The 72,089-nt window shown below is 41.9% G+C and overlaps 1 protein-coding gene across 1 annotated transcript; it reads right to left on the reverse strand.

Moving 5' to 3' along the window:
* Positions 1 to 12,495: 12,495 nt before the first annotated feature.
* Positions 12,496 to 43,343, reverse strand: SOST (sclerostin). The gene is made up of 2 exons (XM_077459585.1): positions 42,845 to 43,343; positions 12,496 to 13,389 (listed from the first exon to the last, which is right to left on the reverse strand). Exons 1-2 carry the CDS (start codon positions 43,065 to 43,067, stop codon positions 12,971 to 12,973), a joined length of 642 nt encoding a protein of 213 aa, XP_077315711.1. The 5' UTR covers positions 43,068 to 43,343; the 3' UTR covers positions 12,496 to 12,970.
* Between the last annotated feature and the right edge of the window lie 28,746 nt (positions 43,344 to 72,089).

Consider the following 72,089-nt stretch of genomic DNA (forward strand, 5'->3'; position numbering starts at 1 on the left):
AGTATGTGGTCTATGCGTGCATATGATTGGTGAGGCGCTGAGAAGTGAGTGTAGTCTCTCTTTGTGGGGTTTAATTCCCGCCAGACATCGGATAACCCATGAGCGTGCAGCAATTTGGCGATCCGTAAGCTTGCCTTCGTGGGCCTGGTTAAGCGGGAACGTGAGGGGGAGGATTTATCAAGTCCTTGATCAAAGGCGACGTTAGAGTCCCCTCCAACAATAACCGTTCCCTCTAAAAGAGGTGCTAAGGTGCGCAGCAGGGATTCGAAGAATTTGGCCTGACCCGTGTTCGGGGCGTAGTAGGAGACCAAGGAGTAAAGTTGGTCCCCCACAGTGCCCTTTACAAGTAAATACCTGCCCTCCGGATCCGCTTTTTCAAAACTTTTATTGAATTTGCATGTTTTGGCAATCAAAATGGCTACCCCCCTGGTCTTGGATTCCGCGTTGGCTAAGAAGAACTGAGGGAAGTGGGCATGTAGGAACTTGGGACTATACCGGATAGGAAGGTGGGTTTCCTGAAGTAGAATTATATCTAGTTTCAGGGATTTGTAGTAATCAAGGGCTTTTCTCCGTTTGATGGGGGAATTAAGACCCTGAATGTTATGGGAGGCTATCTTAAGCCTAGCAGCCTGTGGATCAGCCATGGAGCAGAGGGGGAGCCCAGCATCTGAAAGCGACCTCACTTACCCAATCCATAGCGGGGTTCTTGGTCAGGGCATTGGGATCGGTGGCCCGAGGTTGTCTCCCAGGATACCATGTCGACTGGGTTGGCTCAGCCCAACCTGAGGAGAAAAAAAATAGTGTCATGTAAACATTCAACGGGGGTAGCTTACCATCAAGGGGGGAGAGAGGGGGAGAAAGGGCAAGGAAAGAAAGGGTTCCTGAGAAGAGAAAGAGGAGATCAGGGCAGGAGACACCCCCCGAAATCCCAAGAACAAACAATGAAGACAACCGACCCATAAGGTCAGAAGGCCCGACCCTCAGACGCCTGGGATAGGCCGAGGGAGGGAGAGTTACACATGTGGTCCCTCGCGGAACTGGGGACCCCTAGTCGGGTAACTACCCGAGCTGTGAAATCAACTTTAAATAGCAATAACATATAAGCAGCAATATACAAAAAAAAGGAATTTTTCTTGAGGCACGGCTAAACATAATGTCTAGAAGACACTGGGGCTAAACAATGAATGCTGTTCTTTAGGCATAAGGTAGGATGGTATATCCAGGGGGGGTGCTGTGGAATGCAGCCCCCTGGGAAATCCTCAAAGCAACCTTAGGGCCCATTTCGAGGGGATGTAAAAAAATATGAGGGGTTACGGGCAGTCCAGTAGATGGACGAAGTACTGCATAGCGTCCCGGAATATTGGAGGCAATGGGGAGAAGGGTAGCACAAGGGTAGCACAAGTCCTAGGCAAGGGGAGGGCAAAAAGGGTTGGAGGGCCAAACTTTCAATGTTTGGGGAGCAGTCCTCCGGCCCTCTCCAGGACCTCGGACGGTCAGTCACAGAATGGAGAGTCTGAAAATGGGACTGGAAGTTGCTCAGGTGGGTGCATTATCCTTGACCTTCTTGGCTCTTCCGGAGGTCCACAACGGGGATTGTGGGCTGTTAGGAGTGGGTCGTTTGTTGGATCCTTGGCTAGGGTTAGAAGTGTCCATGTCAGCTTCTTGAGAAATGATTTTCAGCCTGGTGAGGAGCTTTTCCCCCTCGGGGAAAGTGGAGAAGGCAAAAGACTTCCCTTTGTCCGTGAACCTGACCGCAAATGGGAATGCCCATTTGTATTTTATGTCTTTTTGTGACATTGCAAGCAAGAGGGGTTTTAGAGCTCTCCGTCTCTGTATAGTGGAGGGGGAGAGGTCCGCAAAGATCTGAACCTGGTGGCCCTGGTAATTGACGTGTTGCAGGGATCTGGCTCTCTTCATAACTTCTTCTTTCACCGAGAAGTGATGTGGCTTGGCCAGAACATCTCGCGGGGTGCCATCCTTCCTAGGGGGGCCGAGGGTTCTATGGACCCGGTCAAGTTCAAGCTTAGTAGCTGGGATGTCAGGGATTAGCTGTTGAATGAGGTCTTGCACCGCCCTGGACACATCAGTTATTGATTCTGGAAGCCCGCGAATTCTGACGTTATATCTGCGGGACCTATTTTCGAGGTCATCTATACGGGCCATGGCTATGTCCAATTGCTCCTGTACTGAGTAAATGTGCCTGGAGTTTTGGATGGATCTGGCTATGGTATCCTCCATTTTATGTTCGATCGTTTCGATCCGGGAGCCTAGGTTAATAAAATCAGCTTTCAATTCCCCCGTGATTTGCAAGGCAGTTTGGGAGAGGCCCCTCTCTAATAGTTCAGAGAATTTGGCAAACAGGGCATCCATGTGGGAGACTGGGTCTGCATGAGCAGCCTCGTGGGGGGCCATGGCGGCCTGGGTAACCCTGTAGGTCCCCGCTGGGGAGGGGGAGAACTCCTGGATGGTGCGTTCCAGCAGAGAGACCGTGGAGGCCGGGGACGGTGTGGCTTCCTTGGGGAGACCCCTGGGGTTGCCTGGGGTGGCGTGGAGAGGAGGAAAGTCTGTATCTGACCTGAAATCCACTGTGCCTGCGGATCTGTGATCCTGAGACAGGAGCTGTGCTGCGGTGGCCATCTTGGATTTCTCCCTCACGTCCAATGAAGCGAACAGCGGGCCCAGATTGCGTTTAGCCAGTCCACCGGTCATTCAGAAATGTGCCCCAACACTTCGGGAGTCCGCCCCTATAGCTCGGGAAGCGGAAGGGTAGCCGTGTCGTGCGGTAGGGGTTCCGTCGTTCCGCGAGGCAGCGGAGCTTTAGATGATCGCGGCCATCTTGGAAGCCTCGCGCATGCGCACTCCCATTGAACAGTCTTTTAACTTGGGATCAGTGGGTTGGGAAGGAATTCAGGTACTCTCAATGTCAAAGTCTATAAATGTTAAGGAACTTACTTACTTTGACTGCATCCAGAGAATAGCCATAGGCAGCTGGAAGAACACTCAGGTTGGACAGTCCCTCTCTCACAAGGCCTAGCAGCCAACAAGGTGCTTACTCAGGAACAAAGTCTTTTTCACAGACATTGTTGCAGAACACGTAGGAAACTAAGATGTAGAACACTTGTAGGATACCTGGGTCTTTCAGCCTGCTTGGCGATATCCACAAGACCGTGTTCTCTTGGTTACTTCGGCCCTTTTGAGGCTCTTGTTAAGAAAACCACACTCACTCGTGGTGTTTTTCTAAAGAGTCCTCCCCTGGAATGCTCAAAGTCCAATGGGTCTCTCCTGGACCGGAGAAGGCACCCATCCACCTCAGAATCCTTCCTTAGTTTCCATGCCTTGGGCTAGCCAGCCCCAAGGCATCAAAGTTGGGTGGAACCGCCCCCCAGGCCATAGCTTTCCTGGGGGCTGGTCAGGAGGACCAGGACTATGTAATCAGCACTTAATACTGGCCCGGAACCCCGAACCACGTGATGTCCGCATCTTAAATACCCTCTCCCAGAGGGCACAGCGAGAGGGCCACTCCCACTGACCTGACTCCGAAAGAGAGTAACTTAAGCGCCCGACCAGACCATAGTTCCATGCCTGCCACCAGAGACAGTGCCCCCTGTGGCCAGGCTGAACATCTCACAGTCCAGTCAGACTGACACAGAAGTCAAATTTAGACAAATAAACCCAAACCAAACTGTAGTTTGGGTAAAGTTAAATTTTGAAAACACATAGCGCGGGCTCTTCAGGAGCCCACTGCTACATTATATATATATATATATATATATATATATATATATATATATGTGTGTGTGTGTTTGTGTTTACATTGTGTGGTGACACTAGGTTGGTGATCAGTGAGTAAAAAGCTGTAAAAAACAGCTCATAATCACTGATCACCAGCCGGCTGCAGCGATCCCCTCTCATCTCCTCACAGACAACTTCTGTGTGAAGAGAGGAGAGCCGATTGCCTAGCAACCGGCTCTTTGTTTACATCACATGATGGCTGTGATTGGACATGGCCATCATGTGATCAGGTGGTGACCAGGTAACATGAGCGCATCGGGATTGCGCCGATGCGCAGGCGCGCACGTGGTCCCCCTCCTCCTGAGTGATGTTCCTGAACAAAGAAGAGTGCAGCATCATCTAAGTGCAGCGTGATAAAAACATTTTAATATAGGACAGATGATTTTAAAGTCACAAGATTGTAGAGATTACAGCGTATGTGAAATGGTATAAGAAGGTCATCCACTCCTGGAGGAAGGCGGTCAGCTCGCAGGTGGAGAGGCATCTGATTTTCCCGGCGGCGCTGGTGGCTCCCAATGCTTTCTGGTTCTCAGATTCGGCTCAGGGACAGCTGGATTGGTTGCTTCCCAGATGGTGAGCGAGTGGGGAGGAGTGACATCAGCTGCCTCTCCACCTGCGAGCCGACCACTTTCCCCCAGGAGTGGATGAACTTCCTATACCATTTCACATGTGCTGTAATCTCTACAATCTTGTGAGTATAAAATCATCTGTCCTATATTAAAATGTTTTTCATCACGCTGCACTTAGATGGCGCTGCTCTCTTCTTTGTTTTTTACTGTCTACAGAGCCCCTTCTAGCTTGTTATGACCCGTCAGCCATCCAGAGTCAGCTTATCTCTGACCATTTACACACCTCTTGCTGCATTTGAACTCTCATGCATGGACTCCCCACTATAGAAAATAGATTAAACACCAATTTCTCTCTATTTGAGACAGAAATCTCTGACAGAGTGCACATGAACATTTGTATACAATATTTCTCTTTTTGCATGTTCTGGTGTGAACCAAAACCGGGGGTCATCCCTACTGACTTAACGACCCAGCCTTTATCAAGCATTGTGCAGCTCATAAAATCTGAATACCATCAAAAAGTTAATTTATTTCAGTAATTCAATTTAAAAAGTGAAAATCATATTTTTATGGCTAATCATCATATATTTTATGTAGTGATATATTTCAAGCATGTCTTTCTTTTAATTTTGATTTTCACTTTTTGAATTAAATTACTGAAATAAATTAACTTTTTGATGAGATTGAGATTTTATGAGATGCACTTGTATACAGGGGTCAAGTCCTAGGGGAAAAAGTGTGGGAACTCCCACCCAAGATCCACTCCCAAACCAAAAATATGCACAAACGCTTCAAAAGTGGTATTTTTCATCCAATTTTCGTATTGTGTGTATGAAGCTTAACTGTTAGTACATAAAAAAAAAACAATCCTCAATAAACATAAAAACGGTAATTCTCTGAATAATCAGCATTCATTCATTTGTGCTTCCATGCAAATGTGAACATCATGTTCTGATCTTTATTGGGGACTCTTATTTTGTATATAGAGTGTTTATGTGGTGAGTTTACACTTTTCATTGAACAGAGTTTGGATAACACAGGGTTAAATGGAATGGTCATAAATTAACTCCACATTATCTGGACAGAATGCTTGGGGAGATAGTGATGTGTTCCTGCTTAGGAGATGTATGTTAGCTTGGGGGGGCTGCAAACTCTGCAGGGCTCCAACACACACTCGCTGCTATTCCAACCCTTCACATATTTCCACATAAACTTCCCTCCTGGCATTAAACTTTGCCAGGTGTTGTGCTCAGCTTACAACCCCAAACTGATGTTCCTCCCTCAGCTCACCTCTCCCCCTGTATGTCCTGTGAGCAGAATAGCTGATCTATTCGTCAGCTAGCTGTGATTGACAGATAGATCGAAGTGGAAGCTGTCATGGGGCCCACTACTGGCAATGCCTGAATGGTCAGGTGTGCGGCACTTACTATTGCGAGCTGTGTCGGCAGATGCTGGTGTAGCACCTGCCACACAGCTTGCATACTTCAAAGTCTTGCAGGACACGGCTGCTAACGGGAACTGAGTTCCTGTTGTGGAAAAAGTACAGGAACTCCGTTCCCATGCATTCCCGCAGGACTTGAGCCTTGCCTGTATACTACGTTACTTAAAGAAGATGAATGGGCAAAATGGGAAATAGCGAGTCCTCCCTGTAACATAGAATTATCACTTGTGTAATCTGCTAGTAGGCCTACTATATTCTACTTCTAATAATGGGGTAACAATGCTGTTTGCTCTGCAATGAAATCATACAGAAGTATTATTATTCTTTGGGACAGGGTAGTTCTGCATGGACATATAGTTGTACATACATTTTAATAAGCTGAAGCTGATGTAACCGAATAATTTTTTTTGAAATATCACATCCCTTCAAGACTGCCTATGCTGATGCTGAGTGACTGTCCTGTTATGTTGATTGTCTATCCTCTTCCTCCTCCGCTGATATGTTGGAAGAACATTTCTGGTTCTGGGTGATGCCATCAGCCCAATTTTTCTGCCCCTGTTTGACAGGGGCGTTTAATTACAATTTTTGATGCAATGCTTTGCAGCAGGGCTAATTCCTGCAATAAAACTAGAGTATATGGGAGAGGTTGCAGTGTGGTGGCACCAGCACCAGGGCCTAAGGCCCAATTTTTCTGCCCCTGTTTAACAGGGACATGTAATTATAATTCTTGATATAATATTTCACAGGAGGGCCCGTTCCTGTGCCCACCCAGAGTAACTGTGAGGACTTATAGTGTTGTGGCACCAGCACCACAACCACCAAAGGTCAATTTTTCTACCACTGTTCAACAATGGCATGTAATTACAATTCTTGATATAATCGTTCACAGCTGAGCGCTCCAGCGCCCACCAAGAGTCAGTTTGAGGGCTTACAATGTTGTGGCAAAACCAACACCTTGTTCTGCCATTTCTGCAGAGCATATAGAGCAGGCCTCTACTTTCAAACATCCAACTTACAAACATCTCCTACTTGCAAACGGAAGGAGACAACAGCAAGTGAGATGAAAAAAGATGGACGACAAAACAAATTATACAGGGGTGATAACCCTTCCCTATGTTTTCCAAAAAGCTTAAAAATAGTTTTTTTGACTGGAGCTACACTTTAAAAATGTACCAGTTGAAAATTACAAACAGATTCAACTTAACACAACAAACCTACACAGTCCCTGTCTTGTTTGCACCTCCTGTATACTGCTGTTCTGAGTATATAGGGCCTGGCGGCCACACACATTTCCTTTTTTTAATATAGGAATAGAAAAGGGGCTGGTAATGGGCAGGGAGGGCTACCCATGCCATTTTTCTCAATGATTTTCAACCATATTGCAGGAACCAGATATAACATTAAAACCGCAAGCAGTTTTAAATGGTGTTATTTCCGTTTAATGTCATTTTGTGCAGGGACTGTTCTAAACATGGGAAACACGTGGCACTTCACAGGCATACTACAGACACCCCCCAGGCACCATATTTAAAGGAATATTTCACCTTTTTTTTTTTCACTTTAATCGTCATTAAAATCAGTGCTCCCGCCAAAACTGCCATTTTTAAAAACATTTTAGGCATTGACCCATGTCCCCTGGGGCAGGAGCCAGGTCCCCAAACCCTTTTTAGGACAGCATCTTGCATATTAGCTGTTAAAATTAGCTCTTTTAATTTCGAACGTTCGAGTCCCATAGACTTCAATGGGGTTCTAAAGTTCGTATGAATTTGGGGTCCGTTCGAAAGTTCTGGTGTGAACCGAACCGGGGGTGTTCGGCTCATCCCTACCAGCGGTTTAGACATGAATGGCTGTGTGTTGAGGGGACAGCAATTCTACACTGTTATACAAGCATACTCACATTTGTGAAATACTGTGTACTAATAATTCACATCTAGTGCTCAACCCTCAAAATGTAACATTCACCAAAATTGTGACAAGTAAACAAAACAAAATCCTCTGTGTGTGTCTATAAATATGTGTATATCTGTGAATAAAAAAAAAACAACTGCATATAATCCTTATGGTGACTGCCTGCACCTCATTGTATTCCTACAGTGTATCTGAATGGTGAAAAGCTCAAAATAAGTGCAATGTTTATATGAATAGATGGTAGCACTGCACTTATTTTGAGTCACTTTTCCTGTTTGTATCTGTTATGAGTTCTTGAGTTGTGAATATGGTAGAAATGTCATCATATTGACTGTACTACTAAAGTTGAAATTTTCTTCCCATACAATAAGCAAATAAACATTTGTAAGCAGATATTAAGATTTAATCAATATTTTATTAACAATAGGTTAAGACATCTGCAAGAAAATTAGAATACATTTTAAGGAAATGATGCATTATGCCCTTTACAGCAACACATGTGGACTTTAATAAATAACAGAAAAATAAATAATCTCTTAAATCTGCATTGAGCCTCACACATTGTACAATGATGGGCTATATAATATTACTTATTAATACATTACATAATGAACTTTAAACATATCTCTTTATCCAGACTCATATTTTAATGATAATAAAAATAGCCACATTTTTTTTCTACTATATTTATAGCATGGCCTTTTCCTTTTAGAATATAAAAAGGTATAAGTAGATCATTTTGGCTTATTAAAAAAATAAAGCATTAAAACAGTGCATTGAACAACAATAATGCAGCGACTACAGTAACCAATCAAATTCTGCCTTCCCAATTTGAATAATTATACACAAACATATGATCGCTGGATTTACCTGATTCTTTTTAAATGAAATCCTTGACATATTTAACTAGTTATTCTTTTAATTGGCAATAACACATATGGATTGATTTACTAAAACTGGAGAGTGCAAAATATGGTAGCCAAATCTCTCTTGCAACATTGCTGGATCGAGCTGGGGCTCAGTTAAGTATTCGGGGGGCTGATACACACAGAAGGCGTTTTATCTTAATGCATAGAATGCATGAGTGCATGAGTTTACAGTCACTTTAAGCTTTGACTAAAAAAGCCTGGAAGCTGATTGGTGTCTATGCAGAACTGCACTGTATTTTGCAATCTCCAGTTTTATTAAATCAACCCCATAGTTCCTTCAATGTGGGTTTAATATTTCAAATATATATAAACATAGGGAAATGTTTCACGAAACAGTTTTATTATCAGTATTCTATTCCAATGCATTGTTTGTTCCAGTTAGACAATGAATGATACCTATACAGTTATTTATGTGATAAAATGATGTCATAATATAAATATCTGAGATAAGGTTATATGTACTGATTACATAGAAATCTATTTTATATAATAGCGAGCTCACTCATACTACTACATTGCTGTATTATATTGTTATATTCACTTGTGCAATACATTGCTATTCATAATGAAATGCACCCTAATATACTTTGTTGATGGATGGGCATTGCAGCACAGCACATTGCATGGACACACAGATGTGCATTGTGCTGTGCTGGCAGAAATGGTACATGCACCATTTTTGCTGGATGTTGGTGCATTAGGAAGCCCAATCAAATAAATGGGTGGCCAAATACAATGCACAACGCACATAGTGAACCTGGAGTCACACTTTTCTGGTGCATTGCATTGTTGTTTTTACAAGTGTTAACATGCATTGTTTTAATGCAGTCTATTGAAATGACTGGGCAAAAAAAAACCTGCACCACAACACGCCACAACACGTGTTACCATGTGCTGCAGTTACTGCAATGCAGCACAGCCAAAGAAGTGTGAGCCCAGGATCATGGGCCCTAAATCCTATTTACACTAAGGTTACAACTGTATTATATACACAATACAGAAATCCAAATCTGTATATTTACATGACCTAGGTTAGTATTCTTTACTGGACATTTAAGCATTTTGCTTGAGATGCTCTGTAATATATTTTTTTAACTGTCTCATATTTTGTAGCTTCTGCTTACAATTAGTGCAAATAATTGAAAATATTTGGGCAAACCTATCAGATTGTATCACCTTGCATTAAGGCTGTCCATAGACGGAGAACATTTCTTTCCTCCAGCCATGGGTTGAAATTCCCCCATTAACACAGGCAGTACTGACAGGGAAATCAATCCCACAGAGCCATTGTCTTCTCACCGCAGGGGGGCTCAAGTCCGCCAGGAGAACACAGTGATTATTGTTAACAACTATACAGCCACTAGCGATAATTGCATGTAAAATCCAGCAGGCTGGTTGAGCCCAAGTTGATTGATCGATCAACTTGGGTACATTCAGCCTCCCTATACATGGTGAATTCAGCTTGCCCATACATGGTACATTCAGCCTCCCCATACATGGTATATTCAGCCTCCCCATACATGGTATATTCAGCCTCCCCATACATGTTACATTCATCCTGCACATACATGGTCCATACATGGTCCATTCAGCCTCCCTATACATGGTGAATTCAGCTTGCCCATACATGGTACCTTCAGCCTCCCTATACATGGTACATTCAGCCTGCCCATACATGACATATTCAGCCTGCCCATACACGGCACATTCAGCCTCCTTATACAAGGCACAGTCAGCCTCCTTATACATGGTACATTCAGCCTGCCCATACATGGTACAGTGCATTCAGCCTGCCTATACATGGTACATTCAGCCTCCCCATACATGGTACAGTCTGCCTCCTTATACATGGTACATTCTGCCTCCCCATACATGGTACATTCAGCCTCCCCATACATGGTACTTTCAGCCTCCCCATACATGGTACATTCAGCCTCCCCATACATGGTACATTCAGCCTCCCCATACATGGTACATTCAGCCTGCCCATACATGGTACGTTCAGCCTGCCCATACATGGTTAGAATCTTGGCTGGTTTCTGCTGAACCGGCCGAGATTTGAACCATCTATGGCTGGCTTTCTGCCTCCAGTGCACAGTGTCCAGGTGCATTTCAGTGGGGTGCTGAGGTTCTGCATTAATTTGGGGCACACAGTGGAGTGATCCTATGAGCAGACTTTTCAAAAAGTTGCCATTTGCATTCAGTAGGTGTTAAAGTTTAAAAATGTCCAGGCCAACCTGTAACAATGTATTCCGAAGTCTCCGGTGTCAATCATCATTTGCAGGATAGTCTTCATTTTTAGGGTTTTAGTTGACGTTTAAAGAAATATTGTGTGACCTTACCTGATTATAATCATTTTCTGGAAAACAGTAATATCACTGTGACCAGCAACATGTTATGGAAACATGGCTTTCTTCAAAGAAACACTGCATAGGCAATGTGTAATATGAAGAATATATAGCACTTTCCATTGAAATATTTGGCCACATAATATAAATATAATAAAACATATTCTCTTACAGTAACACATTTTTAACCTCATGGGATTAGCCTGACCTGACATGGGATTAGCATTATGGTAGAGCATACAGGCCACTGGAAAGGTACATACACAGCATCTTGTTTTATAATTTGTCTTGAGTTTTTTAAATGACTCTATAGTAAGAGGGTCTTTTAAAATGAACCAGGTTTATAAATGTCCCTGGATAATAGTTAAAACAATGGCAGTTTTTATTTTACTTTTCTTAATCTATATAATTTTGCTTATTTTTTGAAAATTTTTGTATTTCTTTTTGTTGCTCAAACTTTTTACCTGTCCATATATGGAACTCATCAACTCCATTCATGTTAGGAATAACATGAACATACTGTATACAAGAATTGTAATACAATTTTATTGCACATTCTTTGCTGCTTTTGTAGTATAGATATCGAGATAAACTGAAGCGCCTAAATTATAAAATCAAAAATCAATCCTGCTATTAAATCTACAATGTAAATCTACAAAATGCTTTTGTGCAACAATAATATATACAGTATTATACATTTTAAAAAATATTTTTATTTAGATATTTTTGGGAAAAATACATTTTCAGAACTTGCAAATTTTCATTTAGAATCTAATCTTATTTTATAGAAATAATAAGAAATGTTTTTATTTATTTTTTGAGTGCTCATTAACACTGCCAAAACGAGGACAAATACCTTAAGCTGGCCAAGTACAGTTAGACCTAGTTCAGACTGTAGGTTGAGGGAAAAAAAATTAAAGGGATTCTTTAATCCATGCTATACAATGCAGATGTGCAAATCTCCTGCTGACATTACTGTTTCCCAATGTGGTCACTGTCAGAATACCTGAACTGCAGCTGCATCTAATTGGATGCAACTTCTGTTTGGCTGTCAATTTTCCATCTAGCTCCTTTCATTTTTACATTCATTTTGTTGAGCCAGAGGATGAAACAGGTCCACCCATGGAGTGATTTTCAGATTGTTCATCAGGACCTGTTGAAGTTTGCATAGTGTATAGACAGCTTTAATTTACTTAAATCAATGGATCGAGCACTAAAAATGTTATTTTATCAAGCAAAATAATTTTTAATTATATTATGTATTTCTTAGCGTACCAAGGTATACCATACGTATATCTGAATATATAAATAATATATGGATATTACATTTGGGAGGTGGAGGGGTTTTATTTATAATCCATACTTTTCAATATATATATTTATTTACATATTTATTTTCAAACTTCCGTCAACATATTTCTCTTTATATTTAATAAAGCCTTGAGGTGGTAGATCTTTACTATTTCTACATTTACTTTTTTTTTTCATTTATCTAGAAAGCTACATCCTAGAAATGATCCGTTGATCAGGGATGTTATCCCTTATGTATTTGCATGCACAGGATTGCACATGCAGGTAAGCAACAGGGAAAATACAATTTACCATTGCTGACAACATGTGTGAATCAAGCCCACAAATTGCAAAGTTCTCTTAATATAGACACCCCAATCTCTGCCTGACAATCATGTATCAAAACTGCATAGACATTAACTTATGACGAAAAATACATGATGACCTCACTATTCAGTACAGAATAAAATATTATTGACTAAAGGATATATTCAATATATTCTATCCCCTACTTCAGTTCAGCCATCCTTCAATAATCTCTCCTTGGATCCCTACTCAGTTTAGTCTAGATAATCCCTAAACTATAATCTATAGGAATGTATCCAGATTCAATCGGTGTGCTGTATGAATCAACACTATTTGTATATTTCTTAAAACATACATATACAAAACCTCTGATTTATTATTGGTTGATCAGTAGGCATTTTCTAGCTCATGGTGATTTGATTTATGTCTAACCCTGGCAAGATGAGGCTTCTTGTTCTTGGAAGTCCTCACCGTTTCCTTGCCAATAGTTTTCAGCTCTGACTGGTTGTGGAAGCGAGTGTAGCGTTTGCAGCGACATGATGTGACCACTCTGATCTTGTATGTTCGTACTTCGTTGTCAGGGCATAGGAGCTGAATACGTTGTGTGTGGCTGTGGGCTGGCACACAACGGTAATCCGATGAGCTCTGGCGCCACCACTTTCCTCGACCGATGGAGTTTGGTAGGAGATGAGAGGGTAAGCATTGACCAGAACAAACCAGCTCTTTGGTTGGCTTCACACTGCGACATGGACCGTCCGTTATATACTGCGTGGAATGTAGCTCTCTACAGCTGAACTCGGAAAGGTCTGAAGAATAAAGAAAAAATTGACTTTATGAACATACTGAACGCTTGACATGACAATAAAAGTTCACACGTACAATACATAGTAAGTATCAGATGTGAACGAAAATAAAATACCCTTCTTACAATCACCAGAGTGGAGCAAACAATTTTGAACAGTTGTACTAAAAATGGTTAGTTTGATTTCACTGCACACTGTGAGATTCTCACTTTGGGGTTGATTTATTAAAACTGGTGCACTCCGAATCATAGTAGCCAATCAGCTTTTAATTTAACTTCAGCTTGTTCAATTAGGTTTTCGCAATAAAACCTGGAAGCTAATTGGTTTCTATGCAAAAGTGCACTCGATTTTTCACTTTCCAGCTTTAGTAAATAAACCCCCCAGTGCATTAGAATCTGCAACAAGTCACAGAGGACAGTGGTCATCAACCCTGTCCTCAAGGCCCACTAATAGGCCAGGTTTTATGTATTACTTTGGGGAGATGCAGACTAGAATACTGCAATCACTGAGCAGCAAATGATATCACCTGTGATGTATTTCAGTTATCTTACAAACCTGGCCTGTTAGTGGGCCCTGAGGACAGGGTTGATGACCACTGACATAGGACACACCTTATTTCCTGGCTGGAGGAACATCATTGTCCACAACAGGGTGCTATGATATTATGAGAAGCTATGCACAACACCTTGCCAGATACTTCCACCAACGATGATCTGCTTGCATTGCATAGCAATGCACAGAAACCCAGTGATGACATTCCCGGGTCTAAAATAATGTATGTAATAAAAACAAAACGTTTTTTTTTTTTTTTTTTAATACATTGGCATGTTGGGAGAGAGGAACCAGGGAGAGCAAAAAGACTTCAGTTTTAATTGTACTCATTGTGATGCACTCAATGAACTGTTAAGTCTTTGAACCTCAAAGACTCCCTCAGTCTCCCAGAAAGGTGAACTGTTCAATTGGACGATGTAATCTCTTGAGATCTCATGCAACCATCTTGGTGTGGGGCCCTATATTATTATAGGCTGAATCACATCATTTGGGCACACCTTGAGTGGGTGGTAGGTCAAGGACAGAGACCCCACTGGTGAAGTAAAGTGCATAGTGCAGGGAGAGGTTCCAGACAAGTAGGGTCAGATCAGGGAAAATGCATTCCTAAAGAAAACATCCCGCTAGCCACGCTAGTAATATGGGGCTCTTTCCAGCAGCATTATAGTGCTGTTCCGGTGCACTGCAACCTGCCACCTCTCCATTGGAAGCTCTCCTTTGGCAATACAGACCCAAGCCTGGGAACTCCAACTGATATATTTCCTTATATCAGTGCCTAAAAGATCTGTTATGCATTACTGCTAACCTATATACAATATAATTACAACATCAAGGTCTATGTGTGTGTACGGTCTCCCTGATTGGGTACCATGGGCCCTGTCCTGCTGCTGCATCCATTGACACAGACAGCAGAACTCGGCCCCACCGCCCGAATCCTGTGTCACTGGATTTGATTGACAGCAGCGGGAGCCATTGGCAATCTATCCAATGAGTACCCAAGACAGCAGCTGGAGCTGCTGTGCTCATTCGTGTCGCTGGAAAGATCAGGGTCAGGTAAGTAAAGAGTGGGGGAGTCTGAGGTTTTTCACTGTAATGCATAGAAGAATTCTTGGAGATTGAACAGGCAGTGAAGAAATCACTATAAACTAAAGATGGCGATCAAAGGAAAAGTGTCCCCAGTAGAAGTTCTCTTCTATTTCTGTAAAATGTTGGATTTTTTTTGTCCTGGTGACTATTATCATAGAGAGGTTGAATCTCCTCAGTGGAGACTCAGATAACCATAAAAACCCGACATAAGTTCTTATAATACCCTATTATTCCAAAATTAAAAATGTGTAATGGTTTAATGGCTTTGAACCATATGTGACTCTGTGCAGTAAAATGGGCTTTGATTTCAGCTACAATGACAAGTAAAGCTACTTAAACACACGGCCTATTGATTACAGGAAGAACTGTTCTCGTCATTCTTATTTTTCCTTTTCTAAGAAAAAAGGTTACTTTACACCAGACACAATGACCTCTATTTTCTGTCTACAATATAAGCACACAGACATTCTCATTCAGTCAATAAAATAAAGGCTGAAGCGAAAAACTCATGCTGTTACACATCCACTCACCAGGTTAAACGCCTGTGGATAAATAGACAAATTAAAAACTAGTGGATATCCGAGAATTATATATCAGCTGGCAAATATGTTGGATTCAAGCCTCCAGAACTGATTCAGTGTTGTATTATTTGACGATAAAATGCATAGCTTTCCTCCTATAAAATATACCAGCCTGGCTTACCAGGGATTACATTTTTTGTAAACCCAGTCATAAATGTGTATATATAATCTTTAGCCATTTCAGGACTGGCATGGTCGCTGGCCCTTTACACACCCCCAAAAAAGTCACACAATATTGGTGGTCAGCCACTCTGAGAAATACTATGCAGCCCTAAATAGAGTGCATGCATATATACAAGAACTGGCTGCAGGGGATCAGCAACACTGAGATGCAACAAAGAATTATATTAAACAAAAATGGATACACTGTCCAAACTAAATGTTAAGGCACTTTCACACTGCACTGTTGCAAAAACGCAGCTAAAATGCATATGTGTTTTTCTGCAGTGTTTCTGGTGCATTTTGCATCTATGAAAAAAGGACATGTGACTTAAAAATGCACCAAAAATGTAACCACAAGTTTGTGTTTTTGCCGTGTTTTTCATGACTAAGAGAGGTGCCTATTTCGTGAGGCTCCCCAAAACAACACATATCCCCCTTATCGTAAATAACTTATGATTGACCAGACGACACATTCTCTTTTTGGAGTTGAATGGCCATAGCAGCCATCTTTTTATTACCAACATATGAAAAAATACAAAAATCTTAGAAAAACATAACTTAATGCATATAAATACATTTTACAACAAACATTATAAACCAAATATATCTCTGTATTACATATTCCTGATCTAGAGGTCTTTGAAGGTAAACTATCATTTCCAACCAACTAGTTGTATCGGTACACCCATGAACAGGCCCCCCCGCCACGTATTACGAAAGCTCGGGGACAAAAACCAGCAACTTCCTTCCAGATACAACCTTCTGCAACATCTTTACCATTTAAGGGAATGGACACCTATAGCTCCATATGAGCCCAACTCCCCTAGAGCTCCATTATTTTAGCACCGCCTTCAAAGACCCCATAGACCTACTGCTGCTACTACGATAAACAATACAACCATCCTGGCATACTCACCACCGTCAGTAAACCACCCAACAAAAAGAACGCCCCGAGACCATATCTACCCACACCCATAAACCGTAAAATAGGGAGGGAGGGTGGGAAAAGCTCCTGCTTCCTGTTAATATGGTGCAGACTAATTCCCTAGCGCGCAAGCTCTGCCCACCTCCGCTATGCTCGCCGCCCATCGCCTGCCTACCGCCCATCTCCTATTTAGCCTCCGCCTCACATCCACCCCCCTCGTCATGCCGGCCCTCCCCCTAGTGTCTGTGTCCGGGCCGTTTCTTTCTTTTAAATTTGGAGGTGCACTTTTTTTTACCCCACCAAAAATGCAGCATATATGACTTTTAGAAACACAACTGACCCACAACTGACTGGTGTGAAGAGTTCCATAGGATTTAATGGTCGTGCATTTTTATTCTGCTTTTGGTAAGGCAAAAACAGAAGAAAAACTGATCAGTGTGAAAGGGCCCTTATTTTATTGGGCTTTATTTTAAATTTGATGGAGCCTACACATGGTCGAATTGTACGATGGACTCGTTCTGTCTGACCTTTGCTGTCAAAAAGTCTGGTCGTGTTTACGCGGCATTAGACATCACCTATTCCCTTTTAAAATACAAGCAACAGCAGCAGTCAGAAACTCTAAGGCCTTGTACACACGGTCAGACATTCCGACAGAAAATGTCCGATTGGACCGTTGCTCAGATCATATTCCTACACCAAAGCTATTGGCTACTAGCCTGATGGTAGTCCCGTCATAACGAAATAACGTCACCACGTTCTGAACGATCGAATTTTCCGACAACTTTGTCCGACCATGTGTATGCAACAGTTTCGGACAAAATCCGATGGATTTGGTTGTCGGAATTTCCGATCGTGTGTACAAGGGCTACGTTACTACCTCCTGTCCAATGAACTAGCAAAGAGATTATTTGAACCTTTTAGCCATTCTATTTAAGTAAGTTGGTTGAACTGAAAATGGAAACAAACGCTCATCAAGCCTTGTCTCATTGGTCTCCAGCACCTGATTGATTGAAACTCAATAAAATTTAATTATACACTATATTCCTATGCTCAAGTCAGTCTTATGCGGTCAGTCAGTCTTAATTATGTGATGTATTTATTAGAGAACACCATAATAGTAATGTTTTTCATTTATGTAATTTAATGGTGTAAGGTGGACAGGTTCAACTGGTAAAAGGATTACAGCAAGACTACAGTTTGACATTGAACATTAAGGCAAAGATCAAGCCTTCTGGAACAATGTGCTATAGACTGATGAATAAAAGATAGAGTTGTTTGACCACATTAATTGTAGGTGTGTTTGGTGCAAACCGACAACAGCATTTTGGGAGAAGAACCCAATATGGTAATAGTGGGATGCACCCCAAACTTTGTGAAGAGAATGTCAGCATGGTATTGAACACAATGGGGTTGATTTACTAAAACTGGGAAGTGTAAAATCTGGGGAAGCTCTTCATAGAAACCAATCAGCTTCTAACTGCAGCTTGTTCAATTTAAGCTTTGATAAAAAAAAAAAAAAAAAAAAAAACCTTGAAGCTGATTGGTTTCTATGCAGAGCTGCACTCTGTATATGTATTGTATTGTATTTAATAGCATCCCAGTCTTAGTCCGTAGGGTTCAATATTGAGTTGGCCCACGTCTTCCACCTATAACAGCTTCAACTCTTCTGTAAAGGCTGTCCACAAGGTTTAGTGTGTCTATGAGAATGTTTGACCATTCTTCCAAAAATGCATTTGGTCAGGCAGGCACTGATGTTGGACAAGAAGGCCTGGCTCGCAGTCTCTGCTTTAATTCATCCCCAAGGTGTTCTATCGGGTTGGGTTCAGGCCAGTCAAGTTCTTCCGCCCCAAACTCGCTCATGCATGTCTATATGGACCTTGCTTTGTGCATGGTTGCACAGTCATGTTGGAACAAAAAGGGGCCATCCCCAAACGGTTCCCACAAACCTGGGAACATGAAATTGGCCAAAATGTCTCAGTATGCTGATGCCTTAAGAGTTTACTTCACTGGAACTTAGGGGCCAAACCCAACCCATGAAAAACAACCCACACCATAATCCCCCCTCCACCAAATGATTTGAACCAGTGCACAAAGCAAGGTCCATAAAGACATGGATGAGTGCGTTTGGGATGGGGGAACTTGACTGGCCTGCACAGAGACTTGACTTCAACTAAATAGAACACTTTTGGGATGAATTAGAGCAGAGACTTTGAGCAAGGACTTTTTGTCCATATCAGTGCCTGAACTCACAAATGTGCTTCTGGAAGAATGGTCAAACAATCCTATAGACACATTCTTAAACCTTGTGGACAGCCTTACCAGAAGAGTTGATGCTGTTATAGCTGCAAGAGGTGGGCCAACTCCATATTGAACCCTTTTGACTTGGGATGCCAATAAAGTTTATGTGCGTGTAAAAGCAGGTGTCCTAATACTTTTGGTAATATAATGTATCAGTGAGGCTAAGATATTGACATATAATTGAACTCTGATACATCTCAATCTCTCAACTTCCATTCATTTTCCAAAACATGACACAGTAGCCCACCTAGGAGAAATTGTGAGGCTTTCATAACAATAATCATCTGAAGAACATTAGGCAATCCACCAAGAGATGGCCTAGTCCAGTGATGGCGGACCTTGGCACCCCAGATGTTTTTTGAACTACATTTCCCATGATGCTCACCTACACTGTAGAGTGCATGAGCATTATGGGAAACATCTGGGGTGCCAAGGTTTGCCATCACTGGCCTAGTCAAAGCTCTGATTGAAATTCTATTGAGTTGCTGTTGGGAGGGGCAGCCCATACAGCCCACTGACATCTTTCAGCTAAAGGAGGAGTGGTCACCAGTTAATATTTTTAGGGTAATTTAACAGACTAGTGGGCAGTTATACAAATGCTATAAAGTGAATTTCCACAGTGCACAATTACATGTATTGATATTTGTGTTGAATATTTAATTAAAAATGCGAATTGTCCTTGTGTTTTATTCCAGTATATCAGTTGGCACAGTTTAAATGAAGATCTAATATCTGCCTGTTCAAATATGTTACACTTACTGGTGGATTACTGCAGGCAGTTAATTTCATTTAAATTCCACAAATGTGAATACTGGCCTGGCAGAACATGCAAAGCTGCGATGACAGTTGATGAAAACGCTCGGATTGGAAGCATTATTAAAATCAAGCTACACAAGGAAAGTAGAGCATGTATACAGCTAAAACTCCCATCAGTAATTCCAGTTCCTCGGGAACACTTTAGGAAGCCTTTATTCTGCACATAGCTGCTGCTTTTGGCAAGCTGTGAAGACAGCGTGTAGCCCTATAGATCAATTGCTAACATATTATACCAGAGGCACTTCGAAAATAAAAGGTTTATGGAATGATGAATATATAGTCCAATCAGTCCTCAATTGGCAGCAAAAATACTTTTCTGTGGGGAGGCGAGGGCTCTTGAAAATAATCTGAAACTCTGTTTAAGCAATCACTTCTGTTTCGAGATGAGCCATTTCTGTTCCCTAAACATGTGCTGTATACAAGGTAGCACCATCTCTAAAACCTCATTTACATAGGCGCTGAGGCCTGTACACTAATAGACTGTGTTTTTTATGCAGCTTGGGTCGCCAGATGCTGCGTACGGGCAGTCCATGTAAATGCATGTAGGCAGATGCAGGTATTCTTCTTGTCTGCAGGTGGCACTGTGCCAGTACTACAGGGAAGAGGAGTCTGTTAAAGTGGTTGTATACCCAATTTTTAAACTTTTACCTACAGGAAAGCCTATAATAAGGCTTACCTGTAGGTAAAAAAAATATCTCCTAAACCTGTACGGTTTAGGTGATATTCCCCTCGGTATGCGCCGCTGACTGCAGAGGCGCATGCGCACAAGGGGGTTCTCGGCCTGAAAATCCGGCAGTGGCCGGCCGGCCGGCCGGAATGAAATCTCTTGCGCGCATGCGCGGGAGTGACGATATCGCGGCTCCGGCCACTCACAGCGCCGGAGCCGCGATACCCGGAAGAAACGCAGAGGGAGCATGTCAGCTCCCTCGGCGTGGATCGGGCCAGATGTCGGGGCCTCGTTCTAAGGTAAGTATTTCATAATGAGCTAGTATGCGGTGCATACTAGCTCATTATGCCTTTTGCTTTGCAGGTTTTAAAAAAATAAAAATAAAAAAAAATGTGCGGGTTTACTACCGCTTTAAAGTGGTTGTAAACCTCAGACATGGAACATGAAAAAAGCACCTTCTATACTGTGTACTTTTCTCTCTCCAAAGCTCTGAGCGTTATTTGTCTGTGCTGCCTGGTTCCTCGGTTATCAGCCTGACTCAGTTCTGGCAGCTTTTTGGTTCACACCAGATGTGGTGTGACTGCGATGGGTGGCTATTCCAGCATAGTCCCACCACATGGACTAGGCAAAATGCCTTGTCTTCCATGTGTCCAGGTCACACTATTGCCTCGCACCACGCGGTCCAGAAATTGATCTTTATGAGATGTCTGTGTGACATTTCAATAAAGGTTGTTTAAAAAAAAAATAAAAAATAGAAGGAAACAGTGCAATCCACTGAGCTTAGCACATGCCCACTGCACTGATCTCAGCCAGATTGTACCACGTACCAGTAGCTGCACTGCAGTGTGAACAGGCCCTCAGCCTGTGACTATTAGCCACAGGGCCCCTCACCTGCACCCACATGTCTCTCCAACTGGGATGGGGCGGCTGTGTCCATGCAGTCAGTCTGTCTCTATACACTTACATGGGCAATATCATGGCTGTTCAAACATATGGCCCAGTCATGGTCTACGGATATAAGCACGTGCAAAAATTAGGCCTAACTACTCCATCTAGTCACTGACATACGCTGTATATATAACTGTCATAGGAAGGGCCAAATTGTCTTCCAAGTGTGGGCTGTGAAATCAATTTTCTTTCTCTAGGTTTTGCAAGAAGCAAGATGTCAGTGCAAGTAGGGAGCATTGAGATAGGATCTGAATGATTTCATTGCTTTCCTTGTGAATTTCAAGGATGAATTTCCCTACAGCGTCTGAAGCTAACGTGACCAGCAAGGAATGTTTTTTAAGCTCATTGTTATATAGTAAATGTTGCACACTCCGTGTATAGAGTAGGTCAATTTAGTTTGGCTCCTCTATAGGCAGAGGTGTTGGGGTTCATTTCTTTGTGCTTAGCTGTGCAGAGATCCAAGGTCTGGGTCTAATTACCTCCCCCCGGCCTCTAGATGTTGCTGGATAGTTCTGCAACTTAGAGGGTGAAGGAATGGAAGCTAAAGCCTGATTATAAATGGAGTTTCCATCAATCCCTGCGGAGGTGAGGCCCAAAAGGTGGAGAAAGCCATAAATGTTCAGGAGCCTGGCAGTGAGGGAGCAGAATGCAGGGTCCAGTCACTCGTAGGGGACCCCTGAGCTGGGGGCTCTTGGGCAGAAGGAAGGTCCAGAGCTGGAAGTCTCATCCCTTTGCCAGCTTCAGGTACGCTTAGCTGAAACCACCCTGACAGACAAGGTCCAACATTTATAGCAGCAAGCCTATATACAGCAGCTTCTTGAACTTCAAGACTTTTTGTCGTAGTTTTTGCTGTGTCAATAATCCTACAGGTGGACAGCGCTGTTGATGTTAATAACTAGCAGCCAGAGATATTAGCAAGTCCTCAAGATTACATTCAAGTACCAGGCATCCCATGTTTTCCCATTCCCCATTCAAGTTTATCCCCAAATGAACAAAACCAAAACAGTACCCTGTACTGATTATTGAGCCTGTGAGAAAGTTGAAAAATTCCTGTTGCCTGGCTTTGTGAAAAAGGGAAGGCCCCCAAAATCCAGCAGCTCCTACGGCAGTGAGCGTGGCATAAATAATTAAAAGATACGTTTATCTTTTCAAAAAAAGAATACATACATATTTTTTGCAGGTTTTTTAGGAGCCCGTAAGATATTGTCCCTTTGACCAGCAGATCACCGGTGCAATCTCAGGCTCCTGCAGACTGTCTGTGTAAGCTGTCTGCTCATACCTTCTATGGGCAGGTAGTTACTGAATGACAGGGAGAATCAATTAACTACTAGAGCGCTCAATAACACTCTGGTAGTTCATTGAGAACTACAAGCTGTCAGCTACAATGCTGTCGCTACTTGCAGTTCATTAATTTACAGAACTCTGTGAATGAACAAAGCAGCCAAGTGGGCAGAACCTTGCACAGCTGTGTTCATTTCTAATTGTGATAGCGGGTACAGGGAGCAGATCCCCGGGCCCTCTGTCAAAATTCAAAGCAGGATCGGGAAGAGGCTGCAGGAGTGGGAACATGTTACATATTCCACTTTTAAAAAGGGTGGAACATGTAACACATTCTAAAAGGTGAACTTATCCTTTAAATGTCTATAACCTGTTGACAGTTGTTCTTTAAAGCTGTATTTAACCATAAAGCAAACATTTTTTTATACTGTTGTGTAGCAATTTTTAGATATGATGGCTGCATTAGTTTTCTGTTTTAGGTCTGATCAAGGGGAATGCTTTTTGTGTTGGCTTTACCTGTCACCCCAACCTGTATTTAACTTTTATACTGAGCGCACCTCTACACCCATCCAAAAGTATTCTTTTTTTTTCATCTTTTCCACCACTTTCAGAGAAGCGCTGTAAAATGCTCAAGTCATGCGCTTCTATTGAAACCTATGGGACCAAAAATACTTTTATTCTGCCAAAACAGAAACTCATGTACTTTTTTGAGCAACAGGCATTTTGCTTCAGGTGACAGGATGCTTGCATGTGAACTGGGGCTATTGAAATGAATGGGATTTGGCTTGTTGACTTTATAGAGCTACAAGCTTCAAACAGAAAATTGCTCAGGTGTGAACGGGGCCTTAATGAAATTGCAAAAATAACACAGTTCGGGAATGTAGTCAAAAACAGACACCAGAGTTTGGAAGCCAGAGCGGGTAATCAGATGACCCGGGTCAGGAAACCAGAAGTCAGAGTAGTCAGAAGCAAAACCTATGAACAAAAATTGAAGGGAAGTCAGCCAGGCTAAGTCATACACAGGAAGAAATGCACTTAGAGATCATAGACCACACAAGGGCAAGGAGGAAATGAGCTAAGCTATTTAAATAGCAGAAATGGGCTGGCTGTAGGCTGGACTAATAAGGCAGGTAATGGTAACTATGTGAGTCACTGTGGTAACAATGGGTGGCTGGTAATTAACTGACAGCTGAGCAGCTTCTGAGCACTGAAAGAAAGAAGCTGCTCATAAGTAGCAAGAGCCAGCCCTGACAAATAGTGACTGACATTAATGCCGCGTACACACAACCGGACTTTTCAATGGACTAGGTCCGACGGTCTTCCCGGCGGACTTTCCGAATGAATGGATTGGCCACACACAATCACACCAAAGTCCGACGGATTCGAACGTGATGATGTACGACCGGACTAGAATAAGGAAGTTCATATTCAGTAGCCAATAGCTGCCCTAGTGTCGATCTTTGGATTTCTTGATAGGAACTGGAGCATTAAGAATGCGTGCAAAATCATGTCACCTTTGTGCTCATTCTCATGCTATGTACATAGGGCAGGCCACTGAATAGTATGGGTTGCTCTATGTGAGACAAGCACGGCATAGTAAGCTCATGTAGCTTTTTGGCACATTCTATTTTTGCATGTTTTTTACTGCACGTCTAACGCATTTGTTGCATGATTTTTCATAGGGAAACGTGCATCTGCTTGCTGAATTTGGGGTGTTAGTAACAATGAATGGCACCACAACTGTGACAAGTGTTTTTCACACGTTTCCTACATTTGTAAAAATAGGCAGGCGCTTACAAAATTCTCAGGTGTGAATGGAGCCTAAAGGTGTCACAAATAATAACTACATAAAGCACACGTCAATACTAAGGATAAAAATTTGCATGGGTTTTATGAACTTGGCACAAAGCTTCTGACTTAGTCCAACATTTCATTTTATGTGTATACATTTTTTTATTCCATAATAATTTTTATTGAGCAATGCACCCAAATTTTTGCAGGACAGTCCTCCCATTTTGGAGATTGACCAGTGCTCCCCCAAATCCTAAAGAAAGTCATACTGGTATATACACATTAGTTGTGCTATATGTATGTAAGTATAATCTCTTATATGTAATCTCTTTTAAGAAAATCATCCTGCTACTGACTTTAGATATAACAGAAGGAGCTCAGTGTGCCAGGGGCACACATTTTTTATACCCCTATGTCTTGGCGGGAGTACTTCCGGAAAACATTAGCTAAAATAAAGGTAGCAGCACTAACACAGACAAGCCTGCATTCCATGTAGCATAGTGTGGCATTACTCCCCTCTAATCACTTAAAATGTCTGACGATTGAAATACCCTTATTTCCTTATACTTGCATCTACTCATCACATATAATAGGAGAAAAATACTCATTTTAATAAGATGAAGGGGAAAAAAAAATCACTCTTTAAAGCAAATATTTTCTACCCTGGGGGTGTCATGTCTAATTCAAATGCTTTCACGGATGAATGGATTTGCACATCCAACCTAACAAGCCTTGAAGAATTTTGGAGTATATAGCCTAATGCTTCAAAGCACATATTAAATGTTCCTTGTGGCATCAAGTCAGACCCGGGTTTTACTTTATAAATGATTTATAGAAGGTGCAGGAGTGAGGATGACCACATTTGCCTTTTATGTTTATGATTGTTATTTACACCTCTGTTGTATTTAGTAGATTCATTGAAAAATCCTGCAACAGACATTGGCAAATATACATTGCCTTGAAAAAGTATTCATACCCCCTTGACATTTTTACATTTTGTCATGTTATAACCAGAAAACGTAAATGTATTTTATTGGGATTTTATTTGATAGACCAACACAAAGTGGAACATAATTGTGAAGTGGAAGGAAAATGGTAAATGGTTTTCAATTTTTTTTACTGATAAATATGTGAAAAGTGTGGCGTGCATTTGTATTCAGTCCCCCTGAGTAAATACTTTGTAGAACCACCTTTCACTGCAATTACAGCTGGAAGTCTTTTTGGGGATGTCTCTACCAGCTTTGCACAGCAAGAGTGGCATTTTTCATCTTTGCAAAATAGCTCAAGCTCTGTCAGATTTGATGGAGAGTGTTTGTGAACAGCAATTTTCAAGTCTTGCCACAGACGCTCTCCATCCAATACGGTCTTTTTTTTCTTTTTTAGTCAAAAGTTCTCTACTACTTTGAGTATTACTTATTTGCTATATCCGTAGTGCCTATATCCTTGCCTTTTTTCCTTTGTTTATAAAAAAAATCAATAAAAACTGGTATTTTAATTAAAGTGGACCTGAACTCAACAAATATAGATTTGCTATGTTACAGAAAACATTTAGAAAGGTAAATTGTGCCCAAGCAGTAACCTGATGGGATTTTTTTGTCTTGAATTCCTCCTGGTAGTTAGCAGTGAACTTCCTTCTATGTGATGGTGCCTAGGCACTCCTGTGGCTACAACTTATTTGCAGCATGAAATCTAGGGCACTGCTGCATCTGACTACTAGCTTAGAAGATTTGGAGTGCAATTTAGTATTGTCACAAGTATTATTGGGTGGAAAAGGGGGCATAATGTTATAGTTGATTCGTGTAACTCAGGCCTGATATTGCTTGCTTATGCACCGATTACTTAAAGTGGGGTACCCCCTAAAAAAAAAAAATTAAAAGTCAGCAGCTACAAATACTGCAGCTGCTGGCTTTTAATAATCGGACACTTACCTGTCCCGGGTTCCAGCGATGCGGGGGAACGAAGCCCCCCCCTCGCTCCCCGCTCCGCTCGCGGCGCCGTCATGCATACTGTGGGCACCCGGCTGTGGCTTCACAGCCGGGCACCCACTGCGCATGCGCGAGCGGCGCAGGGCGCCGTGATACGCCGTACAGTCACCTGGGACACGTGACAGGTCCCAGGTGAATGTGCGGCGCGAGGGGAAGTGATGTCACCAGCCCGGGCAATGAAGAAGGCAGACTACGAGGGACCCCCTAGCAACCGGTATTTAGAGGTGAGTAAAAATTTTTTTTTTTGCCAATTATTTTTTTTTGATTTTTTTTTTGAATTTTAAGTAGTTTTATTTTTTGGGGGGCAACTCCACTTTAACCACTTTCCGCCCGACATATAGCAATATGACATTGGCAAAGTGGTTGCGATATCCTGACCGGACGTCTTATGATGTCGCCAGGATATCAAGCTGCTGCGCGCCCCCGGGGTGCGCATCGTGGCGATCGGTGTTGCAGTGTGTCAGTCTGACTCACCACAACACCGATCTAGGTAAAGAGTCTCTCTCAGAGACATTTTACCACGTGATCAGCCATGTCCACTCATGGCTGACCACGATGTAAACAGGAAGATCCGTTGATCTGACAGACGCGAGTAGAGGAGATCCAATTGGCTGCTATTCTGACGGGGGGTCTGTGCTGATTGATTACCAGCGCAGCCCCACCCCCACGAGGATGCCCACACTGGACCACCAGGGACGCCACCAGGACCACCAGGGATGCCACCATTAGTCACCACCAGGTATGCCACCTAGACCACCAGGGATGCCAATCATTGTCCACAATGGATGTTAATCAGTGCCCACAATGGGCATCACTGATTGGCAGACATTGTTTGGCACTGATTGGCATCTATCAGTAACATCCAGTAATGTACATTAGTGCCAGCTATCAGTGACCATCCATGCCCATCCATGCCACCTTTCAGTGCCCATCAATGCCGCCTATTAGTGCCCATCTGTGCCACCTATCAGTGCCCATCAGTGCCGCCTTTCAGTTCCCATCAGTACCACCTATGTGTACCCATCAGTGCTGTATATCAGTGCCCATCATCAGTGGCCATCACTGCCACCTCATCAGTGCCACCTCATTGGTGCAACCTCATCGGTGCACATCAGTGCTACTTTATCAGTGCCCGTCAGTGCAGCCCCATCAGTGCCCATCAGTGGATGAGAAAACTTACTTATTAGAAATAAAAAAAAAAAAGTTTTGATCTTTTTTTTAATTTGTTTTAGCAAAAAATAAAAACCATAACCATGATCAAATACCACCAAAAGAAAGCTCTATTTGTGGGAACAAAATTATAAAAATGTGTTTGGGTACAGTGTTGTATGACTGCGCAATTATCATTCAAAGTGCGACGGCGCTGAAAGCTGAAAATTAGTCTGGGCAGGAAGTGTCCGGTATTGAAGGGGTTAATATTGAAAGGCAATAGAGATTGTCATGTGTGCCTCATGCTCAAAAGTATCAGTTTTGCTCTTTAAAGAAGTTAAAATGATCTATTCCTACGACTTCCAAATCCTTTCCTTTTTGTTCCTGACGCACAATCACATGTGGCCTGGTGCTGCTTTGGAACTGCTGCGTAGCCTAAACAATTCTTACATCATGCAACAAAGCACGTTAATCACCTTATTCTTTTATTACTGAAAAAAAACAACATCAAATTATTTGTTATTGAAAAAAACATCAATAATTTCTACCCCCGGTACGTTTTACAGCATGGAGTTAATGCTATTCTATCATATTAATAGTAAGTAATCAAATTTCTTTTACAGTATCTAACATGCGTGAAGAAAAAGACTGTTTAATTGCCCACGGTTGTTAAGGGTTACAGGCAATTTATGGATTGGCAACCTCCTTTTGAATCAAAAAACAGATATGCAGATTTCTGAGCAGTACATTAAGGAATAAAATTGCTGCATTATGTTAAGTGCTTTACTGCAACCCCTGGCGCTTTGTCACAGTGTTTTCCCCTTTGAGGTCATCAGCTATGATAACCCCCGGGTCTCTCTTCCATTTGTTATGTGTCAGTTTGAAGGCTTCACAGCAAGGCTCTGCGTGCTTATTGTACTTCTACATACCACCAATGGACATGAAAGAGCTCTGTCATTTAATTGGCAGCCTGTCAATGGATTGCCCTGGCTGAAATGAATTAAAAGCAGAATGCAAACTGTATTGCCGCATTTGTGAAATCCATTCAGCGATTTCCTGTGTGGGTGTCTGAGGCATTCTTGTTCTGAGGCACTGAATAAAAGAACATTTCTTCTCCGCTTTAACACAGGGATCGTTTATGATCGATGTAAACTGGGAAATGAGATGATGTGTGTTTGGATTCCGGCTACACATACACAAGACATAATACCACCGTATCTGTGCTCTGAATAAATAGGTTTTCTCCTAGTGCTCCAGTATGATTTTACAACTGTTTAAAGTTTATGTAAACCCCAACAATGAACTTCTCTGACTTTCTCCATTTTGGTTAAATATACAATTGAAATTCTTTATACTTAATAAGTACAAAAAATACCTGTTGATTCTGCCAGAAATCCAGTATTTTCCTGTGCAGTCTTATCTTAACCACTTGCCGACCAGCGCACGGCGATATACGTCGGCAGAATGGCATGGACAGGCAAATGGGCATACCTGTACATCCCTTTAAATTTGCCAACGTGCCATCGCGTGCGCACCACCAGTGGCGTGCGCGCTGGTCGGGACCTCCGTGAGTTGGATCACGAGTCCTGCGGATTCGATCGCCACAGGGATACCTGCGATCGCCTCACGGGGAGGAAGAACAGGGAGATGCTAATGTAAACAAGCATCTCCCCGTTCTGCCTAGTGACAGTGTCACTGATCTCTGCTCCCTGTGATTGGGAGCAGAGATCAGTGATATGTCACACGTAGCCTAGCCCCCCACAGTTAGAAACATGCCCCAGGACACACTTAACCCCTACACTGCCACCTAGTGGTTAACCCCTTCACTGCCAGTGTCATTTACACAGGAATCAGTGCATTTATGTAGCACTGATTGCTGTTTAAATGACAATGGTCCCAAAAACGTGTCAAAAATGTCTGATGTGTCTGCCATTATGTAGCAGTCATGATAAAAATCGTTGATCGCCGCCATTACTAGTAAAAAAAATATATATATTAATAAAAATGCCATAAAACTATCCCCTATTTTGTAAAAGCTATAACTTTTGTGCAAACCAATCAATAAACGCTTATTGCAATTTTTTTTTTTTTTACCAAAAATATGTAGAAGAATACGTATCGGCCTAAACTGAGGGAAAACATTTTTGTGTGTTTTTTTTCTAAATTTACGCTTTTTTTTTATAGCGCAAAAAATAAAAACTGCAGGGGTGATCAAATAACACCAAAAGAAAGCTCTATTTGTGGGAAAAAAAGGACGTCAATTTTGTTTGGTCGCCATGTCGCACAACCACGCAATTGTCAGTTAAAGCGACGCAGTGCCGAATCGCAAAAAGTGGTCTGGTCTTTGGCCAGCAAAATGGTCTGGGGCTTAAGTGGTTAAACAATATGATCACAGTGCTGGCAGTTCAGTGGAACAAAACTTTCTCAATCAACAGTAACTTTTTTTTAACCACTTGCTTACCAGGCATTTAAACCCCCTTCCTGCCCAGACCAATTTTCAGCTTTCAGCGCTGACGCACTTTGAATGACAATTGCAGGGACATACAACACCGTACCCAAATGACATTTTTATCATTTTTTTTATTCACACAAATAGAGCTTTATTTTAGTGGTATTTAATCACAGCTGGGGTTTTTATTTTTTGCTAAACAAAAAAAGATGGAAAATGTTGAAAAAAATAAAAAAAAATAATGTTTCATAGTTTGTTATAAAATTTTGGTAATTTTTCTCCTTCATTGATATGCACTGATGAGGTGGAACTGGTGGGCACTGATAGGCTGCACTGGTGGGTACTGATAGGCTGCACTGATGGGCACTGATAGGCACAAATAAGGCAGCACTGATGCCCACTGACAAGATGGCACTATTGGGCCCTGATGGGTGGCACTGATAGGTACCACTGATAGATGGCACTGATGGGCACTGGTAGGCGACACTGATGGACAGCACTGTTTATGAGGCACTGATTGGTGACACTGATGGATACTGATGGGTGGCACTGTGGGCACTGGTATGTGGCACTGGTAGGTGGTGCTGGTGGACACTGGTAGGTATGCACTGGCAGGTGCCACAGATGAGCTGGCAGGAGCTCTCCTTGATCGGGACTAATGTCCCTCTAAGAGCCGCTGGTAATCAGCTTTTTTTTTTCTCCTCACGAGTTGGTATGCTGCAATATATTACTTTTTTGTTCTTGGGTTTAGATATACTTTAACACACAAAAACATTTTATCCAAAAAGATCAAAAAGCGCAATAGTGATTTTTCTCAAATTTTAGGTGACCACAAGATAGGGTACACATATGCTGACCTTAGACTGACTAGTACTGACTATTAATGAGTGCTAATTTGTAATATAGGAAAAATAAAATGACCTGTACATAGTATGGAAGCAGACATAGACATTTTCACGAATGCTGGAATATCTATGCAGCACAGCATTGAATCATTCCCTTTTGACCGAAAGTTTACTTATTTTGCATACACAACATACATATTATTATGTACAGCCAAGGTCTACAAAAGATATGGGGCTAGAGCCCATAGCAGCGTAGTAAAGAAAGTCATACGCTTGGGCGGGCATATACATGTATATACAGTAATATACGTGTGTGTATATATATCCCCAGGGAGCCACCCACTTACATCAGGGTACCCAGGGAGCCCCACCCTTACATCAGGGTCCCCAGAGAGCCCCCCTTAAATCAGGGTCCACAGAGAGCCCCCCCCTTACATCAGGGTTCCCAGAGAGCCTCCTCCTTACATCAGAGTCCCCAGAGAGCCCCCCTCACTTCCATCAGGGTTCCCAGAGAGCCCCATTTATATCAGAGTCCCCAGTGAGCCCCCACATCCATCAGGGTTACCAGAGACTCCCTTACATTAGGGACCCCAGAGAGCTTCCGCCTTAATTCAGGGTCCTCAGAGAGCCTCTCCCTTAAAATCAGGGTCCCTAGAGAGTCTCCCCCTTGCATCAGGGTCCCCAGAGAGCTCGACACTTACATCAGGGTCCCCAGAGAGCCTCCCCTCCCCTTGGGGACCCTTGCCGAGACTCGGAGCTATGGGCCCCAGATTCTGGGTTATAGCCCCAAAAGCCACCCCCTAGCGATGCCACTGTGTACAGCTTATATATGGAATATAGGGACAGTGGTGGCCATTTACTTTAGTATGATGTTTCTAAAATCTTAGTCGGTCATACTACAATCACCATCTTTGCCATTTGTAAATTAAATCTGTAACAATACTGTCTAAAAGTTTGGAGCTAAGTTTTTGAGGGTAGATGTACCTCCTTACACTTTGTAGTCTATGCAGAATTTCAGGTCTGGCCAACCAGTTCTATTTATGACATACACAGTGGTCTATCCAAAGATCCGATATACAGTATATTCAAGGTAGTACCTAAAATAAAAACAAGAGTTTACAGCATCTAATGCTTCCAGTCTATTTCATCTCAAGGTTTTCCCTAATGGCAGACATAAAACAAGTAGATAAAGGGTAATCAATAAGTAGTGGAAAATCATTCTCTGCAGAAGATCGTATTAGTAGAAACAGTATATTCTACGGTTCAAAGCACACAAATGGTCAGAAAGGGCAACCAAGAGGAACTTTGAGTAGTGAGTGCCGACCAGGCCAGTGAAAGGGTGAAAAATTAAGCAAAGTTTTTTTTTTCTTATTATTTAAAAAGGTGTGGACAAAATAAAATGCTGGAATGAACTGTTCCTATACTTTTTTTTTATTTGCAATCATATAGCTATCAGGTATCTGATGAATATCCAATTAAAACCCATCTAAATTGAATCTTCTCAAAAATCACTATATCTATTGACAGCCTTGGATTCATTATAAAAGACTACAGTTCCTCGTTAAAACTCTCCCACTGACACATAATGAGGGAAAAAGATACTCTAGTTATGTATTGACCCATTACTTATTCTGACAAGGCCAAAAGCACCGCCTCGTCTACTACAGCTTAGCTGCTTCCTTTCCTTATACTTCTCTAAATGTAAAGATACTTTATACAATGCAACAGGTTATTATAATCTGATGAAATAATTTTATGATAAAAAAAATGATAATTCAATTGTGTTTAACCACTTGCCGACCAGCTGCCGCAGTTTTACTGCTGCAGAATGGCACGGCTGGGTAAAACGACGTTATGTTACGTCACATCTCCCTGTGGCCACTAGGGGCACGCACGCTGTTTGCCCCCCCCCCCCCCTGTAATCACTCGTGACACACCGAGAACCGGGATCTGTGTGTGTAAACACAAAAGAGACAGATCGTTGTTTATACAAAGTATGAACAAAGTATGAACATACAAAGTATGAACAGCGATCTGTCATCTCCCCTAGACATTCTCTTCCCCCTTCAGTTAGAACACACACAAGGGAACACATGTAGCCCCTTGATTGCCCTTGGTGTTAACCTCTTCCCTGCCAGTGACATTACAGTAATTAGTGCATTTTTATAGCACTGATCACTGTATAAATGCCAATGGTCCCAAAAAGTGTCAAAAATGTCCGATGTGTCCGCCATAATGTCGCAGTCCTGATAAAAATCAGCAGATATCCGCCATTACTAGTACAAAAATAATAATACAAATGCTATCAATCTATCCCCTATTTTCTAGACACTATAACTTTTGCACAAACCAATCAATATATGCTTACTGTGATTTTTATTACCAAAAATATATAGAAAAATACATACTCTATCGGCCTAAACTGAGAAAAAAATTAGCTTTTTTTTTTTTAAAAAAAATGGGGATATTTATTATAGCAAAAATGACAAATTATTGTGTTTTTTTCCAAATTGACACTCTTTTTTTTGTTTATAGCACAAAAAATTAAAAAACGCAGAGATGATCAAATACCACCAAAAGAAAGCTCTATTTGTGGGAAGAAAAAGGACGTAAAATTGTTTGGGCGCAACGCCGCACGACCGCGCAGTTGTCAGTTAAAACGACGCAGTGGTGAATCGCAAAAAATGGCCTGGTCATTCAGCAGCCAAATCTTCCAGGGCTGAAGCGGTTAAAGTGGACCTTCAGTCATTTTTTTTCTTTCAACTTTCCATCTGTTAAATCTCCTGCTCTTGTTGTTTTAACTTTGGATAGTAAAACTTTTTTTTTTTTCTGCCAGTAAATACCTTCTACAGCCTATTTCTTGGTTCTTGTCTGGTCCTTAGCCTCATGCACAACTCTCTCATTTTCGTGAGAGTTTGCCAGGAAGGGAGTTGGGATGAGTCATAAGAGGGCCAATAAGAGCTGCAGGGCTCCAGAATTGGAGGTGTGCCTCTGTGTGTCTGTGTAAATCCAGGAAGTGAACAGGCAACAGCTTCAGCTGCCCACAGTTAAAATGGTTGCAGCCACATTCAGTATAGGGAGATTTCTGCAGCATATTTGGCAAATACAGAATCACAGTATATATAAAATAATATGCAAAGTGGTTGGAGGGAAGCTTCAGAATGATAAAGATGTGTTTATTACAAATGATGTGAGCAGACTGCAGTTCCTCTTTAAAGAAAATAGATAAAATATACAATTTACAATTTTACCAGGCAAACCTTTTGAAAAAAAAATGAATGACTTACCATCTAAATATAACTGCGTGCATCTCATACACTGCTACATAGGATTAGATTTATTATTGTAATACTTATTGTTTCTTATCACAAATCAAGTATGGTGTGACTCATGAAGATAAATGTTGATATTTACATGTGAAATCACAATGGACTGACAAATTGAAGTGATGAATGTGATTGTGTGTGCTTGTTATTGCACAAAGCTCTGACATGCTCTAAGATACCACATACTGTATCTAGAGGTTATTAGATCTATTTGGTATTTATGCGATAAAAAGGGACTCGTAACACTTTCATTACTGGTATTATCTTTTATTTAGAAAGTGCTACCAGATCCTACTGCTGGAATATTTTTCTCTGTACAGTGCTTTTTTTTTTTTTTAAGCATGTTCACCTGTTCCTGGTGCTTGTACTGGATTTTATATATTGTACTGCCACCTTGTAAAATGGTCCCGCAGTGTGTGGTGATATAATTATATGGTAAAAGGTGGGTCGCGGTCAGAGACCAACAAACTGGGTTAAAATATTATGTTGTTTCATGTTATATATTTTATATTGGAGTTATTTGGTTGATTTTTTTTAATAAAGGCTGTTATGGCCAGTTATACTCCATAAGCAATGTGTGGTCTCGGTTATTTTAGAAAGGGGTTTTAAAGGGGAGGGGAGTACAAGGTCATAACAGTATATTAGAAGGGGTCATTTGGCCTACACGGGTCATGCCTCCTGGTACACAAAACTTAAAGTGATATTAAAATATTATTATTATTTTTTTTTTTAACAAACTTGTTATACCTGCTCTGTGAAATGGTTTTGCACAGAGCAGCCCGGATCCTCCTATTCTCGGGTCCCTCGCCAGCGGTCCTGACCCCTCCATCCTGCCGAGTGCCCCCATTGCAAGCAGCTTGCTATGTAGGCATAAAAGCTGACCTGCTGTACTGTGTGTTCATTTAGACATGGACCCGTGGCTCAGCTCTGCTCTGCTCTCATTGGCTCGCTGGCTTTGTTTTTCTAGTCCCGTCATACGTGTTGTACATCACCACGTTCCCCTATTCTTGGCAGCAGCCTTTTGCCAAAAAAACAGCTGATGCTTATAAAAGTATCTAACGTCGGTGTGAGTGTTTTAGGCTCATTTACAGGCGTCACGCACTTGGAACTGCATTTGATTGGCCAGAATAATAAGATATTCTGGTCACTGAAATGACATATTGCTCAAGCGGTAAATGTGCCTAGTGTTAACATGCGTTTTGGAGCATTTACATACCTAAATTTTTTTCTTTTTTTTTTGATGTACTGGTCCAGTTTTTTTGGGGGGTTTCCTGCTTGTAAAGGCCCTTGCCACTAAAAGATTCTTAGGCCTCATGTACACCGCTGCTGGTAAACGGACGTATAGGAGCAGTTGAGCGTTTTTTTCAGCTGCCCCTGAACTCTTCTCCATGTTATCTTATCAGTACATGTACACAGGGTCATTTATGATAGTTTCTAGGCATTTGTGTTTAGAAGCATTTTTTGGAATGCGTCTAGGACGGATGTTCAGAGGCAGTAAGAACGTACAGCTAAGCTGCATTTTTACAGCCGAGCTGCATTTTTACAGCCCCCAACCACTCCCTTTAACCACAGCATTTTATACCAGAGCTGGGGCCACGCTGTAAGCATGTCTTTTTAACTGCTTGCCGACCGCCAGACACAGATATACTGTGGCAGAATGGCACGGCTGGGTAAAACCCTGTATGGGTACCTCGTTCCCTTTTAGAGCCACCAGAGGGCACGATCGCCGCCGACCATGTGGGATCGCACGCACAAGATCCAGCACAGGAATTTGTGTGTGTAAGCACACAAATCCCTGTTCTGTCAGGGGAGAGGAGACAGATCGTTTTGTCCCTACTAAGTAGGAACAATGATATGTCTCCTCCCCTAGTCAGTCATATCCCCATAAAGTTAGAACACATACAGGGAACACATATTTAACCTGCTAATATATACTGGGAGGTTAATATTAGCGTATCATACATTCTAAATATAAACAACACTTTTTGTGTGATATCAGTTCACATACACAATAGTTGGTCATCTTCTAGTATTTGTCACTTATTTATGCATTTATTAGTCCATATCAGCTATTTTTTACTTTATTATATTTAACCTCATCGCCCCCTAGTGGTTAATCCCTTCCTTACAGGGACATTTACACAGTAATCAGTGCATTTTTATAGCTCTGATCGCTGTATAATTTTTTTCTGATCGCTGTATAAATGTCAATAATGGTTCCAAAAATGTGTCAAAAGTGTCCGATCTGTCCGCCGCAATGTCGCAGTACCACAAATAATCGCAGATTGCCGCCATTACTAGTAAAAAAACTAAAAATAATAAAAATGCCATAAATCTTTCCCATAGTTTGCAGATGCTATAACTTTTGCGCAAATCAATCAATATATGCATACTGCATTTTTTTTTTCGTTTTTTTACAAAAAATATGTAGAAGAATATATATTGGCCTAAACTGATGAAGAAATTCGTTTTTTAAAAACATTTTTGGGGATATTTATTAAAGCAAAAAGTAAAAAATTTTGCTTCTTTTTTCGAAATTGTCGAAAAAATTTCAAAAAAATAAAAACCGCAGAGGTGATCAAATACCACCAAAAGAAAGCTCTATGCATGTGAAAAAAAGGACCCAAATTTAATTTGGGTACAGCATTGCATGACTGTGCAATTGTCAGCTAAAGCGACGCACTGCCGAATTGTAAATAGTGCTCTGGTCAGGAAGGGGGTAAAATCTTCTGGGGCTGAAGTGGTTAAACACATACACACATTTCCGGCTGGGATCAGCAGCCAGGAGTGTGTGCATATTTGTAAAAGCAACTGTCATGTTTCATGTGGAAGTGATCTGAGCAGTTCTGAAGTCACCGTTCACTTCCATAACTGTTGCACCATATCCCCCCCCTCCCCCTCAACCTTTGAGGCAGGGGAGGGGTGGGGCCAGGGGTAGGGTCGAGGGCGGGGGTTAAAGATGGACCTGTCATGTAGGCTGTACGGGGCCCCTATGATTTCTAACAGTGGCCCTGCCCAGAACACTTTCAGGTGTGTCAGATGCTTTGTCCACTGCTGGGCTTTGTGGTTCCTTGGAGCGGCGTTGTCCCTTGTGTTCTGTCATACCATAGAGCACAGCAAGGAATGCAGGTATGTGACTCTCCTGGACGGATCACATGCCTAACATTGTTCACACAGTTTCTCTTCTCAGGAAGGTGGAGTTCCGTGGTGCAGGCAGCAGAACATGTAAGTAATAGTTGTTTTCTTTTCAGGTACAGCTACTTTATAGTTTTTAAAATAGCAACAGTCAATTTAAATGACTATTTAACATTTTGTGACATTGTCCTTTAACCCCTTCAATACTGGGCACTTCTACACCTTCCTGCCCAGACCAATTTTCAGCTTTCAGCGCTGTCACACTTTGAATGACAATTGCCCGGTCATGCTATACTGTACCCAAAGCAAATATTTATCATTTTGTTCCCACAAATAGAGATTTCTTTTGGTGATATTTCATCACCTCTGGGATTTCGATTTTCTACTAAACAAATAAAAAAAAAGACCAAAAATTTTGAAAAAGAAAATATTTTGTTTTGTTTCTGTTACAAAACTTTGTAAATAAGTACATTTTCTTCTTCACTGATGGGGCTGCACTGACGGGCACACACACATGTCCCTGTTCTGCCTCTCATGCCCGCGATTACACGAGACCATGCACATATTAAATAATAATAATTATTATTATTGATTAAATTATTATTATTATTCATCTTTATTTTATTTTATTGTCTATATGGGTAAACTTTGTTATTACTATTTACTGAAATATTATTGCTGACTATTTGTACAACTGAATTTCCAGTTGTCATAATACATATGTTATTGTTCAATTTAAATTAATGGTCACTTATGGTGCTTTCCAAGCTGATGCATGACAATCTCTGTAGACTTTAATCTATTCAGTTCTTGCTTGCTCAAGGCAAAGGCCCCAAAATAGCCTAAATTAAATAAGCATTATCATTTTAATGTCTCAGTAGTAAAAAACAAATGGTCTGGACATAATCGCAATATGGAACTCTGATTATTAGTACTTGGATGTCAGATGAGTCAACCCCAGACCTGCTTCCAAACCAGAACAGTGCCAGTACAAACCAGTACAGGTGAAACTGGAAATGGCTCATTTTACATGTTGCAAGATTTAAGCAGTATTAAACCCTGCTTTGTGATTTTTACCTACATGTAAGCCTATAATAAGGCTTACCTGGAGATAAATTGAATATCTGCTAAATGTACACCAGTTAGGAGATATTCACCGTACATGCAGCCGCTGACGTCAGTGGTGCATGCGCTCTGAAGTGTGCTGGAACTTCAGAACTTATTGCCAGAAACTGAGGGCTCCCGTGCCGCTGCTGGGACTTTGTTCTAAGGTAAGTATTTCATATTGTGCTAGTATGCGCTGTATACTAGCACATTATGCCATTGTCTTTTTTTAGGGGGGGGGTTCCAGCGGTCTACTACCGCTTTAAATAAGCCTCGCATGCACTGATCTAGAACCAGGATGTATTCAAGCATTAGGCCCCTTTCACACCAGTGGACTGATCACATTCCCCATTCATCTAGAGCAGGGGTCTCCAAACTATGGCCCTCCAGTTGTTCAGGAACTACAATTCCCATCATGCCTAGTCATTTCTGTGAATGTCAGAGTTTTACAATGCCTTATGGGACCTTCTGCAACAGCTGGAGGGCCGTAGTTCGGAGATCCCTGGTCTAGCGAATTGGATGATAGTCAGGTGGAAATAGACAGCCGGTCCATTTCTATCCGACCGCCCGATAGATAAGAGCAACCGTGTCTGCTCTGCATTGTGGAGCGGGCACGGACCTGTCATCTGCCTGCTCATTGGGGATCAGCAGAGAGATTCCTTGCTGAGCAGGTGGATCCTCTTGATGAAGCCCACCCCGTCTGAAAGGGGCTTTAGAGAACTGTTCTCTCAAGATGCTACTATTTCACATTTGCTCTGAGAAATCTAAATGCATAATAATGGATGTACAGAGAAGATTCTCAGTGAGTGCCAGAGTGACTGGAGAAAGGAAATTCATTACAAAGTGTTATATATCACAGCATGAAAGCAGGACATATGGAAATAGAAGGATTCATTGGCCGATAGGCTTTTTAATGTCTACAAATAAGATTGTTTTAAGGATAGGGCCTGTGGAAAAGCTAAAGTTTCGGTATAAATTTTAATACATAGTTATTTTTGTCCAGCTTGGACCAATGAAAGTATTCACATCCTCATACATGACCAATGCCTTTGTAAGTCGAAAATTACCATAGTAGTCACCAATACTGAAGTGATAGCAATAGCCTTCCTGGTCCAGTGCCAATCATCTTCCAGGTTTTATTGTCAAAGCTTTATTGAGCAAGCTGAAGTTAGAAGCTGATTGGCTACCATACACAGCTGCACCAGATTTTGCACTCTCCAGTCTTAGCAAATCCACCCCAGTGCATCAATGTATCAATTTGTCTATGGCTTGTGTAGATGGGATGAAGCAGCTTTACAGCCACCCAAATAGCTTCTAATACAAAGCCAGCAGCCAGACGTAAAGAAGGTAAACAATCTCCCAGCTGCTATAGCAGCTGAGAGTTTGTTTACATGCCAGTCCTGCTGTGGCTGTGGCTGTAGTACTAATGCCAGTGGAAGTGAAAGGGTTAAATAAACCCTCAAAAACATTGCACCTTAAGTTCCTGCAATAGAGAAGCTAAGCTCTACTTACCTCTTTTCTGTAAACACTGAAACATTTCTTGGAGTTTCAGGTGTCTGTGTCCTCTGTGAACTTTGGCTAGATCCTCTAGTTCCTCTGTCGGGACTAGTGGTCAGAGGAAGGAACCACAGCGTGGTGGAGCACACCCAGAACTATTGAATGCTAAAGGGTCTGCAGTGCTGGAACAGAACAACAATAGCTCTCCTTTTGGAGGACTTTCAAATTTGTTTAAAGTGGATGTAAACCCACTCTCCTCATTTCTAACTTACTTCCATAGTGCTGATCTATAAGGATATATATGCCTCCTGTATCCTTACCTGTCAAATATCTCCCTTGTAGCTGTTTGCAGCCCTGCAATACTCTGGATTCTGTGGGCAGGTCTGTTTTCCAGGGCTCGTGGGTGGAGTCGTGATTTTAGACCCCCCGCCCACCTCTATACTCCCCTTGGCCAGGCATTGATATTTCTTACACTGAACTTCTGCTGGTCTTGTGGATTATACCCCATGATCACTAACATCCAGTCAAAACCCAGGAAAGTCACCACATGACTTCAGCATGCCCAATCATGCTGTGGTGTGGAGTAGTCAATCCTGGGAGAGCTGGAGAAGAAAGGAAGGGGATGTGAAGTACACAGAATGCCTCTCTCACACTTGTGCATGAGATAAGGAAATCACCTGTCACTCACAGCAAGTGGGAAGAAACAGACACCTATTTCTCTGTGTGTCTGTTTTTATCTTACTGAAGAAAGATAAGAGGATTTCTTAGAGCTGGACTGGGCAGAGATGAAATTACATCCTCTGCTGTAACACATATGAGTCTTAAATAAAAGAAATTGGGAGATTTACATCCACTTTAAAGACCGATAGTGTCTTGTTAAAGCGAACCTCACCCTAAAGGGGAAGTTCTCCTTTATGTCCTCCTTGCCTATTCCTATTCTATTATGACACTTTTTTGGGGGAGAAGGGATTGGGTATCTGTTTTTGGCAGGTGCCCACTCCCATTTCCGATTGGATTGCTGCAGCTATCCACCGAAAATTCACCTCTCCCCCAACTCGCAACCTCCTGGGAAACATCATAGATCCCAGAAGGCTGTGGGCCCATTCACAAAGGGCAGTGTGGCTCGTGCATGTGCAGTGGGCAGTCAGCTGTAAAGCCACACAGCCGGCTCCATAGTAAGCATGCCTGGACCTGAAGGCACAGAAGCAGATCAGTTGAGCATGGCACTGTAACCCTGAACAGGTGTGTGTTCTTTTATTAAAAGTCAGGAGCTACAATATTAGTACCTGATGATTTTAAATTGTATTTCAAACAGGCTGAAGAACCACTTTAAAGAGGGAGTCCACCGAAAACAAAATTATTAAAAGCCAGCAGCTACAAATACTGCAGCTGCTGACTTTTAATAAATGGACACTTACCTTTCCTGGAGTCCAGCGATGTCAGCAGCCGAAGCCGAGCAATCGCTTGGCTCTCGGCTGCTGCCGACGCTATTCTCGGTGAGGGAATCAGGAAGTGAAGCATTGCGGTTTCACTTCCCGGTTCCCTTCTGCGCATGCGCGAGTCACGCAGCACAACGAGAATGGTCTGTGCTGTCTCTGGGACCCGTGTGTGTCCCAGCAGACAGTGTGCCGGGACCGAAAGAGGCATAGACTCCCGTGGGAATCTATGCCCAGAAGTGGGTGCAAATACCTGTCTTAGACAGGTATCTGCACCCCCTCCCCCCTGAAAGGTGTCAAATGTGACACCGGATGGGGGGGTTCCGAAAAGCGGAGGTTCAATTTTTGTGTGAACCTCCGCTTTAACTTTATACTGCAAATGTGATGCACACTCTTTTAATATTAATTGTATAATATAGTTATTAAAAAATTAAGTTGTCTATCAGTCTATCTATCTATCTCTACCCATCTGTCTAGAAGTTCCTAAATAAAAAGGTGAGTTCATTCTAGCAGATAATAAGCAGAAAACCATTCAAAATCATCCAACTGCAATAATTATTGCTTGGTAAATTCCAGCAAATGACTGCAGTGTTTCCTGGGTGAATTTAAATCTGCCACAGATTGTAAATTCCTTAAGGGCATGTGCCTTCAGACTTTTTTGCCTGATCAGATTTTTATGTACTCACTAGCTGATTACTGCTGTTTTACAGCTTTTATGTTTGCTTATTTGGAAATGCCATAATATTCCTTTGTTTAAAAAAAAAAAAAAAAAAGAAAAACCTCCAAAAACTTTTTAATAGCTCAAAGCATCAGTTATGCAGCATAGCGTAACAAAACTTTTAAAAAGTCTTTAGCCATACACACATATACATCTCTGCATATATACCACTTTATCAATCGATTTACAATTCAGTATTTGCTTTGTAACTTTAGTAAGGGAAAACTGCATTAATAAACAATAATAGAACACATACATAAAATTATCATAAAAAGAAAAAAAAAAATAAGTTTTTTTTTATCTCATGGCACAGATTGGGCATTTAATGCAAACATAAATGGCTCTACATTAAACATCTAAAACCCCATACACACTATTTTCTGCAGATTTTTGTCTTCAGATTTACCAAGGTGCAAGGGCCTGCCTGATTGCATACAAATTGAAACTCCTAAGGTTTGACCTCATATTATATGGTTTTGGTAAATCTGTAGGAAAAAAAATCAGCAGAAAATCTGATAGTGTGTATGGGGCTTAACACATTTATTCTGTATACTCACAAGCTTAATACAAGTGTAATGACAAAAATGTTTAATTAATTTAATGATTAATTTAATTTAATGATTTAAAAGTTTAACAAAAAAAAAAAAAACTAAAAATTAAAAATTTTTGTTAGCATTCGCTTAAGCTTTACGACTTTTTTGCTGTCTTATTACCTTTTTGATCAGTAGTTTCATGCAGGTATCGCCCTCCGTGCTGAGCTTGGTTCAAGGTATAATTGTCGTTGGTTGTAGTACCTTCTACCGCGGTCTTGGAATTTTCGGTGTCATCTGGTTTAATTTCAGTACCGTCATTTTTAAGAGATGGCCATGCCAGCACAGGATCAAGTACAATGTGAGAGAGTGCAAAGGCACAGCACACAGCCAGAGGAATGTACATGATGCTGAACCTCCCAGCTCAGTCACAGTCAGCCTTAGGATGTTATTCAGACACATATTATTCTCCTTTTTTAAATGTTTTCTTCAGCAGAGCCAGCCAATGGTTGAAGAGATAGGAAGGGCTTCATGCCAGCTTCATTCATAGTACATAGGTGTTAAACAAGGGGGAGTGGTGTGCTAATTCAGCATTACTAGTTCCACTACTTGCGGTCCCTCCTACCATTTCATAGCTTAGGCAGCCAAATTTATCCTCCTGGTCCCCGGCTGTGACAGAAGCCTGGAAACAAGCTGAGGAAACTCCCACACTGGATACAGCACTTTGCTTGTGAATGCTCAAATATGCTGTGAAGCAAATACAAAGCCAAAAAAATAAAAAGACGTTTTTTAACTGCAAACTAAAGAACTAGCAAGTCTGTCCCATTTGGTTTCTCTAAGTACTTGGAGAACAGGATCTAATTTGATGTCTGAGCGCAAACTTTAAAATAACATCGATCGTTATTTTAGCTCATGCATTACTTACGAGAGGATAAAAAACAAAACACTTATTACTAGAAGGACAATCAGATCATTAGTATTCTTCCTTGTCAAAATATTTTATTATGTATTCAAAGGTAAATTATACAAGTGTACAATATAATCTGTTATCAATCAAATGAATGAAGCTCAGTTATATAAATGCAAAGAATAGTATAGATTGCTATTATATATTATTAAATAAAAGTAATAAAGTTATAAGCAACTGTTGATCTGTATTTGAATGAAATATCTTAATTTATACAGGTACAATTATAACTGTAAAAATGAGATCATTAGTATTCTTAAGATTTTTGTCCAATTTTTCTGTCTACTTCAGTTTGGATTTTATAAAATGTATTTATTATATTGTTTTTGTTTCTCTTTTTTATTATATTTTTAATGAATCAATTTGAATGTCATTTTATTGACTACATTTGATTGGAAATGAAGCATAAACTTTATAAATATTGTACACATTGAAGATGATTTATTACTCACAAACGAACTGCCACATTGCAAAAATGCAGTGACAGGACGGCTGCTCTGCGCTGGATTCACATACATAACCGTGATCCAACATTTCTGGGTGGGGGGCACGCCTGCCACCCAATCTGTGCTTTGATTCAGTACAGCGCAAGCCAATCAGCAGGTCCCAGCCAATGATTTATGACCGGGACCTGCTTATTGGCTCAGCGAATCACAATACAGAGTACTGTGTTTACTAACGATATAGGGCTCTGTACACGGAGTAGCAATTAGTAACAGCAGTACATATTGCACATTGTTAGGCACACCGTTAAAAGGGCTGGTGCAAGGATTTTTGACACCCTAGGCAAAATCTCATTCTCCCGCCCCCTTGGCTCAACCCCTGACTCCACCCTTTGCCCTGCCAATGTATACCCCAACTTTTTAATGAAGCGCCCATCAAATGCAGCCTCACCAGCACCCATCAAATGCAGCCTCACCTGCACCCATTCAATGCAGCCTACCAGCGCCCATCAATGCAGTCTATCAGCACCCATCAATGCAGTCTACCAGCACCCATCAATGCAGTCTACCAGCACCCATCAATGCAGCCTACCAATGCCCACCAATGAATGCTGGCTTGCTACCATTCATGTGGGAATCAGGCACACAGACACAGTCCTCCGCCGTCGCTGCGCCTCTGACACTATGTGCGAACGGAAGGGCGGCTGCCTGCTGATGCTGAGACTTAGTTGCTTGCTGCAGAGAGAAGAAAATAGGAACACTAATGGGCGGGAGCCCTAGGCAGCAGTGCGCCTTGGCGGCCACCTAGTTTGCCTAGTAGTAGCACCGGCCCTGACTGTTAACCCATTGATTGCCCCTAGATGTTAACCCCTTCCCAGCCATTGTCATTAGCACAGTGCCACTGTATAGTATTATGACTGATCACTGTATTAGTGTCACTGGTGATGTCGGTTTCAGTTAGTCAGTTCCCACCTAGTGTCAGTAAGTCTCAGATTACCTGCTGAACTATTACGGTCCCACTATAAGTCGCTGAACTCCACCATTACTAGTATAAATAAAACAAATGGAGTATATATATCATTTGTAGACTCTAACTTTTACGCAAGCCAATTAATATACACTTATTGGGATTTTTTTTTTCCAATGACATATAGCAGAATGCATCTAAACTAATGAACAAATTAGATTTTTTTTATATATATTATTGGATATGTTTTTATAGCAGAAAGTAAAAAAAAATATTTTTTCTGCCTTTTTTTATATAATAAAAAAAAATCCAGCGGTGACAAACACCACCAAAAAAACCCTCTATTTATGTGAAAAAATGTATAAAAATTGAATTTGGGTACAGAGTTGCATGACGATGCATTTGCCAGTTAAAGTAGCACAGTGCTGAATAGCAAAAAATGCCCTGGTCATGAAGGGGGTAAAATCTTCTGGATCTTAAGTGGTTAAAGGAGTAGAACCTGTTTAGTTAATGGATAACTCCAACTTTTACACACTGTTACAGGTTTACACCTGTATTTAGGGTGTAACATGTAACATGGTGCAAAAATAAAAAATTGTGTTACACAATCAGCGCAATCACTAATTAAAATATAAATCAATATGTGAATACAACTTAACAAAATAATTTTGTGCCTAATCACCAAGGCAACCAAACTACTGCTGACACTCTCAAGTGGTTCCATTATTCCACCCCAAATGATATTTGTTATATATTAATACAGTGGAGAGCAATTCCTTCCATCAACATATTCTTAATCATCAATGCATAAGTGAAAAAACTGATTACAATCGAATTGAAAAAGTGAAATAAAAAAATAAATGTTTCTAATAGCCTCTCAATCAAAATATGTGTATAACATTTCTTCCAGGCTCACACCGCTGTGTTCAAATCTCGTAACTAAATCAAATCTTCACAAGTGTGCACCACCACCTCTATACGAAGTGCTTGCTCACCTCCAGAATCAGACCCCACTACAGAGTCTCATTTGCCTTTAACACTGCTCTTATGGGTGTCTCTGTAGCACTCTTCCTCCTCCTGGATCCAAATTAGATGTTCCAAGTTACAATTTACTCCTCTTCCACTAGTACATAGCATGAGATAAAAAGGGGGAGAACCATAGTGCTCTCTGTTTCTCAACCTTTTATTCACTTTAAGCAGGGATAAAATTCACTTACAAAGATCACATATAAAATAGGCATTTCAAATATACTCAGCTTACGGATGATACTTGGATATCTAATGTACGACAGCTCCATGTCTTTATGGACCTTGCTTTGTGTACTGGTGTGCAGTCATGTTGGAACAGGAAGGGGCCATCCCCAAACTGTTCCCACAAAGTTGGGAGCATGAAATTGTCCAAAACATCTTGGTATGCTGATGCCTTAAGAGTTTCCCTTCGCTGGAACTAAGAGGCCAATCCCAACCCCTGAAAAACATCCCAAAACCATAATCCCCCCTCCACCAAGTGAGCGAGTTTGGGGTGGAGGAACTTGACTGGCCTGCACAGAGTCCTGACCTCAACCCGATAGAACACCTTTGGGATGAATTAGAGAGGAGACTGTGAGCCAGGCCTTCTCGTCCATGTCAGTGTCTGACCTCACAAATTCACTTACAGAAGAATTGGCAAACATTCCCATAGACACACTCCTAAACCTTGTGGACAGCCTTCCCAGAAGAGTTGAAGCTGTTATAGCTGCAAAGGGTGGGCCAACTCAATATTGAACCCTACTGACTAAGACTGGGATGCCATTATAGTTTATGTGAGTGTAAAGGCAGGCGTGCCAATACTTTTGGTAATATAGTGTATATTGTTTCAGAGTTTATGACCTAAAGGACTATGCTCCTATATTAACTGGTTCTTGAGATAATGTTTTCTTGTAGAATATGATATCTACCAAACTCAATTATTTTCTTTTATAATGCCTCTTCTTATTGCAGTAACAGTGTTTGTCCAACCAAAACATTTCCCTTTAGTTTGGGATAGAGTGGGGATGAATTAGAACACAGTTCAGGGAACTCACCGTGTGAATGCCCGTCCCCGTGTAGCAGCAGCTTATTTTCATTCAGTTAATGCTAAGGACCATGCGCGGTGTCCCCGTCAGAGCCGAACGAGTTCCGAAATGAACGGACGCACGCACACGCCAATACGAACATGTGGGCGCACTTGTGCGCCAATCCGAACGTGTGTACGCACTCACACACGCACGACCACATCCACCAATCCTGGCACATGACACCATATATAAACAGGGTCCTGACCTGATACCAGTGCTGGATCGTCTTCAGCTTGCTTCTGAGATACCTGACCACTGTTGAACCTGTTACCTTGTTCCTGATTACCCGGCTTGCTTGACTATTCTTCTGGATCACCCTTGCTTACTACTTACCTGGATTTACTATACTGACCTTGGCTTGGACTCTCTACTTCAGCTTGCTTCCTGAATTTGTACCTAGCTGCCAGCACGTTGCCAACCTTTGCTTGTCCTTGACTACGAACCTGCCTTCCGTTCCTGTACCTTGTTTCCAGCCAGTTGTCAACCTTGCCTGTTCCCGACGTGCAGTATTTATACTTACCTGCTTGGCTCCCGCTGAACACTTCTGGTGACCAGTGTACACTTCTTCCTCCGTGAGGATCCAGTGTCTTCGAGCTCCAGTCTTCAACCTGCAGGCCCCTGCACCCTTTTGCTGCCTCAGCACTTCCTGTCCTCACTTCCAGGGGTGTTGAGACTGAAAACGTGCAAGAGGCCACCCCCAGCATTCGGGCTCCACTGTAAGGTACGTGACAACCTGTCAAATTTTTTACTACTTGGTTGGAGAGATTTCCCTTCACTTACTGTCCCGGTAGCAATGATTTTACCAGATAGGAAGTGGGGGAAATTGTATTAGTTAAAAAGGAACTCCATTCATCCCTTCTTAGCTTAGCTGTATTGGGGGAGTTATGTCCTGTCTTCAGTCTCCACTTCTGAATGTTTTTTTCTTCACCTTTTATTCCATATAATGATGTTAAAAAGTCTGCATTCCCTGAATTGCCTCATGCAGACTTCTGGCTGTGTGATGCCCTGTGCTATGTAGTAGAGTTCCTGCAGTGTTGTGAAAGAAACAAGGGTTCTTACTCCACTCTATGGTATGCCCAAACACAACACCTCCATACATTTGTATTGCTTAGTTGTCTAGTGGGATATGTTCTCCTTGAGTGGATTAAGTGCACACTGCCCATGGTTGAAGAACCTAACCTTCTTTTGCTACTGGGACAGTCATGTGACCATAATTAAAACAGCAGATATTTATCACGTCAAAAAAAACATGACCAAGACCGTGACAATAACCAGGGGGTAAAAAAATGAGGCATTACAACCAAATTAAACCCTCCTCTATCCTTTACAGCCCAGGACGTTGCCATCTTAGCCTCTGTTTGATCTGCATTGGCCATAGTACTGCGCATATATTGAGTTAGGACACCAGACAATAGATGGCTTGACAGTTCAGTTGACAGTACAAGCAACTGTGACAGTTATGGTTCATGGCGTGCCTAGAATGTAACTGTTTTTGGGAACATTTAATGATGGGTTTGGTTCCATTTGGAGTATTTAGATTCCTAAAGTTGATCTTTAAAACTGAACAGGTCCAAAAAACAACACCTACCATAGCCAAAGATCTCAACATTCTAAGGTTGTAATGCATATGTGAGGCAGCATTGGGATTGTCTGAGTGTAAAGGGGGACATTTTAGGAAAAGGAGCCCAGCTGCTCCACAAATGCCCAGGAATTGTGTAGCTGGATGCCATGCAGCCCGATTGTTACCCTGATGCCAATCTGCATAGCCCAACACAGAGAGTTGCAATCCTCCACAAGTTATAATGCATAACATTAGGACAAAAAGCATAAAAAAGACTAAATTAAAAGGAATTTGTAAATAAAATGTAATATTCTAAATAACTCTACCCAAAAGGCCACATCCATTTTCAGACTTATTGTTTTTCTCCATGTAATCATTGCTATACGACATAGGCAGTCTTGGAAACATATTATTTAATTTATATATATTTCCTCCTGGACTTATTATCTGACTGAATCTCTGCCTTTCCACTGTCTTTACTTATAGTCACTCCAGAAGATTTGTAGTATAGTGCAGTGTTTCTCAACTCCAGTCCTCCAGGCACCCCAACAGGTCATGTTTTCAGGATTTCCCTCAGATAAAACGCCTGCGGTAATTACTAAGACAGTGAAAGTGATCAAATCACCAGTGCAAAATAATGGAAAGCATGTAAACATGACCTGTTGGGACACCTTGAGGACTGGCGTTGAGAAACACCAGTATAGTGTCTTAACATAGAACGTGGATCAGCAATACCCATTTTGGTTACAGCAGTTTGAATATGCATGGGCAGAGTAAGTTCTAGTGAATGGATTTGGCTCCCCCAGTTCCCCTAAAAGTGTATTTTTCAAATGCTGGTGACAGGGGTTGTTGCACTCTAGCATAAACTACAGGTCCCCCATGATTTCACCTACCTCCTAAACAACAGATGACTCTAGTCGCTGTTCTTGAGTAGATTTGCATTTTCATTGAGATCACAACAAATATAAGTACACATAAATCTGTGGCATATTTTCTTATCCCCTTAAATGATCAAAGTAACAATAAATCCATGATATAGGTAATCTAAATATTATGTGATATGAAGTGTAACCAATGTCACCATATTGTTAAGGTGGAACAAAAGGCTATTGATCAATGCATTTGGATGGCAATTTGTCTGACCTGCTATGATCTCATTCACTAGGTTCTAATATTCCAAACATACTGATATCCAATTGCAGCATTTTTTTGGGGATAAAAAATGATAAACATGCTGCCCCATCCATGAAGATATATCCACAGAAACCCCAGATCCCCATGGCAATAGAGCTGTACTAATGCTTTCCAGAAATCAGTGAATTCTTTAACGTGGTTCTAAAGTTAAAACTTTTTTTTACTTTAATGCATCCTACACATTAAGTTAAAGTGGTTGTAAAGGCAGAATTTTTTTTTTTACCTTAATGCATTCTATGCATTAAGGTAAAAAACCTTCAGTGTGCAGCAGCCCCCCCAGCCCCTCTAATACTTAACTGAGCCCCATCTCGATTCAGCAATGTGTAGGAAAGCCTCAGCTCTTAGGGGACTCTCCCTTCTCATGGGCTGATATGGCCTCATTGGCTCCCACTGCTGTCAATCAGTCAGGAAGCCCAAATTTGTGATTTAATAGATTTTTAATAACAATGTAAGGAAAATTAACTCAAAAGAATAGAAAAAGGAAGTCCAGTGAGCAGCAATGCCTCGTGTGTAACTGGACTGGCAAAAGGGGTGGAAATTTAATTCAGCAATAAAAAAATCGAACAGATCATCTAAGCTAGTCTTTCTCAACCAGGGTTCCTCCAGAGGTTCCTAGGGTTTCCTTGAGCTGTGGGTAATCAACCAATCATTTGATGGTGTCTATATAGTTCCAGGGTCAACGCTACTTGACAAACTCAGTAGCTTGACACCAATGATCTTTTTAAAATAAGTGCCGATACTGTTTAAAGTCCAGTAAGGCACTGTCTCACTCTGCTCTGCACATGCTCGGTTGCTCCCTATTCTTGGCATTATGCCAATAATCAGGGAGTCACTAGAAGTCAATCTGCTGACAGCTTTAAGACCCCTTTCACACTACCGGCGCCTGGGCATCAGCGGTAAAGCGGCGCTATTTTTAGTGCCGCTTTACCGTCGTTTTAGTTGTGCTATTTGGCCACTGGCGGGGCAGTTTTAACCCGAGAAAAGGTTTAAAAACCAGCCGCGAAAGGGTTAAAACCACCGCAAAGCGCTGCTACAGCAGCGCTATGCCAGCGGTATAGCCGTGCTGCCCCATTGATTTCAATGGGCAGGAGCGGTGTATACCCTGCTCCTTTACCGCTCCAAAGATGCTGCTAGTGGGACTTTTTTTTAGCGTCCTGCCAGCGCACCGCTCCAGTGTGAAAGCCCTCAGAGCTTTCACATTGGAGAGACAGCAGCGGCTGTTCCAGGGCGTTTTATAGGAGCTATTTTTAGCACTGTAGCGCCTGCAAAGTGCCCCAGTGTGAAAGGGGTCGAAGCATGTGCCCATGGAGGGCAGCTAAGGAGGGAAGAAAAGAAAAGCAGGAGAGGTGACAGTACAAACTCTGCTGCCAAGGGGGACTCAAAATAATTAAACTTACAAGGATAGTGTCTTATCTTATCTCCTTGATATTCTTTTAATTACAGAAAGTGACATATCGTTTTCAAGAGAGGGGGAGAGTTCTCAATATGGAAGTGACTGCTCTGGGCTTCACAAAATGAAAATGATGGCGCCCAACAAGAGCAAACCGGAGCAATGCTGGAGGCAATTTACAGCACACACTAATTTTGGTAGCATAAATATTAATATTGAATGTATGTTCCTTGCTAAACAACATTATTTTATCAAATTGTTATGGGTAAAGTCCCGGTTTAAACTAAAAATCTACAAAAAAAAAAATCCATCCATTCATACCCACGCAATATACAGAACCCTGAGCTCTTTAGGTAGACCACTATTCATATCTATTATTCTTTACCCATATCTAAATCCCTAGCACTGTTACCTCCACATTCAATTTGACTATCATAAATGGCATCAATTGAGATAAATAGCATCAACTGAGGCACTTCTAAGAGAGAGGGGGTATCTAACATATGCTATTCCATTAATATGCTTATCTGTAGGCATACAAAACACTCCACCAGGTGGCATAAATAATCTACAGTACATAGAAGTGAACATTTATTTTACAGCGAGTCAAAAGTTTCAAAAAGCCATATCAAATGGATCAATATGCATACCTTTCTGGTGGGCAGAAAGTCTAAATTTCTCTCTCTTCAAGAGTTACAGCCTTCTGCAAAATCTTCATCGTCCAACACTTTTGGGGTGGCAGATGCCTGGTACCCCTCCATACGTTGTGATCCCTTTCACTGGCAGGCAAAACCAAAGCACACAGGAAAAGACCAGGGGGTGTGTGTATACAGAATTTGCAGAGCGAATGTGACAGATTCATTATAATATGGTGCCCACTAGTAACGACAAAATGCAATTTTACTTCTGATTGAAGTATCGTATTTATCGGTGTATAACATGCACAGGCATATATCACGTAACCCAATTTTAGGAGGGAAGTTTAAAGTGGAGGGCCAATCTGAAAAACAAAAATACATTAAAATTTTGAAAAAAATCAGAAAAAAAATGAATTTTTTTTTTAACTTACCAGAAATGCCTGTTGCTAGGCACATCGTCCTAATCTGCCTCTTCCTCCTCCGCGGTGATCTTCGGTCTTCTCTCCTCCGTGCGGTGTCCTCTGGGTAATGGGGCGCTGTGTGTTCTGGGAACTGTGTGTCCCAGAACACAGAGCGCCCCATTCACAAAGCGCTGCGCGACTCGCCCATGCCCAGTAGGAAACGGGCAGTGAAGCCGCAAGGCTCCACTGCCTGTTTCCTTTAGTTAAAATGGCGGCGCCGGGACCCGAAAGCCAAGGGACGGGTCAGCCTCGGGCGACCGACATCGCGGGCGCCCTGGACAGGTAAGTCTGCTTATTAAAAGTCAGCAGCTACAGTGTTTGCAGCTGCTGACTTTTACATTTATTTATTTTTTTAAACTGGCTCTCCTCTTTTAAGGAAAAAACTTACATTTTAAATAAAGAAATTTAAAGCAAAATTAGGGTTACAGCTCATCAATGCACCCTGTTCAGTGCCCATCTAAAGCCTCTAAATTGCCCATCAATGCACCATGCTCAGTGTCCATCTGCAGCCATTAAATTGCCCAACAATGCAGCCTGTTCAGTGCCCATCTGCAACCTCACCTTTCCCATCATTGCAGCCTCGCCAGTGTTGGATTATCCCTGCTGTCTCCGATGGAAGACTGAATTACACAGAGCCGCGATCTCTTGTGTACCCAGTGCTCCGTCACTCACAGCCATGCCTACTGGCCCTGCTCATATGATAGACAGAACAGTGGTCCAATGCGGGGCCTAGGAGGCGTAGCTGTGAGTGACGGACCGCTGGGTACACAGGAGATTGCTGCTCTATGTAATTCATCGGCACTCACTCCTCTTCCCTTAGAGACAACATGGATCAGCGTATAACACCCACACAAGATTTTCCACTGATTTTAAGGGGAACAAAGTGTGTGTTATACTCCGATAAATATGGTATTTAAAAAAAGAATGCATTATGGTCACTAGATGGTAAGTTACTATCATAGGAGATAATTATATCACACAAAATATCACAAGTTTCAATGGAGTTGTGCAGATCTTTGTCACATTCATCCAATTACCTTTTTATACATAGACTCCAAAGTATCAGACAAACCTGTGTGTTTTGAGGATTGGGGAGATTTAATGTTAAAAACAAACATAACAAACTTACTTCAGCTGTGCAGTTGGATTTGCACAGTACGGCTTCGATCCTCCTCTTCTGGGGTCCCTCCATGGCACTCCTCCTCTTCTTGAGTGCCCCATCGGAGAAGCGCTCTCCTTCGTGGACACCCATGCGGGCGCGCTCCCTTGTCCTGCTGCTGCGTCCGTTGACATAAACAGCAGCACCTGGCTCTGCCCCCCAGCGCCCACATCCTTGCATTTGATTGACAACAGCAGGATCCAATAGCTGCGCTGCTATCAATCTATCCAATCAGCACACAAGACAGCGGCCAGAGCAGGTGTGCTTGTTCCCGTTGTGGGGATTACAAGGCTCAGGTAAGTATAAGGGGGGCTCAGGGGCGCTTCTGCAGCACAGGAGATTTTTCACCTTAATGCAATCCCTTTAAGAATCTCTCTTTGCAGGAGGCTTTTTTATCAAGCAAAAGAGTCACTTTAAGCTCAGCTGTGAGCTCTAAAGGACTTTATATAAAGAATGTATTCATTCAGAGCACCCGATGTGAAGCTGCATGCCTGTTGAATAAATATATTTTCTAAAAAGTGGGCAGTTAATGTATAGAAACTAATGGCGAAGAGAAGAATTATGTACACATTAAACATTTTCCAACATACTGTTGAAGTAAGGAAATGAGTTTTTGATTAAACACACCATTACCATTAATTTGTTATTTAGTGGGTCATCTATTCCTGGCTTTCACAGAATTAAAGCTGTCAAACCTAAACCTCTAAGAATTCATTGTAAAATATATGGCATCCTTAGAATTAAAATAAACCTGTGTTGTGTCTACTTCCACAATGTAGTATGCAGTTATGCTCAAAGAATGACAATAAATAGAACAAAAACAAATAAACTTTGTCCTCCGATTAGATATGATACTATCTTCCAGAATCTGTTTTTGTACTCTAATCTCATCTACTTGTCACATCTTAGATTCTTGTTATTTAAAAACATTTTATTTTTGGATTTCGGGATATTACAAGGTGGCTTCACCCTAACACAATTTACCTAAAACACTTATCAAAGAGTGATTGAACAAAATCAGTATTATAATGTAGCATAAGTTACAGATAAACACTACTGTGAAATCACTAAGACAGGTTGGTGCAATCCATAAGTAATCAGTGTAGTGCTGCTTTAAGAATTAAACACATGTAACAACCCCAAATACATTTCACATCAAATAAAGTGCCATAGTGAAAATACATCAAAGGTGTCCATATGCAGTTCCACACTGTTTTTGTTTAAAAACATTCAAAAAATCCAAACATGTAAATCTGTGCAAAGGAATGCACATTTCACCCACCTCTGATCTATTCCAATGGATCCTCAACTATTATGATGGACCTTTACTAAGAGATAAGGTCAATAAAAGGCTTAATGTTATACTCTTTCCACAAAGATTATTTTCGATTCAACACTATCCAGGTCCAGAGATCCTCTCACACCCTCCGGTATGACCATCTGAATCATCCAAGGATGGGCTCATAAAAATAAGGAGAAACTCATAGTGTGTACCATTCATTTATTGTAAAGGATAAAAAAAAATTCACTCCCAAATTTCCAGTAATCATATGCATGTCACAATATTCAGAAATGCCAGGTATAATACAAGCTGAAGGTTGCAAACCTGTGTCCTCCTAATGTGATGACATCAGTAGTCCCGCTTCACTGACGCATTTCAATCTTATGAACTGTTTTAAAGGTAGCTTCCTTTGAGGCCAGCTCTAGGTAGTCTGAATGGAGATTAATGATGGGCCAAAAAACCTGTGTTTGGTTTGCACCAGAGCTCCCGAGCAGCAGGAAAAAATTTCAGACCTGAGCTGCGATTAGAGCCTATGGGACCCAGACATGAAAAATCTAAATCTCCCATTCTTAAAGCTTATATGCAATTTGTTGGCCATAAACTCTCCTCGCAGTGCACTGATTCCAGCAATGACACTAATCAGTGCCCATTAGTGATGCCAGTCAGTGCTGCCTTTCAGTGCCTGCTCATCAGTCCTGCCCATCAGTGCTGCCCATCAATGCCCATCAGTTCCACCCATTAGTGCCCATCATTGCCACCCATCAGTGCCGCCTATCCATGCCCATCAGTGCTGCCTATCCACGCCACCTATCAGTGCTCACCAGTGCTGTCTATCAGTGCTCACCAGTGCTGTCTATCAGTGCCTATCAGTGCCCATCAGTACGGCATTTTAGTGCCTCCTCATCAGTGCCACCTAATCTGTACCCATAAGTGCCGCCTGATCAACGCCCATAAATTCCATCTCATCAGTGCCCATCAGTGCAGCCTCATCAGCGCACATCAATGAAAGAGAAAAAATACTTATTTAAAAAAAATGACTGACAAAAACGAATGCCACGTACACACGACTAGTCTTTCCGGCAGAATAGAAATCATTCCATCGGATAGTCCGATCATGTGTGGGTTAATCTGATAATTTTTCTTTAAAAAATTTAGACGGACCTAGAAATAGAACATGTTTCAAATCTGTATGACAGACTCAGTTCGTATTGGGAAAACCTGTTTGTCCGTATGCTAGTCTGACAAATAGGACTGCTACATTGCGGTGGACAGATGAGACACTTTTGACACGTTTTTGGGCCCACTGACAATTATACAGCGATCAGTGCTATAAAAATGCACTGATTAGTGTGTAAATGTCACTGGCAGGGAAGGGGTTAACACTAGGGGGCAATCAAGGGGTTAACTGTATTCCCTCGTGTGCGTTCTAACTTTAGGAGGGATGGGACTGACTAGAGGAGATGACAGATCGTTGTTTCCAGCTAGTAGGAACTCATGATCTCCTTCCTCTCCTTATGCCACGTACACACGATCAAACAATCCGGTGGAAAAGTCCAGCAAACTCAAGACTGCCAAACAATCCCCCCTCCGGCATACTTTTTTGACCCGAAAGTACGGCGGACTTAGAATGCCGTGTTGCACCCCAATCTATCCGTCGGACTCGCATTTCGGCGAACAATCCGACTGTGTGTGTGCCAGTCCGCCGTACTTTTGAAATGAGCGGACTTTTCCCGCCCGGAGAAAAGTCCGCTAATTTCGAGCGGGTCTCCAGGTAGGCGGGGCCCACGAAGGAGACGTCGCTGACCCCGCCGCCTGGTATGGACTTAAAGGGGAACCCCAACGCCAGAAAAAATCGGCGTGGGGGTCCCCCCCAAGTCCACAACAGACCCTTGTCCGAGCACGCTACCCGGCCGGCCAGGAAAGGGGGACGAGCGAGTGCCCCCCTCCTGAGCCGTAACAGGCCGCGTGCCCTCAACATGGGGGGTGCCTTGGGGAAGGGGGGGCCGCGCGGCCCCCCCACCCCAAAGCACCTTGTCCCCATGTTGATGAGGACAAGGGCCTCTTCCCGACAACCCTGGCCGTTGGTTGTCGGGGTCTGCGGGCGGGGGGCTTATCGGAATCCGGGAACCCCCTTTAATAATGGGGCCCCCAGATACCGGCCCCCCACCCTATGTGAAGGAGTATGGGGTACAATGTACCCCTACCCATTCACCTGTAAAATAAAAGTACAAAAAAAAACACAACACACGAGATAAAATACTTGCACTTCTGGCCCGGCAGAAGAACCGAAGAGGGGGACAAGACCCCCGAAGTCGGAAGAAGAGGCCGGCGGCGAGGAAGAAAGCCGGACTCCTCCGCTAGCAAAAGAGCTACAAGAAGATAGCGGAGGAGTCCGGCGAGAAGACCCCCGAAGACGGAAGACCCCCGGAGCTGTGCAATAAAGTATTTTATCTCGTGTGTTGTGTTTTTTTTTGTACTTTTATTTTACAGGTGAATGGGTAGGGGTACATTGTACCCCATACTCATTCACATAGGGTGGGGGGCCGGTATCCGGGGGCCTCCTTATTAAAGGGGGCTCCCAGATTCCAATAAGCCCCCCGCCCGCAGACCCCGACAACCAACGGCCAGGGTTGTCGGGAAGAGGCCCTTGTCCTCATCAACATGGGGACAAGGTGCTTTGGGGTGGGGGGGGTGCACGGCCCCCCCTTCCCCAAGGCACCCCCCATGTTGAGGGCACGCGGCCTGGTACGGCTCAGGAGGGGGGGCGCTCGCTCGCCCCCCTTTCCTGGCTGGCCGGGTAGCGTGCTCGGACAAGGGTCTGTTGTGGACTTGGGGGGGACCCCCACGCCAATTTTTTTCGGCGTTGGGGTTCCCCTTTAAGTCCATACCAGGCCGCGGGGCCAGCGACGTCTCCTTCGCGGGCCCCGCCTACCTGGAGACGCGCTCGAAATGAGCGGACTTTCCTCCGCGTGTGTGGGCGAGTCCGTTCATTTCGAAAGTACGGCGGACTTAGTACGCCGTATTAGTCCGCTGAAAAAGTGCCGTGTGTGGGCAAGTAGCCCGTTCGGAAATTCCGACAGACAGTCTGGCGGAAGTCCGCCAGACTAAGTACGTCGGACAGACGGCTACGTGTGTACGCGGCTTTACAGAGCAGGGATTTGTGTGTTTACACACACTCTGTTCGGGCTCTCGTGCCCGCGATCGCACTTGGCGCCTGCCAGCCATGCGCATCGGCGCCCCTGCAGTGCAGCGTGAACATCCTGCTGAGTTCTCAGAAAATTTGGATGTTTGGAAATGTTTCGGCTGAACTTATGCTCCGTTCCCCCATCCCTACCGGAGATAAAGAACTAACGAGGATGTGGCAGTGATACTATTGTAGGCAGAGAAAAATAAATGTACTTTTTTTAATGCTTTAAAAGGATTTTGCATAGAAGGCAGGAATAGTCAGCATAGCAACAAGCCTCATTTAACAAACAATATCTCACAAAATTAAACAGGTGACCCGGGCCAACTCCTATTATTTGACCCTTGTTACCTGTGATCAATAGCTAGCCAATTCATGTGTACAAAATTGAAGTTTGCACACGTGAGTTAACCAGCTAGTTCTTGGTCACAGGTAACAAGGGCTAAACAATAGGATGTTTTGTACTCAGTAAAAAAATTCTTCTCTGAGTCAATTGATGGACACAGCTAATTAATAATTAAGCATCCTAGGATTATACTGCCACATATATTTAAGCATTCAGCACTTGGAAAATGTAAAGTGGTTGTAAACCTTTATATATCTATATACCCAGTGAAGTGACTGGCCACAGCTGATACACAGAGAAGAAACAAATCCTCCTACATAAGTTGTACCTGTTTATCTGCAGACTCTCTTCTCTACAGTGTTCTAAAATACACAGATCAATTCTATTTCTCAGCAGTAGAACACAGGAGATGGAGATCTAACAATGCAAAAGTTAAATGCTGATTGTTTGCATAAGTAAATCCTTCGTACAATCCCAACAGGTGCAGCTATCTAACTGCCAATACTCTACTGCCGACATAAGCACAGCCTCAATCTTGCTTCCTGGCTTATACTTTTTAGTAAGTACCCCTTTATCAGAGGGAAGACGGTACTCCCTTAATATGTGTAAGCTAGGATACAAGACTGAAGCAGTATTGAGGTAGATGAGGTAGTGACAGTTGCACAGCTGTTCCTAATGCAGAGATTTTGGATTTATGGAGGATTTGTGCTATACGTGTACATCAAATGTTTTTTGTGAGTATAAGACATTAAAGCAGAACTAAAGGCAAAACTTTTTTTTAATTTTGGATAAAGTGATGCCGCGTACATACGACCGGGCTTTCAGGCAGACTAGGTCCGACGGTCTTCTCAACGGACTTTTGGCGGAGTTTCGGCGGACCATCTGAACAAACAGACTTGGCCACACACGAACGCACTAAGTCCGTTCGAAAGTCCATTTTGAATGCGATGACGTAAGATGGGACTAAAAAAGGAGGTTCCCTAGCCAGTAGCCAATAGCTTCCCTTGCATCATATTTGGTCCGTCAGACCAGCACACAGACGAGTGGGTTTCCTGATAGAAATTGATTCTTTCGGACAGATTTGAAAAATTTTCTATTTCTAGGTCCGTCTGACTTTTTATGTGAAAAATTAGCCCACACACAATCAGATTGTCTGACGGACTGATCCCGTCAGACCTAGTCTGCCGGAAAGTCCAGTCGTGTGTACGCAGCAAAAAACAACCATCTGTGTCCCATTGTGGAGATTTCCCTTCACTTATTATTTATTTTCGGTACTTATATAGAGCCGTCAATTTACACAGCACTTTACATATACATTAAACATTCACATCAGTCCCTGCCCTGGGCTGTGGTTGTGGGGGTCTGCAGGGAGGGGGCTTATCGGAATCTGGAGGCTCCTTTTAAGAAAGGGGGCCCCCAGATCCTGGCTCACCCCTATGTGAATGAGTATGGGGTACATAGTACGCCTACCCATTCACCAAAAAAAAAAGCGTAGTGTAATAATAACATGAGATGGTTTTTGACAAGTCTTTAATTAGAAATGAATAATGTCTCCTGATGTAGATTCAACTTCAATCCCAGTGTCTTCCTCCGCCACGTCCCACAAAAAAAAAAAAAAAATACTCCTCCTCAGATGCTGGCTTCCGCTATTCTATCAGTTTCGGTGTCTGACAGTTCTTATATATGTATGGGGTGTTGCCATACGGCGATGTAGCCCAGAGACCCCGTCCACTTGTGTAGTCACAGACCCATCATGCACAGGTCTGTGACATCACAAGGGGACAGGGTCTCCGAGTTACAATATAGCATGGACACACTTCACAGTTATATAAGAACTGTCAAACACTGGAGCTGACACAATGGTGGGATCCAGCATTGAAGGTGGATAGTTTTTTTTAGGAAGGATCCCCAAAGCACCCCCTCCATGTTGAGAGCATGTGGCCTGGTATGGTTCAGGAGATGGGGTCCTCACTCGTCCACCCACTTTCCTGACCTGCCAGGCTGCATGCTTGGATAAGGACCTGGTATAGGTTTTGGGGGGGACCCACTCCATTTTTTTTTATTTGGTGTGGAGTTTGCCCTCAAAATCGATACCAGATCCATAGGGCCTGGTATGGATATGGGGGGACCCCACGCCGTTTTGTTTTTTTTTGGATACATTTGGCGTGAGGTTTAATCCACCCAGAGCCAAAGGAATTGTTTTGATTGGTCAAAGGACAAGTCGGATCAAAATCTTATCCTATTCATTAAAGTTGCATGGAAGTCGGATCCGAAGTCACAGGGCAAAGCCAAATCCAAAGTCGTGCAACCATTTTCGTGTTGCACCAGTGTGAACCAGTATAGAGACTGTATGACTACTCGGATGCTTAGCGAACGGATGTCTGGCATTCTCAAAGACTCTCACACAAAATGTCTTAAGATTCAGGAGCATTGGCTACAATATGCCTTCCCCTTGCTTCCTCTAGATAGTGTTGGATGCCCATGACCTGCCCGTCTGACTGTCCTCAGTCCATATCCCTGCTACCCTCCCCATTTTTTCTTTTCCCTTTTTTGTATATTTCCTTTCCTTTTTCTCGGAATCCCAGCCACTCTGTCTTTGGTTACTCTACATTCCTTGGGTGCATATACCATACTGCTCCATTATTAGAGAATCTCCCAGTCCAGGTTTGACATTGCTATCCACATGGATCTTACCTGGATGTTGTTTTTTATCTGTTCATACTTTTCAGATTTAACTATAACTATTTTTTTATACTGTATGAAGTGTGGTACTGATTTATGTTGGCATTCCAAGCCCCTGTGTGGGCAGACTGGACGCCTTATTGTCATAACTTTAGATCAAATAAAAATAATTTTACCAAAAAGGGTAATTAATGCTTGGAACGGACTTCCAGCAGAGGTAGTGAGTCAAATGATTTAAATTTAAAAATAAAAATTTTGTTATAAAAATTTGCAAACAGGTCATTTTTATCCTTCACTGATGTGTGCTGATGAGGCTACACTGATAGGGAATGATGAGGAGGCACTGATAGTTGGCACTGATGGGCACTGAAAGTTAGCACTGATGGGCACTGGGAGGCAGCACTGGTAGGTGACACTGATGATGAGGCGCTGATGGGCACTGATTGGTTGCACTGATTTGCAGCATTAATGGCACTTTAAGGTGGCACTGGCAGGCATTGATTGGCTCTGAAAGGTGGTACCGGTTGGCACTGATAAGCAGCACTTCTGGTAACTGATAGGTGTCACAGATCGGGACCGATGTCCCTGTAACAGAAGCCGGTTACAGGCTTTATTCTTTTCTCTTCACACTGATCCCGAGGAGAAAAAAAAGAATAACTGGCTTCTGTTTACTTCCTGATCAGCTATCATTGGCTGACAGCTGATCACATGGTAAAGGGCCCGCTGTCATTGGCCCCTTACCCTGTTGTGTGATCAGCAGAGTCCGAAGGGAGGACTCGGCTGATCACAGAACAGGGTAGGACATTTATTGATGCCCTCCCGTCACTGGAAGCCCGCGCTGTAGCCATCATTCAGCTATAGCGCAGGCGGAAAATGGATAAAAGGGGGGTGATACTTTTCTGTACCCACTGTATATCACTTCTATCCTTTCTAACAGTTATCGTTTGAGTAATTTGCATATATCTGATCTGTGAAGTCTTGCTAATTACTACCTGTTGTACGTATGTGTCCAGCACTACTTTCTCATTGATATGCTTATTATATTATAATAAATACAAAAAGTGTAGCATTTTATTAATGAATATCCAGTGACCAAATGGATATTTGGCTTATTCTTCCCTGCCATGTGCTCCTTCATGTAAAGTGTCAAAGCAACACTGGAGATCATTAGAACAAGCTCTAAATATAAGGGAGGCCTTTCCTGCAAACACAACATTGTCTGTAAAATCTGAATATCTCTGCATTGTTATTGTTGCACATACTTTTCATGTTAGCTGTAACATCCTTCCCTATGTATGAAATGCTATGGCATCAGCCGTGATACTGACCTGCATATGACCAGTCTGGAGTATGTCGTTCATGCTGTGAATTGCAGTGTCTTGTGTCAGTGAATGGAGTATTTCCATTGTAATTTGTATAATGCATATCTATGATTCTCCTTACAGTGAACCTATCGGGAACATTACAAGTTACCATGAATCATTTATTCAAACTGAATATTTTACAGCAATGATATCATATCTAAATACGCTTTTCTTTTTGACACTAGAATGCAGTTCTTGAGCCCCAGTTCTGTGACTTTGCCTAGGCTGAGATGATGTCATCAGTCTGCTACAGGCAGGACAAAGCATTTCCTTAGTCTCTTTTCCTAGTGATAAGACTAAAACTCTGTATGCTGCAAAAGGGGGCAGAATTGCATCAGACATTTGTTAATCTAAGCTACTACACAGGTAATAGGATTTGTATTTTCTTAATTAGCACCTTAGTCCACTAATTAGATGCTTAACCTTTGCAATATCTGAACTAAAATGTTTTAATAAAAACTAGAACTGTAAATTATGTTATACACATTGCTTCCAGTTTTTTTGCTGCCAGGGAAGATCAGTGAACGGATGTTCACTGGTCTCCCTTCCCTCCACCCAGCGACACACACCATGTGGGTCCCAGGCCTGCAGGGAAGACAGCAGAGCCCTGGAAGCATGGCGGGGAAGCCTCATGGAGGGGCAGCCAAGAGTGTGTGTAAATCTCCAACTGCCACATATGACATATGGTGGTGGCAGTAAAACTGTTAAATCGTTTGTGAGACATCAGAAATGCACAACCTTCTTTCTGAGAACCTTATGCCACGCACACATGACCGGACTTTCCGGCAGACTAGGTCAGACGGTCTTCCTGAAGGACTTTCAGCGGAGTTCCAATGGACTCCCAAACTAATGGACTTGCGCACACACGAATGGACTAAGTCCGTTCGAAAAGTCCATTAGTTTTGAACGTGATGACGTAAGACGGGACTAAAAAGGAAGTTCAATAGCCAGTAGACAATAGCTTTCCTTGCGTCGTATTTGGTCCGTCGGACCAGCATACAGACGAACTGTTTTCCTGATAGGAATTGAGTCTGTCGGACAGATTTGAAATGTTCTATTTCTAGGTCCATCTGATTTTTTTTTTTTATGAAAAACGATCGGATTAACCCACACCATCGGATTGTCTGGCGGACTGATTCCGTCAGACCTAGTCTGCCTTAAAGTTCGGTCGTGTGTATGTGACATTAGAAGGTTGTATTGATCTTGGCATAATGACACCATACGTATTAAAATGAAAGAAAACACCAGGCCCTAGATATGTGAGTCCTTGTACATACATACTCCCTATAGGTTCTAATCATTGGAACCTAAACTGGAAGACCACAATCGAATTTCATAATTTTGAAGTGGTGGTAAATGTAGGGGAGAACTTATGTAACATATTTAAATTTTCATTAATTTAGATTATGAAAACGAGTACACCATTTCATTTTTTAAGTCATGTCCTTTTTTTCACATGACCAACCATCACTTCCTGTCTGGTGTCCAAACAGAGGGTAAAGGTACAGTATACTATATACTGTAAATATTCAACAGCAGAGGAATAATAGACAAGAGTTAAAAATCAGGTAGAAGCTATAATTTGATTCTATTTTCCTAAAATATATATATATATATATATATATATATATATATATGTTTATTTTTAACAGCTCACAGCTGTATTGTAAAGATCTGCCCATACTTTCTGCCCAATGAGCACACAGGTAAGGAAGTAAAATCTCCCAACTATAATGCCGTGTACAGACCGGACTTTTCAGCGCACTAGGTCCCGATGGACTTTCGGCGGAGTTCCGACGGACTTTCCAAACGAATGGACTTGGCCACACACAATCACACCAAAGTCTGACGGATTTGAACGTGATGACATATGACTGGACTAGAATAAGGAAGTTCATAGCCAGTAGCCAATAGCTGCCCTAGTGTCGGTTTTTGTCCATCGGACTAGCATACAGACGAACTGATTTTTCAACCAGACTAGAGTCCGTCGGAAAGATTTGAAACATGTTTTATTTCTAGGTCTGTCTGACTTTTGGGAAAAAAAAGTCCGCTGGAGCCCATACATGATCGTAATATCTGACGGATTCATTTCATCGGACCTAATCCATCGAAAAGTCCGGTCGTGTGTACGCAGCATAACTCTTCTGGAACCCCCAAGGGATGTGGTTCCCAAGTAATTCCACAAAAATGAATAACATGGCAGTAATATGGACACAAAAAAATATTTTGGGGCCATGTTTGGAGAATTAAGTCACAGACTATCATGCACATTTAGATAAAGGATTAATCACTGTGTATAAATTATAAATAAAAAATCCACTCCTAGTGTGGGGTATTCAGTTTTAATTTTTAACAATTTTCCAGGGCCACAGAACACACGTGCACAAATAAATTAGCAAAAAAGGGGCATATTTAGTAAGAAGTGTGACATCCACCAAACATTGACTGCAGCTAAACCAGTCACTGTAATGTGTTTGTTCACATATAAGTATTTTATAAATCACAGTCTCTATAATTTTACCTGTACCCATTACATCTGCAGTACCTAACTGATCTTGCCAACCACTTGACCACACAAAGCGCAGAAGCTGATCTGTGTTAGTGTGGTCAGTTTTCATCCTTTGGCTCACCATTCCAAAGTACAGGACACTGTACAGACACAAAGCATACCTGTATAGGGTAATAGTTCAGCCTATGGACAATACACTAATAGTTTAGCACCACATCCCTGGACTGTATTGTGTAATTGGGGACTATGGGATTTTTTAGGTGCATGTTTAATAAGTCCATAAAGATTTAATTTATTAATAACCCTTAAAAAGGTACTTACTCCATAAAAGAAACATTACAATAGACTCATAAAATACAGTGCTTGTGGATACAGCAAGGTAGCATGGTTCCCAACATGTTTCATTCTATGGAGGGGGCTTCCTCAGGGAATGCTGTCCACTTGAATAACAGAGTCTTCCCGGAATATAGTGGTTGCAGTTAATAATTGTTCAGGGAGTCAAATAGACACCATGTGACCAGACAATGCAGATAACCACAGGAGGTCCTGAAGGACCAAGGAGTCAAATTTGCAAAAAAAGAATACATGAGGTGATTCCCATTAAGGATGCTAAGAATTGAAGAATAGGAGCTAGGATCCTATATGGAATGTATATCTCCTCATGGTTCCAGCAAAACCACAAGGTTTTCAAATCAAATCCTGCCTCTTAAACACACCCCCTGCTCAAGCACAACCTGCATTTTACCCAAACCGAATAGACTATACAATATAGGCACACTGTGTGGCTGCATAGTGTCCTGTAACCTCAACCCCCAGTCTTGAGAAGAAGAGATGCACAGTCACACGACAGAACTTTTTTACCATATAAAAAAAGGTATGAAAAATCATTTTGATACTAAGCAAAATGTATGGTACCTGCATAGGTATACCTGTCTTAGAAAGTGTCTATAACGTACATTCAAAAATATTTTAAGACATGTGCACCAGGAATTTACACCTGCAGTGAATGTTTGGTGAAAGTCACATTCTAGAATTTATAAATATACCCTTCTTAGTATATCAGATTGCATAAGTGTAATACCTTTAAACTAATCTAAACGAATAACTCATCTGAGGTACACACCTGGGTTGTGGGCAGGCTGGAACCCGGTGAGTCCTACCTGGTGACATCAATTTAGGACAGGCTGGCAAAAGGACTATTCAAGCAATAGAGCATGTTGTAGGAGTATGCCCCAGATGTTGACAGAGTTAGGAGCCTGTGGTTAGTGTTGTCACCTGGACATGAAGCACCAAAATGGTCAGATACTGGATAAACAGGTATGTGTTTGCATTTAGCTAAAAGTAATAATTAAAACAGTGTGGCATGTGACATGCTATGCTAAAATGTATAATTAAATTGTACATAGGGGACTGGGTACTTGACACAGCATCCTAAGACACAGCAGCAGAAAGTCATTCTATTATGGATTTATTTTTTGGAAGCAAAATTAAAAATAGAGAAGATAAAGATGTCTCCTTATACATAATTATCCACTAAGTATAGACCCAAGTCAAGAAGTTTATCATTTCAGTTTAATATGGAGCCGAGATGTCTGTCTGTAGTGGAAGCCATTGCCAACATTACTGAAAAGCACAAAAACAACATTGCATCTTGTGACTCGATAACAAACCTAGAAACCCCTCTGGCTACACTAAGGCACTTGAAGCACAATGCTAATAATAAAAATAAGACAGCCACTAGTAAACAGTAAACAATGTGCACCCTCAACAACTTTATTTTAGAACTACGTCATGGAGCTTTGGTTTGGCTGGAAGCCTGGATGGCTTTTTCCTACATAAGGAAAAAACACTTTCTACATGCTAAGCTGAAACTCATACAAACCACCGCTTAGAACATGATTTCTGTAGACACAAGTCAAAGCCATGATGCTATTTATGCATATTTGTATGTACTGTAAATATGCTGTATTTAAATGTGACAATGAGTATACAAAATGTTAGAGAAGTGGTGGGACAAAATAATTTTTGAGGAAGGTTGCCGATCCAATTGTTTTCAGACAAAGGCAAGAGAAGTTAAAAGATAAAATATTAAATACTATAAGGGTTTAAAATGAACATTTCATAAAGAAAAAAAAGTGTTAGGGCTGACATACACAAGTCACTAAAACCAAGCACTTCAAGGAGATCCAAACACTTAGCCAAAAGGTATTAAATGGTCTGAGTTTTGACAAAGTTGAACCACAAATATATTAATATATATTATATACTTTATTTATTTATATATATAGTGACACGTTGCTACAATGTAAAGTAGTGAGTGTACAGCTTGTATAACAGTGAAAATATGCTGTCCCCTCAAAATAACTCAACACACAGCCATTAATGTCTAAACTCCTGGCAACACAAATGAGTTGAGAATGAGTTAAGTGAAAATGTCCAAATTGGGACCAAATATCCATTTTCCCTCCCCGGTGTCATGTGACTCTTTGGTGTTACAAGGTTTCAGGTGTGAATGGGGAGCAGGTGAGTTAAATTGTTATCACTCTCACTCTCTCATACTGGTCGCTGGAAGTTCAACATGGCACCTCATGGCAAAAATACTCTCTGAGGATCTGAAAAAAACAACTGTTGCTTTACATATAGATGGCCTAGGCTATAAGAAGATTGCCAAGACCCTGAAACTGAGCTGCAGCACGGTGGCCAAGACCATACAGCGGTTTAACGGGACAGGTTCCACTCAAATAGACGTATGAGTGCTGCGAGCATTGCTGCAGAGGTTAAAGGGGTGGGGGGGGGGGGGGGGGGTCAGCCTGTCAGTGCTCAGACCATACGCCGCACACTGCATAAAATTGGTCTGCATTGCAGAAGGAAGCCTCTTCTAAAGATTATTCACAAGAAAGCCTGCAAACAGTTTGCTGAATACAAGCAGACTAAGGACATTGATTACCAGGACCATGCCCTGTGGTCTGATGAGACCAAGATAAACTTATTTGGTTCAGATGGTGTCAAGTGTAGGAATAGAGGAAGAGAGAAGGTATTAAAAAGAGTAGGGAGTTGAGGGAGGAAATCCATGGATTAGAGCAAGATCATAAAAAGGCAAATGGCAGGGAAAGTGGACAGGTAGTGGACCTATTACATAAACTGGCTATTAAAAGAGAGGAACTTGGGGAATTAATGGAACAGGAAATGAGGACGATATATAATAGGATTACTAAAGAGAGATATTATAGCGGCATTAAAAATAGTAAGATCTTAGCAAAGCCGGTCTATAAAACTAAGGAAATAGCAGACGTTTTTAGAGAATATTATGAGCAGTTATATTCCGTGAGAAATGAAGAGACAGAAAAACAAGAGATGAAGAGAAGGGGAAAAATTAAAGATTATATACTTCAAGCAAATATCCCTAAAATACCGGGGAAATTGGCGCAGGAATTGGAGAATCCAATCTCAGTCCAAGAAATAATACAGGCAATAAAAGAGACCAAAGGAGGAAAGAGTCCAGGGCCTGACGGCTATATAATAGAATATCTAAAAAAGTTTGGAGACATATTAGCTCCAATTCTATGTGCATATTATAATGGACTAGGTACAAAATATGGACTGAGCGAGGAGGCCTCCACTGCGACAATCTCCACGATATTGAAAGAGGGAAAAGAGAATACAATATGCTCAAATTATAGACCGATCTCATTACTCAATACGGACGTTAAATTGTTCGCAAAAATATTGGCCGCTAGAATAAAGACGTTGATGCCTAGTTTAGTCCATGCAGATCAGGTGGGATTTATTGAGGGGCGAGAAGGAAAAGATAATGGAGTAAAGTCAATATTGTTGCTTCAGAGGATGAAGGAGAGTAGAATCCCCAGTCTATCAATAGACGCTGAGAAAGCTTTTGATCGAGTAGACTGGGGATTCATGATGGGTACCCTGAGGGGAATGGGGTTTGGACCCAAAATTTTGAAGTGGATAAAGGCACAATATAACAGCCCCAAGGCAGTGGTAAGAGTTAATGGGGTACTATCAACAGCCTTCAGAATGAACAATGGGACTAGACAGGGGTGCCCGCTGTCTCCCCTATTGTTCGTTATGGCATTGGAGCCACTCCTGGAGATGGTAAGGAGAAACCCAGATATAAAGGGGGTTGAGATAGAGGGGGAAATACATAAGACAGCCGCATTCGCGGATGATATTCTGTTTTATGTATCTAGCCCACGAATTTCCATGCCAAACTTGTTAAAGGCCTTACAGGAGTACAGGGAATTATATAACTTTAAAATTAACCCAAGCAAGTCAGAAATCTTAAACGTAAATATAAATTTGAGAGAAGAATTAGACATTAAGAGAGAATTCCCATTTCTATGGCAGAAAGAAATTAAATATTTAGGGATTAAACTGACCACATCAATAGAAAAAATATATCAAATAAACTATATCCCCCTTTTAGAAGAATTGAGAGAAGAAATAAGGAGAATGAGAACAAAGCCCCCGTCATGGTTGGGAAGAATTAATGCCTTAAAAATGATTATTCAACCTAAAATTCTATATACATTTCAGCTATTACCAATATATATCCCCCCCTTATATTTTACAATTATAAATTCTTTAATTTCTAAATTTATCTGGAACAAGAAACCTAGAACCCCACTGAAGACTTTGCAAAAGGGAAAAGATGAGGGAGGTCTGAATGTACCAGACTTTAAAAAATATTACGAAGCAGCAGTGTTAACACGGGTGGCGGAATGGGCTAAATTATCAGGCACAAATTTAGGTAGAGAAATTTGGACTCCTTTAAAATATAGATCACTAGGGGAGACAACACCTTTGTTCACAAAAAATGTGTTTAGAGTATGGGACGGAATACACAAACATAACAAGTGGAAATATAATTCCCCTTTAATATACTTAAAAGACAATTTTTTTTTTCACCTGGTAAAAGTACAATAGGAGGGAAATGGATAAAACAAGATAATATGCAATTACGACACAAAATAAAGAGGAGAAATTGAAAACACTAGCAATATTACAGAAAGAAAATGATTGGATGGATTTGAATGAGTGGCGATACCTGCAGCTTAGACATTTCGTCTCAAGACTACCACAACCGCTTAGAGATGGAGAAAATCTGACTGCTTTGGAGCGGATATGCGAGGGGAAAACCCCAAGGGCAGGCATTGCCCAGTTTTATAAGGTCTTGAGATGGGAATGTGAAGTGGAGGTACCAACTTTCATTAAAAAATGGGAAGAAGAGTTAGGAGCACGGGGTGAAAACCAAAATATAGAAAAAATATTGAAGATGGTTCACAGATCCACGGAAAACAGTAAGGTGATAGAAACAAATTATAAAATTTTAGTAAGATGGTATAGGACCCCAGATATAATGGCAAAGTACCAGGAGGGACAATCTGGGAAATGTTGGAGGAATTGTGGACAAACGGGAAGCTTGGCCCATATATGGTGGGACTGTCCCAAGATTAAAGAATTTTGGAGAGAAATAATAAGATATATAGAAGTAATAGCTAAAATACAGTTACCAGAAAACCCATGGTTATGCCTATTCCATGCAGTAGACACCCCAATTAAGGAGTATAGGAATTCCCTTACAAGCTCATTAATAAATGTGGCAAAGAGTCTGATTCCGAGAAAATGGAAAGAAATAGAAGCACCCAAAGTAAGGGAATGGTTAGGAAAAGTAGAGGAAATATATAGTATTGAAGGGCTGGGAATGGAGGAAGAGAGGGAAAGAAAGAGATCCCATGTGAAATGGAAATAATGGAAAATCTTTAGACAATCTAGGATCTTTAGCGAGGTAATGGGTCGGTAGGGACGGGGAGAGGGGGGTGGGGAGAGGGGGGGAGGGAGATATTTTAGAAGAATTTGAGAAGTAAAGAAAAGGATAATTTGAAAAATTTAAGGGCATGAATGTATTTTGGTCCTATGGTTTTCTTTTAATACTTGGTTATGTTTTGTATTCAACATAAGTGAAAAATGTAAAGAATAAAAAAAAAAAAGATGGTGTCAAGTGTATGTGGCGGCAACAAGGTGAGGAGTACAAAGACAAGTATGTCTGGCCTACAGTCAAGCATGGTGGTGGGAGTGTCATGGTCATGAGGGAGTGCCATGGTCTGGGGCTGCATGAGTGCTGCCGGCACTAGGGAGCTACAGTTCATTGGGGGAACCATGAATGCCAACATGTACTGTGACATACTGAAGCCACAGGGCAGTATTCCAACATGATAAGGACACTAAACACACTTCCAAGATGACCACTGCCTTGCTAAAGATGCTGAGGGTAACGGTGAGGGACTGTCCAAGCATGTCTCCAGACCGAAACCCTATTGAGCATTTGTGGGGCATCCTCAAATGGAAGGTGGAGGAGCACAAGGTCTCTAACATCCACCAGCTCTGTGATGTCATCATGGAGGAGTGGAAGAAGACTCCAGTGGCAACCTGTGAAGCTCTGGTGAATTTCACACCCAAGAGGGTTAAGGTAGTGCTGTAAAATAATGGTGGCCACACAAAATATTGACACTTTGGGCCCAATTTGGACATTTTCACTGTGTTGAGTTATTTTGGGGGACATCAAATTTATACTGTTATACAAGCTGTACACTCACTTATTTACATTGTACCAAAGTGTAATTTCTATATATATATATATATATATATATATATATATATATATATATATATATATATATATATATATACAAAAATGTGAGGGGTGTACTCACCTTTGTATATATATATATATATATATATATATATATATATATATATATATATGTATGTAGCACTAACCTCCGAAAGAGCTGCTGGTTTTATTTGGGCTTACCTCACCTGCTCTCCTCTCCATCACAGGGGTCCCGTTGGAAAACAGCCCAAATGATGTTGAATCTGACACCTAGTCCTTCTTTTAACATTTATTCAGGATAAACACAAAAGTCCTTCAATAGAGGGTCAGAGGATAAAGGGGAATTCAGGCACCTAGTAATTGCGGGTAAAAGGTACTGGTCAGATCCAGAGGACAAACAGCCCCACAGACTGGATCCAGCAGCCATCGGACAGGCCCCTCCCACCCGACCCAGCAACCGACGAGACACTCGACAAAGTCTCTGCCACAGACTTGTCAAATCCCGAGAGCATCAAAGAACCACCATACAGTACCAGATTCTTTCAGCCGACCCG

The sequence above is a fragment of the Lithobates pipiens genome, unplaced genomic scaffold (assembly GCF_037356315.1).
Source record: "Lithobates pipiens isolate NorthernLeopardFrog02 unplaced genomic scaffold, aLitPip1_a1.2 Scaffold_28, whole genome shotgun sequence".
NCBI classification, from domain to species: domain Eukaryota; kingdom Metazoa; phylum Chordata; class Amphibia; order Anura; family Ranidae; genus Lithobates; species Lithobates pipiens.

Bases quoted from the DNA above. Each gene is read 5' to 3' on its own strand.
- SOST (XM_077459585.1), bottom strand. From the start codon at position 43,067: ATGTACATTCCTCTGGCTGTGTGCTGTGCCTTTGCACTCTCTCACATT. The intron at 13,390-42,844 runs GTAATAAGACAG...TTTATTCTTCAG, and splicing joins TGAAACTACTGATCAAAAAG to ACCTTTCCGAGTTCAGCTGT.